General features: G+C 45.6%; 1 protein-coding gene across 2 annotated transcripts; it reads left to right on the forward strand.

Annotated features, from left to right (window-relative positions):
• Positions 1 to 513: 513 nt before the first annotated feature.
• LOC134404152 (solute carrier organic anion transporter family member 1C1-like) lies at positions 514 to 45,437 on the forward strand. Of its 2 annotated transcripts, none has more exons than XM_063134771.1 (15): positions 514 to 597; positions 1,949 to 2,094; positions 16,362 to 16,503; positions 16,708 to 16,840; positions 18,266 to 18,378; positions 20,185 to 20,331; positions 23,581 to 23,679; positions 24,511 to 24,777; positions 25,285 to 25,449; positions 26,274 to 26,469; positions 30,289 to 30,454; positions 39,414 to 39,589; positions 41,794 to 41,858; positions 42,741 to 42,858; positions 44,905 to 45,437. In XM_063134771.1, exons 2-15 carry the CDS (start codon positions 1,984 to 1,986, stop codon positions 45,110 to 45,112), a joined length of 2,106 nt encoding a protein of 701 aa, XP_062990841.1. In that variant the 5' UTR covers positions 514 to 597; positions 1,949 to 1,983; the 3' UTR covers positions 45,113 to 45,437. The 2 variants fall into 2 exon arrangements, with proteins under 2 accessions (XP_062990841.1, XP_062990843.1); XM_063134773.1 differs by having other exon boundaries at positions 550 to 597; positions 1,953 to 2,094.
• Positions 45,438 to 57,243: the final 11,806 nt, after the last annotated feature.

A 57,243-nucleotide genomic window follows, 5' to 3' on the forward strand; every position in this document is an offset into this window, starting at 1 on the left:
CTGTACAATATCGTGACTGATCACACGTCTCGTCAGATAAGGCATCAGCCTTAGCTTCCAATTTCCTAGCTTTGCGGAGTTTGGACCAAGGCGAGAAAGCCTTATCTTCTGGTCTTTTAAACGGGCAGCGACGGGTTTTGTGATAATTGAATATAAATACAATTACTTCCTTAACTGCAGACTGATGTTGTTGTTTGGAAGCAACTAAAACAAAGGGAGCAAATGTTTTCAGTGCAGTGGGGTGAACTCCACCCTTCAAGGGAGGCTGATCCCTGAAAGTGAGTTTGGTTTGGCTCTGTGCCTCAGTAGTTAGCAAGACTACATTGCCTAACGGGTGAGCGGCATGAGTAAGTAAGTCCTCTGTTTCTCCCTCTGCCTCTTTGCCTCTGCTGATCTCAGTCTCTTTATGCTCTCTCTGGGGAGGTCAGGAGCGATTTAATGCTTGGAGGAAAGTCTCTTTTACATCTGCAAGCATCAAGGTTCAAAATAAGCTGGGTTTAATTCATTTGGATGTGGAGGCTGAAATCTAATACACACTCCCAGGTAAAAGTCCAATTGAACTCCAGAAGATGTGCATAGGGTAGCACTGTAAGGCAAGTAATATGATCTTTTTGATTTTTTTAATGTTATTTTAAGGACATTAATGAATTGCAACATGTTAATTGTGAAGTCTCTTAGCAGCTGTTTGTTGACTGGCTAGCTAAGTTAGTCATAACTAACCCAGTATAGCTAAGTCTAGATCGAAGCCATAAAGTGGGAATAGGTCTTGTAGCCCATGACATTCTGAGGACAAATCAAAATGCTGATGCTTACCTATATGGCTTGGGGCCAGCGTACCTGAAAGAACACTTGCTCCCCATATCAATCTGCTCCCCATATCAATGTGTGTTCTGATCATCTTTGGAGGCTCTCTTCTATGCCTGCCTTCTCCCACACCCCCAGCATTTAAGATAAAGCAGGTGGCAGCTAGAGAAAAGAAGCCTTCTTGGTGGTGGTGTGCCATTTATGGCATTCTATCCAGCCAAGCCTTGACATTGTAGGGATTCCAGAATATGGGTTGGATCCAACTCATGCAATGGGACTTCTGCTCCTGCAATGGGACTCCCCCATCCTCTCCTCCCCTTTGCAGTTCCCCTTACACCCCAAAACCTGCTCTCGAAGGTCCCCGAGCCCACTGGAGGAGATTTGGAGTGGGGGGGGGAGATCCATGCCATCCACAATTTCCATTCTGCTGGTGGAATGGCACCACTAGATCCAAGCCAAAGTGGATGTGCATCCACACATACATGCATGCACACATAGGTGCAAGGGCATTCCCCGTCACTTCAAGCCAGCAGAAAGCTCGCAGTGCATCCAGCTAGGGACGGCTCTACCATTAGGTAGAGTGAAGTGGCTCCCTCAGGCAACTGATTCTGAGTGTTTTGAAATGGAGTGTTATTTATTTATTGTGAATGTATTTTTAATGCCAGGTAAGGGGACTAGTGACTTGAGCTGGGCGGGAGGAGGGGGCAGTAACATACCACAAGATGTATGGAATGTCTGTGTGGTAATGAACATTTGGAAAGAAACAGGCCTGACCAAAACACCTGGACATTTTTGTCTTAATTTTAAAAGGCCAGATACTATGGCAGGTTAATCATCAGTGGAACACAAAGTTCAAACTCTCCACATTTTGGCTGAAATATTTTCCAGGACTGGAACATTCCTTACGTTGTACACACTTACCTTGTACCTCTTTGCACACTTACGCAGTTTAATTGTAGACTTGTTAATTGTTTGTAAATCCTGGCATGGCTAGCAGTTCAGGGCACTGAATTGTGAGGTCAAGTCCTTTCAGCTATGGACATGACAAAAGAAGAAGATTCTAAGAAGAGCCATGCTGGATCAGAGAATGCATGGACCAACATCCACTAAGAAAACAATAATATTCTTATTTCCCCCCAGACAGAAAGTTCTATCTTCCAAACCTCAAAGATCAATGCCATGGCTGGGGAAATGGATCCACAAGGTGCTCAACACAGCCCAACATTCTCGGATAAAAGTCCTGAGTCATCTCCTGTGAAGAGAAGATCTCTCCCAATTTCAAAGCTAAAGGTAGAAATATCTCTGGTCACCCACCACCATTCCCTCCACCATAAATTGCACCCCCAAAATCTGATGACTCATGTTCAAAAACCAGTGTCAATTCGTGGCTCTCATTTCAGTGGGGCTGTGAATCAGCCAGAATTCTAAAGAAACTCTCTAAGGTGCTGAACCTATGATGGAGCACCTTGGATTGGTCCTTTAGAGTTCTGTGTTGTTCCAATTTAACCCCAGAATGGATTCATAGCCCCACCAAAATCAGAGACAGCAGCCACCATTGTTCAAAACCACATTCTCTGCCTTTGCTCCCCTTTTCCCTCCTCCTTTATTTCCCCCCCCCCTCATTTTAGATTGCAATCTCCTTGGAGACATATCTACGTTATATCTATGGATCTTTAACACTAATGGTGCTGCATACTGTACATGAATAATTTCCATCATTTCTGATAAGCTGACTGTGGGTGCCTTCACACAAAGCTTATGTAGTGTAATCAAGATTTTTTACTCACTGAAGTGTATAGGTCCTTTTCATGACATCCTTATCCTCCGGTGCCTCTCCTGCCATTTTTTAGTTTTATTTTGCCGTGATTTAACTCATCCAAAATGCAGTAATAAATGGGATAGCGAAATATTGCTGTAATGTTACAGTGCTATTGGCTGGCTGTATAAATGGAACATATTGAACTTCTGCACCAGGGAAACTGCCCCCCCCCAAAGGGGGGGATTTTGTGCCCATCATAAACCTGGAAGACTCCACAAGAAGATAACCTGGTAAGGGTGCAAGCCTGAACAAAAGTAATCCATGCTGCAGCATTTTGTCTGAGGTAGGGGTGGGGGAGAAATTGGTTCAGTTTGCATTTTAATGTGAGCTTGCTTCATTTTTCACTTTTGAAACTCAGGCCTTAGCTAGACCTAAGGAATATCCCAGGCAAATGGAGGGGTCATCCCTGCCTGCTCCCGGGATCCCCTGTGTGTCATTTGGATGCACAGGGATGATCCCGGGACAATCCCAGGATATAGGCCTGGTCTAGCCATGGCTTCAGTGACCCTTCAAAATTTGCACTTCTCAAAATTTCACACTGAAGTTTTGCAATCCAAAATAATGTACACACAAATGGGGGAAAGCACACACAAAGATGCATCTATCCATGAAAATAACGTTCAAACATCCATTCTGTTAGGAAAATGGTTTTGTCTGATGTACACAAAAATAGGCAAAAATGCAGACAAAAATGGATGAAATAGGAGTAATGCAAAAAGACCGAGGGGACAGGAGCAGGCAGAAGTAACATCGGGGCCTGCTCCTGCTGGACTCTTCCCCCCCCCCAGGGCAAACTGCCATCTTGGCCCTGTGGGGAAGCAGAAGGACCGAGGGGACAGGAGCAGGCAGAAGTAACATCGGGGCCTGCTCCTGCTGGACTCTTCCCCCCCCCCCCCACAGGGCAAACTGCCATCTTGGCCCTGTGGGGAAGAAGAAAGACCGAGGGGACAGGAGCAGGCAGAAGTAACATCGGGGCCTGCTCCTACTGGACTCTCTCTCTCTCTCTCTCTCTCTCTCTCTCTCTCTCTCTCTCTCTCTCTCTCTCTTCTTTCTCTCTCCTCCCTCCCTCCCTCCCTCCTTGACTCCTTTTCCTTGTGTGTCATGTCTTTATTAGATTGTAAGCCTGATGGCAGGGACTGTCTTTTTTGCTAAGTGTAAGCCGCTCCGAGAGCGTTTTTTGGCTGAGGAGCGGGGTATAAGTATGATGAATAAATAAATAAATAAATAAATAAATACAAAAATGCAGATGAATTTTCATGGGAGCTTTTAAATATAATTCTCAAATTTGTGGAGAAAGTGTACTACAGACTGGAATAATGAGAAACTATGAGAAATAGTAATTGAAAAACTCATCCATCCCCAGTCTAAGGTGTACTTGTAGCAATGATGACAATGATACAGGGGAGGCAAGAATCGGCATGTAACCATTTAAACCAAGATAAAGTAGGACAAGGTGATGATGAAATGTTACAAAGTTTCCGAAGCAAAGTGGGTGTGCACCTGGATTGAAAACCACTGGGAATCTTATAGAACATTGGGGTATTTGCCTGCCTGAGATCTGTCAGAGGGGCCCTTCTCTGTGCCCCACCCATATGGTGGGACGTGGGAGAGGGCTTTCACTGTTGTCTCACCCCGGCTATGCAATGCCCTTCCATGGAGGCCCGACTGGCGCCGGCACTGGCTTCATTTCGGCGCCAGGTTAATTAATTAATTACATTTTTATACCGCCCAATAGCCGAAGCTCTCTGGGCGGTTCACAAAAGTTAAAACCACGAAGAGCATAATAAAACAACCAACAATCTAAAAACACAATTACAAAATACAATATGAAAAGCACAACCAGGATAAAACCACACAGCAGAAATTGATATAGGTTAAAACACGGAATTAAAACAAGATTAAAATTTAAGTTAAATGAGGTGTTAAAATACTGAGAAAAGAAAAAGGTCTTCAGCTGGTGACGGAAAGAGTACAGTGTAGGCGAACCTCTCTGGGGAGCTCGTTCCACAGCCAGGGTGCCACAGCAGAGAAGGCCCTCCTCCTAGTAGCCACCTGCCTCACTTCCTTTGGCAGGGGCTCATGGAGAAGGACCCCTGTGGATGATCTTAAGGTCTGGGCGGGTATATATGGGAGGAGGTGTTCCTTCAGATAGCCTGGCCCCAAGCTGTTTAGGGCTTTGAATGTTAGTGTAGAGGAACCCGAAAGGGCAGGTTCCCTTGGTTCGCTGAGTGGCAGTCAAAGACTCTCAAGACACAATTTCTCTCATCTTGGAAAAGTTTTATTACGAGCAGCCTGCAGTGCTGCAAGGTGGCAAACCCTAGAGCAGCGGTTCTCAACCTGTGGGTCGGGACCCCTTTGGGGGTCGAATGACCCTTTCACAGGGGTCGCCTAAGACCATCGGAAAACACATATTTCCGATGGTCTTAGGAAACTGTATTGACTGAACTATGTCATGCATCATCTTTTGTATTATTAAAGCTATTGTTATGTATTATTTTCATTAGCAAACCATCCCATGACAATGGATCGTGTAGAGAAGAATGAAAATAATTTTATGGTTGGGGGTCACCACAACATGAGGAACTGTATTAAAGGGTCGCGGCATTAGGAAGGTTGAGAACCACTGCCCTAGAGGATCTGAAGGACTGCCCACTAGTTGTAGGCAACACTATAGGGTAATAGGGGTGTGCACGGACCCCCCGCTCCGCTTCACTTGCAGATCCGCCATTTTTCGGATCGGGCCGCTCCGCCCCGCCCCCGCTCCGCCCACTTCCGCTCCGCTCCGCTCGGAGCTCCGGATCCGGATCCGGAGCTCCGTTTTTGCCCCCCATAGGGTTGCATTGAAAGCTAAAAAAGTATACAACTTTTTTTCTGTTCAAGTTAGAAACCTCACATTTGGCACCATGACACCTCATGGGGGTATACACACGCACGCCAAGTTTCAAAGCAATCCCATCATCCCCTGATTTTTGGGGAATTTTTGAAAATCGGGCACCCCATTCAGACCCCTTGGGATAGCTCCGTCAATTTGCATGTTAGAAACCTCAAACTCGGCACCATGAAAGCTTATCCATGTGTCCACATGGACGCCCAGACTCAAAGCAATCCCATCATCCCCTGATTTTTGGCGCGGCTCTAACCTCTAACGCACCACCCATAACCCTAATTCACACCCCTTTCGATAGCTCCGTCAATTTGCACGTTAGAAACCTCAAACTCGGCACCATGATAGCTTATCCACGTGTCCACATGGACGCCAAGTTTCAAGCAAATCCCATCATCCCCTGATTTTTGGGGATTTTTTGAAAATCGGGCACCTCATTCACACCCCTTGGGATAGCTCCGTCAATTTGCATGTTAGAAACCTCAAACTCAGCACCATGAAAGCTTCTCCATGTGTCCACATGGATGCCCAGACTCAAGGCAATCCCATCATCCCCTGATTTTTGGCGCGGCTTAACTCACCCCAAATTGTCCCATTCTACAACTACGTCAATTTGCATGTTAGAAACCTCAAACTCGGCACCATGATAGCTTATCCACGTGTCCACATGGATGCCAAGTTTCAAGGCAATCCCATCATCCCCTGATTTTGGGGGAATTTATGAAAATCGGGCACCCCATTCACACCCCTTGGGATAGCTCCGTCAATTTGCATGTTAGAAACCTCAAACTTGGCACCATGATAGCTTATCCATGTGTCCACATGGACGCCCAGACTCAAGGCAATCCCATCATCCCCTGATTTTTGGCGCGGCTTAAACTTTTTAACTCACCCCAAATCAAGTCCCATTCTACAACTACGTCAATTTGCACGTCAGAAACCCATCCTTTGGTCCCATGACAGCTTACCCATGTGTCCCCATGGACACCAAGTTTCAAGGCAATCCCATCATCCCCTGATGTTAGGGGAACGTTTGAAAATCGGGCACTCCAGTATGTCAGGGATTTAAAGTTGCAATGCAGACAGCTCAATGGGGCCAGTTCCAAGGAAATCCCAACATGCCACGAGATAACCCTAAATCTTCTGGCACATTTGAAAAAGGGATTATTGAACTTGATAAAGTCTAAGTGAGCGCAGGAAGGACTTCTCCCCTGAGTTAAAGCAAGACACATACACCATCGTTGCAAGGCGGGAAGGGGAGAAGGGAGGGAAGGCAGGCAGGCAGGCAGGCAGCATGCATTGTAGTGCCGCAAGGATGGCTTGAGCACTAACGCATAGCAAACCAACCCGTAAGCGGGCGCAAGGAGCAAGTGAGGCAAAGATGGCTGGTTCTTTCTTTCTAAGCCAGCAGTTACGCCTTGAGGGGCACAGAGGAGGACGATTGGGAGCAAACCAGGCACCAGGCGGGCAGAGAGGCAGGCAGAGTAGGCGAGGAGTCAGTCCTGGCAGATGCCCCACCACAGCAGCACCCCGGGGGAGGCGGGCAGACAGGCAGGCAGGCATGGGTTGGCGGGCCCAGAAAAGCTGGTACCTTGCACAAGTAAGCCATAGATCTGCAGGGGAGTCAGTCCCAGCAGATCCAGCTACCTCACAAGGACGGCTCCCAGGCAGGCGGGCAGGCGCCTCCACTGTAGTGGCTGTGCTCAACTCGGCGGGCGCACTACAAGACGAGTTGAAGTGAGAGCTCACTTCTCAGGAAACGTAGTGGCTGTGCTACGGGAGATCGGTCGACAGCTGGAGCTTAGCTTTTTCTCTGAGGGGAAGTCCATGAGTTGAAGTGACAGCTTGCTTCTCAAAGACAGGGTTACAGCGGAAGAGGGGTGGGACGAGACCGGGGAGAGAAGCTGGACCAGCTTCTGCTACTAATCCTCACCCACATCCTGGAGGACCACAGCATCCCACACAAAGTGGCTGTGGTGAAGTCAATGGCTGTCATGAGTTGAAGTGAGTGCTCACTTCTCAGAAAAATTAAACTGTCCGTACACACTAAGTGGCTGTGCTATGGGCGATCGGTCGACTACTGGAGCTTGGCTCGCGCACATAGGGGAAGTCCATGAGTTGAAGTGACAGCTTGCTTCTCAAAGACAGGGTTACAGCGGAAGAGGGGTGGGACGAGACCGGGGAGAGAAGCTGGACCAGCTTCTGCTACTAATCCTCACCCACATCCTGAAGGACCACAGCATCCCACACAAAGTGGCTGTGGTGAAGTCAATGGCTGTCATGAGTTGAAGTGAGTGCTCACTTCTCAGAAAAATTAAACTGTCTGTACACACTAAGTGGCTGTGCTATGGGCGATCGGTCGACTGCTGGAGCTTGGCTCGTGCACATAGGGGAGAGGAGCTCGACCAGCTGCTGCTACACATCCTGGCAAACCAGAGCATCCACAGGAGTGGCTGTGGTGAAGTCAATGACTCTCATGAGTTGAAGTGAGAGCTCACTTCTCAGAAAACTTTGCTCCATATGAGACTGGGGAGAGAAGCTCGACCAGCTGCTGCGACTAATCCTCCTCACCCACATCCTGGAGGACCAGAGCATCCACCGGAGTGGATGTGCTCAACTCGGCGCACTACAAAACGAGAAGTGGCTGTGGTGAAGTCAATGGCTGTCATGAGTCGAAGTGAAAGCTCACTTCTCAGGAGGAAACTTAAACTGTCCCTATGCAGTCAGTGGTTGGGGAGAGAGGCACGGCCAGCTGTGCCTCCACCGTAGGGGCTGTGCTCAAGTGTCTGAACTTGAAGTTGAAGTGAGAGCTTACTTCTCAGATACCTTTAATTGCTCCATATGAGACTGGGGAGAGAAGCTCGACCAGCTGCTGTGACTAATCCTCCTCACCCACATCCTGGAGGAACACAGCATCCAACACAAAGTGGCTGTGGTGAAGTCAATGGCTGTCATGAGTCGAAGTGAGAGCTCACTTCTCAGGAAACTTAAACTGTCCCTATGCACTAAGTGGCTGTGCTATGGGAATTCGGTGGACTGCTGGAGTACCAGCCGCAATTGGGGAAGTCCATGAGTTGAAGTGACAGCTTGCTTCTCAAAAAATCACCAGACTGGATCACGAATAGTGCATCTGATCCCTGAGCTCTCCAAAGGGCGACCCGTGGACTGCTGGAGTTAACCTCCCTCAATTGGGGAGTGACGGGCAGGCGGGCATGGGCAGGCAGGCAGGCAGGCAGGCGGGCAAAAAGGAGCTACTAGTTATTGAAGCAGTTACTTTGAGTATGGAAGATTTGTGTGCATGCTTGGAGGATTAATGTTGCTGCTGAGCCCTCCAAAGGGCGACCCTTGGACTGCTGGCCTTTACCTCCCTCAGTTGGGGAAGTGAATGATGAGTTTAAGTGAAAGCTTGCTTCTCAAAGAGGGGTTACAGCAGAAGGGGAAGAGGAAGAGGGGTTGGATGAGACTGAGGAGAGAGAGAGAAGAGAGCATCCACTGTAGTGGCTTTGCTAGTGGCTGTGCTACGGGCGATCGGTGGACTGCTGGAGTACCTCCCGCACATAGGGGAAGTCCATGAGTTGAAGTGAAAAGTTGCCTCTCAAAATCAGCAGACTGGTCGAGTAGTCCACTTGATCCCTGAGCTTTCCAAAGGGCGACCCGTGGACTGCTGGAGTTTAACCTCCCTCACCCTCAATTGGGGAAGTGAATGAGTTTCAGTGAAAGGTTGCTTCTCAAAATCAGCACACTGATCGAGTCACCCAGAGGACCACAGCCTCTATGTAGTGGCTGTGCTGAAGTCAATGACTTCCATGAGTTCAAGTGAAAGGTTGCTTCTCAAAGGCGAGGACTTGCCTGTTTCATTTTCGCAGCGAGACAGGCAGCTGCAGTAACACTCACAACCACACACACAATGACAGCTTTTGCACAGAGGCTCATGAGTTCAAGTGACAGCTTACTTCTCAAAACCATACTTCTGGATCAGGGAGTACGTCTTCCACTCCCAGGGCACTCCAAAGGGCGACCCGTGGACTGCTGGAGAGAGGCAGCCTGGCTAGTGGTGGTGGTGCCAGGCATTGCCTTGCCCCCTGCTTGCACCTCACCTAAACACGTGCAGTCAATCATGGAGTCTTTTGGAACTGGGTGGAAAACTATCCGGATGAGTTGACTAAGCTGTACCGGACGCCACAGAAATGAAATTAACTCAAGTGCGGTGCTTTACCCTCACAGTCAGTCACACACACGCACGGTGACAAACTCTGCCTAGTGCCTACAGAGACGAATGTAATGATTCAGAGTTGATGTTGTGAACTGTAACACAGCCACTAAATAATAATAATAATAATAATAATAATAATAATAATAATAATAATAAGAAGAAGAAGAAGAAGAAGAAGAAGAAGAAAAATATAATAAAAATAATAATAAAAAGAAAAAACCAGCCTGCCTGAACTGTAGTGTGCCTGCCAACCCAAGGAGGGGTGGAATTAAAGGGAGGGGAGCCTGCCTGTCACTCCCACGAGGGCTTGAGGGTGGGGTATCCCAGCAGGGGGAGATTGCCCTTCAGAAAGACCAGCTGCTCCACCAAGTCCGGCTCCAAGCGAGAGCGGTGAGGGGTCACTATGTCGCCCGCCATAGAGAACACCCTCTCGCTTGGAACACTGGTGGGTGGGCAGCTGAGTCGATCCATGGCCACCCGCGCCAGGTCCGGCCAAATCTGAAAACGGGATGACCAGTAGGCCAGGGGGTCCATGGAGGAGTCCTCGATGGGCTCTGACAGGTAACGCTGCACGGTGGTTGCAGCGTCATCCTGGCTGGTGGCTGGGGAGGGTCTCTGCCCAAACACGGTGTGCAGAGCCTCTTCCCAATACCCCTCGCCTGTGCTGCTGCTGGGAGGGATGCAGGTGAGGCTGCTGCTGGTGCTGCTGGTGCTGCTGCAGGGAGGGGTGGCCTGCTCCTCTGCCTCACTCTGCCCCACCCTCTTGGCCCATGCCGCCCGCACTTCGCCCACCAGCGTTTCCACCCAGTGCTGCCTGCTATTTGGCCCACAAAGCCCATCCTTCACACGAGGGTCGCACATGGCTGCCAACATGTGGACCCTGTCGGTTTGGATGGGCTCCAGCCTCCGCGTCACGCCGTCCCTCAGCCTAGTCACCGCTTCGCGGACCTCGGGCTCGAAGCGCCTGCCGGTGACGGGATCCCTGTACTCCAGAAAGTCGCCCATCTGTTTCTGGAGATGCCTGCATACAGGGATCACCTGGCTGAGGAGGGCAGAGCTTTTGCTCAGGGTCACGGTGGCGTTCAGGAACGGCTTGAGGACCGCCACCAGCTGGGACATGGCGTCCCACTGCTGCTTGCCCATGTGGTGGACGCCCATGTCCCTGACCCTGAACAAGTCGTGGATGGCACGCTGTTGCTCCACCATCCGCTCCAGCATCAGGTAGGTGGAGTTCCAGCGTGTCACCACATCCTGCACTAGCCTGTGCTGTGGGAGATTCAACTCCTCCTGCTTCTCCCGCAGCAAGCGACTGCCCTTGACGCTGTGGTGGAAATGGCCTGCCACCTTTCTGCAGCTCTCCAGGAGGTTACGGATCCCGGACAGGGGACCGAGGTTGGGCTTGCTGCTGCCCATCCCAAGGCCATCCCTCACCACCAGGTTCAAGACGTGCGCAATGCAGCGGACGCCCTCGAATCTGCCGTCGCGCACCGCCTTCACCATGTTGGCTCCCCCGTCCGTGACCATGTAACCGCGGGTGACCTTCTGCCCAGCTAGCCACCCATCCACCATGCGGTTCATGGCCTCCGTAATCTCCGCTGCCGTGTGGGACTGGTCCATCACTTGCGTGTGGAGGAGGGCCCAGCAGTAGCCCTCCTTGCCAGTCCCTGTAGTGCTGGATCCTTCCTGCCCCACGGCTGCCCACCAGTGTGCCATCAGGGACAGGTAAGCGTGCACTCCGCCCTCGCTGGACCAAATGTCCGAGGTGAAGTGCACCATCCGTGCCTCTGCCTGGCACAGACGACCCAGCACTAACTCCCTGCAGGAACGGTACAGGGAAGGCACCACCCGCCTGCTCAGGGTGGTGCGACACGGCAGCTTATAGTATGGCACCACAAGCGCCATCAGCCTCTTGAAGCCTGCGTTGTCGACGAGGCTGAATGGCTGGTCGTCCAATGCCACCATCTCACCGATTGACGTGGTGATCTGGGAGGGCGTTGGAAAACGCCATCTTGTGGTTCCATACTTCCCCCACCCCATTTCCGGCAGGGTTGCCTGCCTAACCCTTGTGGGGATGGGAGATGGAGAGCTGAGAGTGGAAGTGCCAGCAGCAGCAGCAGCAGCCTTCGGCTTTCCCCTGGAACCAGTCGCCTTGCCCGACTGGTGCTGCCTATGAAGATGCATCTTCATGCTGCTGGTTCCATAATGCCCTGTCGATGAACCCCTGCTTAGGCTGAGTTTGCAGTGGCGACAGACAGCAAAGCGGGGATCCGCTCCCAACTCAAAGTGGTCCCACACGATGCTTGTCTTTCGTTTCCGTGGTGACACCACCAATTGCCCGCCTGAGCTCTCTGGTGTTGCCACAGAAACAGGGGTGTGGGATGAGACTGGGGAGAGAGCCTCGGCCTGCTGCTGCTGCTCCTCCTCCTCAGCCCCCACATCCTGGAGGCCCACCGCCTCCTCCTCCTCCCCCTCCACTGTGCTGAGGACCTCGTCTAGGTCCATCAGCGGGCTCGTGGGCTGAAAGGATAATGAAGGTGTTAGGGATACTCCTCCTCCTCTAATGCCACCTGCCTCTTGTAAAGGGGCACTTTTCCCATTCCCACCCTCAAAAAGAGAACGCCGGGCACAAGTTGCAGAAGAGAGTGGCTCTGCCTGCTGCTTGTCCTGCTTCTGTTTTGGAGCAGTCAGCCAAGGAGTTGCCCGTTTGATTTTCACAGGAGGAGAGGCAGCCTGCTTACTGCTGCCAGCCTGAGCCTTGCTGCTTTCAGCACGCCTGCTCCCTCTTTTCATGATGACTAATAAAATATTAATACTACTAATAATATGTATAAGGTACTACTAAGAATATGTATAAGAAGAATATATGTTTAAATGTAGGGAAATGGGACAAGAAGTGTGTATGCTGTATAAAAAGAATAAAATATTATACTACTAAGAATATGCTAATATATATACTACTAAGAATATCTAATAATATGTTTAAGAATATTACTAATAAATGTAGGGAAATGGGACAAGAAGTGTGTATGCTGTATAAAAAGAATAAAATATTATACTACTAAGAATATACTAATATATATACTACTAAGAATATCTAATAATATGTTTAAGAATATTACTAATAAATGTAGGGAAATGGGACAAGAAGTGTGTGTATGCTTTCCCCAAAATGCTCAATCTGTGGCTGCCTGTTGCACTTCACAAAAGCAGCCCACTCAGTCCAAGTTACACAGAGAAGAAAAAGAGAATAATTTTTTTTTTGGTATTTTTTGGTATTTTTTGGTATATAGAAGATAGAAGGAAACACAATCAGGATTTAAGAGAGGGGAGGGGGGGAAAGAACCAACCAAACACTACTACTAATATGTATAAGAAGAATAAAATATGAATACTACTAATAATATGTATGAGATACTAATATACTACTAAGACTATGTAAAAATATAATAAAATATGTTTAAGAATATTACTAATAAATGTAGGGAAATGGGACAAGAAGTGTGTGTATGCTTTCAAAAGAAAGCTTTCACAAAAGCAGAACAGTCAAGGGGGGGGCAACCAACCCAACCCACCAAACACACACTCCAAAATTTAAAAATAAAGTTTATATTAAATCAAAGTAAGGGAAAAACACAGGGCAAACTAAGCTATAAGTCAGAAAGAAGCAAACAAACACACACACACGCGCCAAACTAAATCTATCCTAATCTATCTCCAAAGTCCAAAGCAGGAGCACTAACTAACTAAGTGTTCCCTCCACGAACGCCAACCCACAAAGAGACACAAAACAGAAAGTTCTCAGGGTGGGTCTGCCTTAGTCCCCCCTCCAACGCTGGGATTGGAGGATGATGCTTTCTGAGGAGATCAATTCTCATCAGGATTGGGAGTTGAATGTGCCTGTCATCGCTTCCAAAAAACCCCAAAAAACCCCAAACCCCGATTTTTTTAAAAATATTGCACAAGAACCACAGGACGCAGAAAGTTGAGAGTAGTCTCAAAATGACCCCCATCCACGACTCTCTGTGTACAAGAATTTTCAGAACGATAGCTTAAACCCCCCCCAGTTATCCCCGATTCTTTCCCTCAATGCAATCCTATGGGCGAAAAGCCGAAAACGCCGTTTGAGCCGCGCGGTTGATGTTTTCAAGATGGCGACCGGAGCGCTCCGCCTGAACTAGGAGCTCCGAAAAATGGCCGCTTCTCTTCGCCTTGCTTCTAGGGGTCCGCGGTCCGCTCCTACTCCGCCTCTGGGTAAGGCGGAGCAGGCCAATCCGCTACTGCTTCTACGCTCCTAATCGGAGCGGATCACACCCCTATAGGGTAACATCCTCAGAAGCAACAACAGAACTTCCTCATATAATAAACCAATCATAATACAGTTTTGCAATACAGTAACCAATGATAAACAAGGCATTTATGCATGTGCAGAGTGCAGATAATTCTTAGACTAGAAAAACAACACGTAGATGGGTATTGCAATCCTGGAACATCTGTTCCTTTGTGGGTTACTACTCTTCCTGTCCTCACTGGGAGGTTCACACTCTGACTAATATGTCAACAGTTGTTGTTGGTTGAGCAAGTATTGCTTAATATATTTTCAGCTACAGTTTGGGGCCACAGCTAGACCTAAGGTTTATCCTGGGATCATCCAGGGTTTGCCCCTGCCTGAGCACTGGATCCCCTGTGTGTCACCTAGGTGAACAGGTTTGACCCCTGGACGATCCAGGGATAAACCTTAGGTCTAGCTATGGCCTGGGTCAATTTGCTATAGAACTTAATTTCTAATAGAAAGGGCTTACATCAAAACAGGGTGGGCACAGACAAAACAGCCCATTCACACATTTCCTCGACATTAGTACCAGCACTTTGAATTGGGCCCGGACCTGGACTGGCAGTCAATGAAGTTGTAGAAGGACTGGCGTGATGTGGTCTCACTGGCCAGACATGGTTAAGACATGGCTTTTTAACAAAGCCTTTGATGGCTAAATCCACCAGCCTGCACACTGTCTTGTTTTAATTGGCTTGTACTCGTTTTAAAATTTCATATTGGTTTTAACATATTAATGGTTTAATTTGTTTTAGAATTGTATATATATTGTTCTATTTTATATGTATGATTTTGTCTGTACACTGCCCTGAGATCCTTGTGATATAGGGTGGGATATACATGTATAATTTATTTATTTATTTATTACATTTTTATACCGCCCAATAGCCGAAGCGCTCTGGGCGGTTCACAAAAATTAAAACCATAATAAAACAATCAACAGGTTAAAAGCACAAATACAAAATACAGTATGAAAAGCACAACCAGGATAAAACCACACAGCAAAAATTGATATAAGATTAAAATACAGAATTAGAACAGTAAAATTTAAATTTAAGTTAAAATTAAGTGTTAAAATACTGAGAGAATAAAAAGGTCATCAGTTGGCGACGAAAAGAGTACAGTGTAGGCGCCAGGCGGACCTCTCTGGGGAGCTCACTCCACAACTGGGGTGCCACAATAAATAAATAAATAAATAAATTATATTGACACACCATTTCTGAATGTTTCTACCTTTTGTGCAATGTAGATGGAACATGGGTGGGATAGGGACATAAATATTGTGTATTTGTTTCTGGGCAGAAAACAATATTTCGGTGATTACTTTTCAAGCTGTGAATGACTTGGGTCCAGGATACCTTGGGGACCATCTCTTCCTGTACCACCCCACCTAGTCCTTAAGATCCATATGGCCTTTTCCAAATACTGCCTCTGTCTCAGGCACAATTACCTCTGTTGAGAAAGAGGAGTTCTTCGTGATCAGGGCCATGAAATTTCTTAGGCCTCTTTCTTACCATTATTTCGCCAACAGATTAAAAACTTTTTTTGTTTTAGCAAGCGTTTGTCTTGGTAGGGTAGGCAGGTGATTTTTAGGAGAAACACCCTCCATTTTTAATGTTCTTACCTGCTGAGGCTCTTTCCATATTTATTCAGCTGTTTTGTTTCCTTCATTGGTACTGTTTTTGCTTGCCATTGTTGTGAATTGCTGTCAAATGCATTTTAATGGTGGGGTATACATTTTCTAAATGATAATAATTAATAATTAATAAAAGTGATGATGATGATGATGATGAATATTAACAATAAATATTAATAACAATTGTCTGGATCCAAAAATAGTCATAGACCCAAACAAAGAACCACTGAAATGAATGGGACCTTGATTTCAATGGGTCTACTCTAAATAAGACCAAGTGTGGCTCCAACCCAACAATAATAATTAACTTAGTCAAGGCCTTTCTAATGCATGACAGCAGAAATATTTTAATATTTTAAAAAAATTACAATTCTATTTAATAATCATAATCATAATCTACAAACGTTTATACAAAGGATGTGCTGCTATTGGGGCATTTGTTTTGGGAGTGCTGCACCATGAGCATCGCATCGCCTGCATTTTGGTTATTATTATTATTATTATTATTTATTTATTTATTTATTTATTTATATAGCACCATCAATGTACATGGTGCTGTACAGAGTAAAACAGTAAATTCAGATTCAGAGACATGATTCAGAGACATTTCTATCAATCTGTTAATGACAGTGGCTCTTTTGCCAATTGGCTATTTCCCTCTGTTTGTTTTCATCCTAGATATTTCTTGCAGCCCTGGCATTTGCCTTTTTCGCCAGAGGGCTTTCAGGAAGCTACATGAAGAGTAGCATTACGCAGATCGAGAGGAGATTTGAACTCTCATCCTCCGTGGTTGGCCTGACCGAAGGAAGCTTTGAGATAGGTATGCCCATTTCCCGGGGCAAACTGGATGGAACGGATGATGATGATGATGATGATGATGATGATGATGATGATGATGTATTCAATTTATACCCTGCCTATCTACAAAATACGCTAGGTGGCAACAGAGTGTACTAGAGTTTTAGAACGGAAAAGTTCTGAAAGCCTTTCTCCAGGATTGCTCACATCTCTTCTTGCGATGCAGGAAACCTATTAGTGATGGTGCTGGTGAGTTACCTTGGAGCAAAAGTTCATCGTCCAAAGGTAATTGCTGTGGGGTGCCTCGTCATGTCCTTTGGATCATTCGTATCAGTGCTGTCTCACTTCATCATGGGGCGGTGAGTATAACCACAGTTATGGCAAATGAACTTCCACTTTTACTTTGGCCCTCTGACCGACAAGGAACCCGTGTGTTTTTCTTAAGGCTACAGACAGATCTGAGAAACTGCCATGCTTTAATTGTTCAAAAATGGGTGGTGGGGGCAGCCATCCTTTCTTGGTCCCTGAAACCTAGGTGTAACCAGATATCTGCAGCTCCTGGAACACTCATACACCCACCCACCCACACACACACACACACAGATCACAAATGCAACACTATATTTTTCTCCATAAGAGTGAATGGCAGCTATTCATGTATATACAAGAATATAGAGAGGTGATCCAGGGACAACATTTCAGCCTTGAATTCACTGGATGGTTTTAGGAAAACCACCATTTTTTGGACCTCTCGCCTAATCTGCAATATGCACATAATAAGATTGGCCTAATTTACAAGGGCCCTATGTGGATTGCTGAGATAATAAATGTGATAGCAAAAGAAGGACCTAATAGGTGGCTAAACAACAGATAATAAATGTGACATGTCATGAATGGATAGAAAGTTGGACTAGGACTGGGGAGACTGAAGTCAGTGGAGTCTCGGATTTCAGTTGAGCTGTGAATCCACTATCCAAAGTGCTGAACCCATTTTGGGGATTAGGATCAGCACTTTGGATAGAGTACTGATTGAAGCACAGAGTGGATTTACAGCCCCACTGCAATTGAAGCCACCAGCCTCCATTGACCGAAGTTCAGAATTTCACTGTGTCATTAAAAAAGAAAAAAAGAAAAAAAGCTCACAGGGTATAATCTTGGACTATTCTCATTAAGAACATAAGAAGAAGAGCCCTGCTGGATCAGACCAAGGGTCCATCTAGCCCAGCACTCTGTTCACACAGTGGCCGACCAGCTGTTGACCAGGGTCCCACAAGCAAGACTTGGTGCAACAACACTCCCCCACCCATGTTCCCCAGCAACTACTCATTAATACTCAGCCCAGCCTTCCTTACATGGGGGAGAATGGACCATGTATGCTGCTTTGAGCTCCTTAGTGGAGAAGCATGATATAAATACAAGAAATATAAGAATGCAGAAAAGCTTGATATAAATATATAAGAAATATATCAATGAATGAATGTGTGAATGAATGAATGATTAAGTAAGTGTGTGATTTGAGCACTTAGGAAATGTCACCATTTTTTCACCATTATTACCCCGTCCTGTTAGAATTCAAAAAACATTGTTGTTGTTGTTGTTGTTATTATTATTGCTATTAGATTAGTAATAACAAATTGATTAATTTTAGCAACATTGGTATTATTAAAGTTAATATTATTAGTTATTAATAGTTTAATAATATTTAAATTAGTAATCAATGAATAATAAATATTTTTTAAAACTTCCCCATGTCAAACACACATCCTTTGTTGTTGTTTTTAAAGTTATGATTACAAAAGCATTGCCGTTTCTATGGCCAATTCTTCTGCAAGTGTGTCAGCCTGCTCTTCTGCCTCCCCTCCTCACTTGGAAAGTTCTGGAAATGCAACGTCTCTTGGTAAGCAAAACATTGACACGGTGGCCAGGCTGTATAACTTGAAAGAGATGCACTCTGTTTCCTCAGCTCTCGCCCTGGTATTTCCCAGGGCATATCTAGACCAGGAGGGGGAGGATCTCATGATATTCTGATTGCAAGATCTTCCCCTTTGCCCAAATGCACGTGCGACATCCCGGGAGGAAGGAGGGATGTCATGCCCGCCATTTATTTTTTACGGACAGATGAATGCGTGTGCACTCCAATGAAAAAGTAAGTTATAAAACAACAACAACAGCCTATCCCACTCAATTCTATTTTATTCTTGTGTGACCAAAGACATCAAGATGGGTCTATGCAAGTAAGAGCAGGCTTAAAGCTACTGGACTCGGTGACATATTTATCTCCCTATCCAGTGTTGTCCCCAAATGTCCCCCTTTTTGGAGCTTTTCATAGAATCATAGAATCATAGAATAGCAGAGCTGGAAGGGGCCTACAAGGCCAGCGAATCCAAGCCCCTGCTCAATGCAGGAATTCCACCCTAAAGCATCCCTGACAGATGGTTGTCCAGCTGCCTCTTGAAGGCCTCTAGTGTGGGAGAGGCCACAACCTCACCAGGCAACTGATTCCATTGTCATACTGCTCTAACAGTCAGGAAGTTTTTCTGGAATCTGGCTTCCTTTAACTTGAGCCCATTATTCTATGCCCTGCACTCTGGGAGGATCGAGAAGAGATCCTGGCCCTCCTCTGTTTTCAACATGAAGCTATTAATCTACTATATCTACTTTGAGTTTTGTCACAGAATAGAGATCTCTATAGCACATGAAGGGTGTTTAGTTTCATGCGTTTCCACTATCTAACCTTTAGGTGCCAATGTGGTATTTATTTATTTATTTATTTATTTATTTATTTATTTATTACATATTTATCCTGCCTAACAGCCTAAGTTCTCTGGGCAGTTTACAACTAAACCCATAAAATCCAGATTAAAACTTTAAAATCACATAAAACCAGAATAAATTACAGGCCAGGGAAGGCTTGTTTAAAAACATATGTTTTTAGGAGGCGTTTAAAAGTTATTACTTTTTTCGCCTCCCGAACCGGAATAGAGCAAAATAGTGCAATTACACAAGTGGAACAGTATTTTCTTTCACTTTCATATGTAATACTGCATTCTCAGTCCTGCCACAGCACAGGCACACCTCGTGGGAATGTGGGAGAGGGCCTTCTCGGTGGCTGCCCCAGGGCTCTGGAATTCCCTTCCCAGGGAAGCTAGAGTGCCTCCTTCCTTGTTATGCTTACTGAGGCCAGCAAAAACTTTTTTGTTCTAGCAGGCCTTTGGGGAATAGTCTGGACCTCTGCTTATGCATTGTTTATGCATTTGTAAGTTATTATTTGTATTTTAAATGTTTTTAACTATTTTAATATTGCAGCATGTTTAATTATATTTTTAACTTTTGTATATCTTTATTGAATCCCAGTATTGGGGAAAAGGTGGGATGATATAATAATAATAATAATAATAATAATAATAATAATAATAATCCCTGCTCTAAAAAAATTAGCCGAAAGTGCTGTTTAAAAACAGAAGCGAAACTGAGTGTTCCAAATTTGATTGGAGCAGTGGGGCCGGTGGGTGGGGCTGGGCTGCTTTAACCTTTTACTCTGTGCCATTTGTCCCCCTCCCCAACCCCTGAAGCAACTATGAGCCCCACAGTGGGGGGGGGGGGAGGTTAACATCAGAAGTCCTGTTCACCAAGCTGTTTATTTATTTATTTATTTATTACATTTCTATACCGCCCAATAGCTGAAGCTCTTATTTACCTGCAGGTTGTAAAAGAACGAGCAGTTCTTACCTGTGGCTCTTTGTGGTAGCTGGGAACTTCCTACGTGGAATTGGGGAAGCACCCCTCATGCCACTGGGCTTGTCTTACATTGATGATTTTGCCACTGAAGAAAACTCCGCCTTTTACATAGGTAAAATAAACGAAGTGAGTCCATCCATCCATCCATCTGGTCAGTGTTTGAACATTAGAACTGGGAAGAGAGTAGTCTTCTGGTCTGCCATTAACTATCAGCTCTTCACTGTTACAACAGAGAGATGGTTTACTTGTTTGTTCAAACTTCTTCTTTTTTTAGTCCTACTTCTCAATATCAAGGATGATGTCTCAGTATTTAGGGTGACCATATGGAAAGGAGGACAGGGCTCCTGTATCTTTTAACAGTTGAATAGAAGAAGGAATTTCAGCAGGTGTCATTTCTATGCATGCAGCAGCTGGTGAAATTCCCTCTTCATCATGACAGTTAATGATGTAGGAGATACAGTAGAGTGACCAGATAGAAAAGAGGGCAGGGCTCCTGCAGCTTTAACTGTTGTGATGAAGAGGGAATTTCACCAGCTGCTGCATGCATAGAAATGACACCTGCTGAAATTCCTTCTTCTATTCAACTGTTAAAAGATACAAGAGCCCTGTCCTCCTTTCCATATGGTCACCGAAAAGAATTCCATAAACACACACACACACACACACCCCACACCACACCAGGACATCTTCAAAAGATAAAAGCAGTCAGCAAATTACTATTGAGATGAAACCCTGCCTCCAAGACTTCCTCACCCCTATTCTCAGGTGTTGGAAATGTAGGAGGGGACATTTTGTCAACTTTTGAGGGGATGGTTTTCTGGGGGAAGAGATTGGAGGGAATCATCAGGGTATAGTAGTAGCAGAATCGTGAACTATTCACAATGTCTAGCAGCTGCCAGCCGCCATTTTGTGTTCTCCAGAATGCCCATGAAATAATGCTATGACATGACATAGTATTGTTCTGAGGGAGGACTCTTTGGGGGGGGGGAAATAGTGGCCTCCCCCTCCATTGGTGGCTGCCATTTTTTCTCCCGGAGAACCCTAACATTCATTCATCTACTTATTATACTTCTGTACTGCATAATATTATAAAATCTCTCAACGGTTCAAACTAAAAGAGCCGGAGTGCTATAGTGGTTAGAGTGCTGTCCTATGGCTGGAGAGACTCGGATTCAAATCCCCATTTGCCATGAAGCTCAGTAGGTGACTTTGGGCTGGTCACTGACTCTCAACCTAAACTACCTCACACGGTTGTTGTGAGGATAAAATGGAGAGGAGGGGAAAACATGCACACTGCCTTGGGCTTCTTGGCGATAATGGTGGGATAGAAATATAACAAAAAATAAATAAAATACAGGTAGTATACAATATAAAATAATATAAAATAATAAGTAATTATAACATCACAGGAAAAAGAACAATATAACAAAGCAGCAGCCCATTACACAGTCTATTACGCATAACACAACAGTAGACTGGGAAGTGCTATCGACAACTGCTCTAAGCCATATAAGCAAAACTCAATAAGAGCTGTATAACTCTAAAGAGATGCACTCTGTTTTCTCAGCTCTCACCCTGGTATTTCCCAGGGCATGTCTAGACCAGGAGGGGGAGGTGCCACGACACAGGCTCTGAACACCAGACCTCATGTCCGCCACCACTTCTTATGGGGCGACACAGGCTCTGAACACCAGACCCGGCCGAGGCTACTCCCTGCTCAAGCCAAGCACCACCGCTTGATACGCCTGAGGCAAGGGATAAAGCCCACCTTCCTCCAAACTATGTGGAGAAAGGGGTTTAAAATGGAGAAGGGTTTTAATATATATAATAATGCGCTGTGAGTTATATCGGCTTAGGTGAATGATTGTCAGAGTGGGTGTTATATGTGTAAACTTAAGATGATAAATGCCAAACAGACACGTGGGACTTTTGTGGTAGTTTAAAAACGAAACAATCAAAATTTATTTTTAAAAGTTCATAAGCTTTGTTTCAAATAACAACATTTAAAAACCTTTTTGAAACCTTTCATACAATCCGGTCACTCATTCACATTCGCGCTTTCCTTTTTCTCACACAATCACTCTTGAACTTTCTTTATTATCAGTATTGATTAATATGCTTCCACTACGTGCACACCACACTCTAAAGACACCACTCACTACACTGACTCTCAAATTTCCCAGAACTTAAGTACCATAAATACAGAGAGCACTACAGACTCTAAGAGTACCTAACAAGTCTCCCTGAAAAGTTTCCCTGAAAAGAATTTCCTGAAAAGAACAAGATCTCTCAATCCCCCCAGTCATTCCCTTATATATCACTCCTCCCCCCTCCCAAGACATTCTAACTCCGCCCACTCAGGCCAACATTCTAAAAACCACAGATTTACAAACCGCAGACATACATTTGGAATTGACTTGTGGGGTGTAACACCACAGGAGGATCTCATGATATTCTGATTGCAAGATCTTCCCCTTTGCCCAAACGCACGCGCGACATCCCGGGAGGAAGGAGGGATGTCACGCCCGCCATTTTTTTTTTACGGACAGATGAGTGCATGTGCGCTCCAATGAAAAAGTAAGTTATAAAACAACAACAACACCCTATCCCACTCTGATGGGCACAGAACGCCTGAAGAGCTCCATGCCCAGTTCCTGCCTCCTCTCGTTTACTCGCGAGGAGGCAGGAGAAAGCCAGGATGGACACCCACACCTCCCATGGACTCGGGACGATCCCAAGACCATGGGAAGAATCAAGCTAAAAGCCAACCCATTTATCCCGGGGAAATGGAGGGATCATCCCGCCTTGCTCCTGGGATCCCCTGTGTGTCATGTGGATGCACAGGGATGATCTCTGGATGATCTCTGGGATAACAACTAGTGTAGACATGCCCCCAAACATTGTAGGCTGCAATCCTAGGCACACTTACCTGGGAGAATATCCCATCAACCTCTATAGATTGTATTTCTAAGTAGACTTGTACAGGATTGTGCTGTAAGTCTCTGGCGAGGCTGGGAGCACAGCTTGCCTCTATGCTGGCAAAGAGGGGAGATGCAGCAGTGGTGCTTCTCATTGTGTTCTTCACCAAGATGCCTACTAGATCACCTGGATCTTTGAAAATCCCCCCCTCCCAGTAAATCCCAGGCAGGAAACCTGGTGCCCCTAGATGTTTTGGACTTTTATTCCCATCAGCCCTGGTTAGTATTAGCTTATGGGAGATGTAGCTCCAAACATCTGGAAGACACCAGGTTGCCTAACTGTTAGGTAGAGAGTACAATGACCAAAGATGCTCCTCCCATCTTCTGTGATGTCTTCTTGTTCTGCATGTGTTATCAATGAAATGTCTGGGCATCTTTTATAGGAACGGTAAGGACATTTGGGCTCTTTGGACCAACTTTTGGCTACATGCTTGGATCCTTCTGTGCTAATCTGTGGGTTGACATCGCAGTGGTAGATGTTGGTAAGGAACAATGCCTATAATAATTTCCAGTGTTTTTTCTACATCATCTTTGTCTGTCCTGCTCTTTCTGTACTAACTGCTAAAATTCCTTCATATTTCCCATACAGGGATAGTTGAAAAATTCACGCTGTAGTGCTGTGTCAAAAAAATCAATTATTCCATTTCCAACATTTCATGGGAGGTGGGGGGGGGGAATTAAAACTCTGGCAAAAGAGGTTGGGGTAGGTGAGAATTTCAGAGAATTTTCTCCTTGGGGAGGAGGACAGGGTTTCCAAATATGCTTTTAAGTGTAGGCAGTTTTGAGGGGTTTTCTTTCTATTTTTTATTTAAACAACAAACAAACAAAAAAACCAGTACTTTCAGTAGCCCAGGAGTTCTTCCTGAATGCCTAATGAAGAGGTCAAAGTCACATGGTCTCCAATAGGCATCCAGGAAGAACTGCTGGATTCCTCAAAGTGCCAGACTGTGCTTTTGGAGTACAACTCTCATTATAACTTCCATTTTACAGCTAGGTAAATCAGGTGTTGGGACAGCGGCATGTGAAATAATCCACCTAGTGGTTTCCATGCCTGAGGTGGGACTGCAATTCAGATCTTTCAGATTCACACCGAAAGTTTTATCAACTAGTTCAGCCTTACATAATCTGGTGCCCTTCTGATGTGTTAGACTGCAAACTGTCATAATCCCACAGACAGCAGAGCACATCTGGATGTGGGCAGCAGGTAGGGATAAGGATGAACTAGGGCCATACTGATGAGGTGTGTAAGGAACAGCAAAGTGCTTGGAAAAATGCTTTAAGAGACTATGTGCAACCTTGGTTCTTCTCCCCAGAGACGTTGACAATCAATTCCAAGGATATGCGCTGGGTTGGAGCCTGGTGGCTTGGGGTACTCATCTGTGGAGTCATCAACTTCATAGCCTCCTTACCTTTCTGGTTCCTGCCTTACTCTTTGCCAAAACAAGGTAAAGGAAAGAGCATTAATAAATCAAGTGAAGTCTATACAATCACCAAAGATAGCCCTAGTAAAGTAGAACCTCCGAAGCCACCACCACCTCCACCACCACCTCCACAGCTGAAGGTTTTGGAGGCTGCAAAAGGTGAGTGCCGAATCCATTTTGCATCAATTTGCCTCTCTCTCTCTCTTTCTCTCTGATTCTTAATTTGGTTTCTGTAATGTACAAAAGTCAACAACAGCAACAACAACAAAATCAAATGATGACAATATAAATTAGAGAGCTAGTGTGGTTCAGTGGCTAGAGTGTTGGACTGGGAATTGGGAGATCCCAGTTCTCGGCCCCACTCTGCCATGGAAGCTCACTGGGTGACTTTGGGCCAGGCACAGACTTTCAGCCCAACCTACCTCACAGGGTGGTTGTTGTGATGATAAAATGGAGAGGAGGAGGACTATGTACGCCACCTTGGGTTCCTTGGAGGAAAGGAAGGTGGGATATTAATGTAATAAATAAATAAAGTTTCTGGTCTAGGTGGAATCAATACTTAATTGTAAAACCACAAGAGGAAGAATGAAACCTCCCAGCTTCTTCTAATGTACCTGCTTATGTTTTTATTTGAGACAATGAAAGGTACATTTTTCCCCATTCCAGAGTTCTTTCCTGTGTTGAAGAAGCTACTTGGAAACTCTATCTTCCTGGTCTATTTGTTCTTCAGTACCCTACAGTTCAGTGCGCTCGCTGGCTCTCAGATGTTTGAGCCAAAGTTTATGGAACAGCAGTTCAACGTATCTATTTCAAGAGCCACTTTTCTTATTGGTATGTGAAGCACTTCTCTTCGGCCCTTTCCACACCTAAAAGTTATCCCAGGAAAATGGAGAGATCATCCCTGCCTGCTCCCGGGATCCCCTGTGTGTCATTTGGATGCACAGGGATGATCCCGGGATGATCAAATGGGATCGTCGATTTTAAGAAATCCACCAAAATGCACAGATTTCCTAATTTGTACAAAGGTCCTCCATAGATGAAATTGGGGCTGATTCAATCTACTGAGGAAATCTGTGTCAATCAGGAAATTTGTGCAAATTGAATTGGGAATTGGGAGCATGGGTTTGACAATTCACAAAGAGTTTTGGTGGACACGTGCTCACAGTTGTGCTTGCTTTTGGAGCTTCGAATGGGGTGCACACACTTGTTTTGTGAGCAAAAACAAAATTCCCATACAGCCCCAGAGCGAGGCAAGGGGGCATCAGAAATAGACAGAGGGAGGGAGGGAGGGAGGGAGAGAGAGAGAGAGAGAGAGAGAGACTTTTCAGACGACACGCTAAACCACAGTAGTTAAGCATTTTGTGCTAAACCTTATGGCTTAGTGCATCATGTGAATCATGATTTAGCATGTCATGTGAATCATTCCCAACCATGATGGCTACATAACCACGGTTTAAACACACCCACTAACCATTTGCTGCAAAAGTGTTAGTGGCCTAACCATGGTTTAGCATGTTGTCTGTACAGGCCCAGAGAGAATTTTTGGCTCTGGTTACCCAGACAGACAGAAAGGAAAAAGGTTCCCCATGCCTGGTCTGTTGTCTGCTATGAAAACAATTGTGTTGTGTATTGTGAATGCACCCTTTCCTTTGCAGGCATTATCTTTTTACCCATCGCCATTGTGGGGATGTTCCTGGGAGGTTATCTCATCAAGAAGTTCAAGTTGAACACAGTGGCCATGGCAAAGTTTGGGTGCATCGTCTTTCTGGCATCCTTCCTGTTAAACCTGCTTTACTTTATGACCAACTGTGAGGTGCTTCAAGTGGCTGGCTTGACTGTCAACTACTCTGGGTTTGTTGTCTTGTTCATTTTGTGGACCTGGGGGGAGGGGGGGTTGGATTCCACATTTTATAAATGCGTTAACTGTATTCAGAAGTGTTGTTCCCCCAACAAAGTAAGGATAGTCATCCCAATACAGTCAAACCTATCTAATCAAAGGATTTCTTCCTTGGGTGTCCATGTCTATCAAATCCCATGAACAGAACAATCAAATGGAAACAATACTACAATACTGCTATAATACAGTAGTGTAGATCTATAATGCAGTAGTGTAGATCTACACCAGCCGTTTCTTGCAGGATTGTATTTATTTATTTATTTATTATTCATTTATTTATTTATCATATTTATACCCCGCTCCTCAGACAAAAAAGGCTCTCAGAGCGGCTTACACTTAGCAAAAAAGACAGTCCCTGCCCTCAGGCTTACATTCTAATAAAGACATGACACACAAGGAACAGGAGTTCAGGAGGGAGGGAGGGGGAGGAGAGAGAGAGACAGAGAGAGAGAGAGAGAGACAGAGACAGAGACAGAGACAGAGACAGAGGCAGAGTCCAACAGGAGCAGTCCATGATGTTTCTTCTGCCTGCTCCTGTCCCCTTGTTCTTTCTTCTTCCCCACAGGGCCAAGATGACAGTTTGCCTTGTGGGGATGGGGGAAGAGTCCAACAGGAGCAGGCCATGATGTTTCTTCTGCCTGCTCCTGTCCCCTTGTTCTTTCTTCTTCCCTACAGGGCCAAGATGACAGTTTGCCCTGTGGGGGTGGGGGGAAGAGTCCAACAGGAGCAGGCCATGATGTTTCTTCTGCCTGCTCCTGTCCCCTGGCTCTTTCTTCTTCTCCACAGGGCCAAGATGACAGTTTGCCCTGTGGGGGTGGGGGAAGTGTACAACAGGAGCAGGCCATGATGTTTCTTCTGCCTGCTCCTGTCCCCTTGCTCTTTCTTCTTCCCCACAGGGCCAAGATGACAGTTTGCCCTGTGGGGATGGGGGAAGAGTCCAACAGGAGCAGGCCATGATGTTTCTTCTGCCTGCTCCTGTCCCCTTGCTCTTTCTTCTTCCCCACAGGGCCAAGATGACAGTTTGCCCTGTGGGGGTGGGGGAAGTGTACAACCGGAGCAGGCCATGATCTTTCTTCTGTCTGCTCCTGTCCCCTTGCTCTTTCTTCTTCCCCACAGGGCCAAGATGACAGTTTGTCCTGTGGGGGTGGGGGAAGTGTACAACAGGAGCAGGCCATGATCTTTCTTCTGTCTGCTCCTGTCCCCTTGCTCTTTCTTCTTCTCCATAGGGCCAAGATGACAGTTTGCCCTGTGGGGATGGGGGAAGAGTCCAGCAGGAGCAGGCCCCGATGTTTCTTCTGCCTGCTCCTGTCCTCTTGTTCTTTCTTCTTCCCCACAGGGCCAAGATGACAGTTTGCCCTATGGGGGTGGGGGAAGAGTCCAGCAGGAGCAGGCCCCGATGTTTCTTCTGCCTGCTCCTGTCCTCTTGTTCTTTCTTCTTCCCCACAGGGCCAGGATGACAGTTTGCCCTGTGGGGGTGGGGGAAGAGTCCAACAGGAGCAGGCCCCGATTTTTCTTCTGCCTGCTCCTGTCCTCTTGTTCTTTCTTCTTCCCCACAGGGCCAAGATGACAGTTTGCCCTGTGGGGGTGGGGGAAGAGTCCAACAGGAGCAGGCCCCGATGTTTCTTCTGCCTGCTCCTGTCCCCTTGCTCTTTCTTCTTCTCGACAGGGCCAAGATGACAGTTTGCCCTGTGGGGGTGGGGGAAGAGTCCAACAGGAGCAGGCCATGATGTTTCTTCTGCCTGCTCCTGTCCCCTGGCTCTTTCTTCTTCTCCACAGGGCCAAGATGACAGTTTGCCCTGTGGGGGTGGGGGAAGAGTCCAACAGGAGCAGGCCCCGATGTTTCTTCTGCCTGCTCCTGTCCCCTTGCTCTTTCTTCTTCCCCACAGGGCAAAGATGACAGTTTGCCCTGTGGGGGTGGGGGAAGAGTCCAACAGGAGCAGGCCATGGTGTTTCTTCTGCCTGCTCCTGTCCCCTTGCTCTTTCTTCTTCCCCACAGGGCCAAGATGACAGTTTGCCCTGTGGGGGTGGGGGAAGAGTCCAACAGGAGCAGGCCATGATGTTTCTTCTGCCTGCTCCTGTCCTCTTGTTCTTTCTTCTTCCTCACAGGGCCAAGATGACAGTTTGCCCTGTGGGGGTGGGTGAAGAGTCCAACAGGAGCCGGCCCCGATGTTTCTTCTGCCTGCTCCTGTTCCTTTGCTCTTTCTTCTTCTCCACAGGGCCAAGATGACAGTTTGCCCTGTGGGGGTGGGGGAAGTGTACAACAGGAGCAGGCCATGATGTTTCTTCTGTCTGCTCCTGTCCCCTTGCTCTTTCTTCTTCTCCACAGGGCCAAGATGACAGTTTGCCCTGTGGGGATGGGGGAAGAGTCCAGCAGGAGCAGGCCCCGATGTTTCTTCTGCCTGCTCCTGTCCTCTTGTTCTTTCTTCTTCCCCACAGGGCCAAGATGACAGTTTGCCCTGTGGGGGTGGGGGAAGAGTCCAACAGGAGCAGGCCCCGATGTTTCTTCTGCCTGCTCCTGTCCTCTTGTTCTTTCTTCTTCCCCACAGGGCCAGGATGACAGTTTGCCCTGTGGGGGTGGGGGAAGAGTCCAACAGGAGCAGGCCCTGATGTTTCTTCTGCCTGCTCCTGTCCTCTTGTTCTTTCTTCTTCCCCACAGGGCGAAGATGACAGTTTGCCCTGTGGGGGTGGGGGAAGAGTCCAACAGGAGCCGGCCCCGATGTTTCTTCTGCCTGCTCCTGTTCCTTTGCTCTTTCTTCTTCTCCACAGGGCCAAGATGACAGTTTGCCCTGTGGGGGTGGGGGAAGAGTCCAACAGGAGCAGGCCATGATGTTTCTTCTGCCTGCTCCTGTCCCCTGGCTCTTTCTTCTTCTCCACAGGGCCAAGATGACAGTTTGCCCTGTGGGGGTGGGGGAAGAGTCCAACAGGAGCAGGCCCCGATGTTTCTTCTGCCTGCTCCTGTCCCCTTGTTCTTTCTTCTTCCCCACAGGGCCAAGATGACAGTTTGCCCTGTGGGGGTGGGGGAAGAGTCCAACAGGAGCAGGCCATGATGTTTCTTCTGCCTGCTCCTGTCCCCTTGCTCTTTCTATTGTATTATAGTCATCACTAATGGCCCACACGACGTTCACCTGCTCCCACAGTGATCTCATCTCCACCTCTCAGTTTTCCCAGAATATCTCTGACTGCTTTTATCATGGTTTTTCTGGCTCTCTCGCATCCATTGCGAAGAATGTTTGTGGTGTGCCCCCCTTTGTGAGGTCATTGCTGTTTGCCGTCAGTTCTGGGCTCAGTGAACAGCCAATCAGCTGTCAGGGGCGTGTGCATGGGTTTCGGCATGTTTTATCCACCGAGTGTTTTTTTAAAAAAACATCTCTGCGCAGGAGCGCATATTTGTCAGAGTTCCTATCTCCCCATGTGTTGCTGTGTATCTGCGCTGGTGTGCATCCCTCAGGAGACATTAAAAACATTCCTGTGCCCCTTACCTATGTGCCTAGCCCTGCTCACTTCTACCGATCCACAGGTGGAACCGCCATAACAGGGCACATGTGCTCTTGCAATGGCACTCTTCTTGTTGTGGTCCAGATCTCGTGTGTGCCCCATGAGGGGTGATTGCAGAAGCGGGGAACCTTGGGGAGCATGCTTCTTCCATTGCAAAAGGGCTGCAGGTGTAGATTAGCCACTAGCCTGAGTTTACTCTTACTGTACTTACGGAATATATTTTCGCAAGAGGAGTTCTTTCCTTTGAATCCTGACGGCCCCATCTCTGTTCTCTCTAGCATAAAAGAACCATCATACTTTCAAGAAAATGCAGTGTCTGCCTGCAATGCTCATTGCAGCTGTGAAGAAACCTATTGGGATCCTGTTTGTGGAAGTGACGGAATCACCTACATGAGCGCCTGCTTAGCTGGCTGCACAGCTTCGGTGGGACATGGGAAGGATATGGTAAATGCAGACAGGGCTCTGCTTTTTAATATACTCAAACTAAGGATGGGGTAGAAATTCATCTAGTTCACAATTTAATGTGAATTTACTCAATTTTCTGCTTTTAAACTGCCCTGTGAACTGGGCATGTTAAGCCTGGAGAAGAGAAGGTTGAGGGGAGACAGGATAGCACTCTTCAAATACCTGAAAGGTTGTCCCACAGAAGAGTTCCAGGATCTCTTCTTGATCATCCCAGAGTGCAGGACACAGAATAATGGGCTCAAGTTACAGGAAGCCAGATTCCAGCTGGGCATCAGGAAAAACTTCTTGACTGTTAGAGCAGTATGGCAATGGAACCAACTACCTAGGGAGGTCCTGGGCTCTTCCACACTGGAGGCTCTCCCACGCTGAACCCTATCTATTTTAATGCAACAAGAACCTAATGCCATCCATTTAGAGAGAGGATCCATACAAGAAGATTCTAAAACTGATCAAAGTGAAAAATCTGATCTATGTGGAAAAGACCAACATTTAGCACAGGTCAACAAACAGATCTGATGATGTAAAGCAAGATCAGGAAAACCAAACCTACCTTCTTTAATTGGAACTTGCATCATTTTCAAGGATATCCATGGTAGGAAGTAACCCCCTCCCCCACAAAAAATATATGAAAAAAAGCACTGAGTTTTTGAAAATATTTGCATAGGAATCCCACTTATAACATAAACAATCCAAGCTAAAGTATTTATCTTGAGTGTATTTACCTTATCCTACTCAACTTTAAAGATGCCCATCTCTCTAAATCCTGTGACATCTCATTAATCAACTTATTCAAATTGAGCTTGATCATTTGAGATATGTTTCTGGGAATAAATATTCCCAAATAAGCAATAACATGTTGGCACCATTGAAATTGCCAAGACATGAATACAATTGAAGCTTCCTACTCGTGTTCCCCAGCATGCACAGATGCTGATCCCTTTACCCCTTTTATTTTTCTTTCTTTCATTCTTCAGCTATAGCTCAGAACAGTACCAGTGTCAGTTCTGGGGAGAGGGGCTTCGAGGTGACTTGGGCAAGATTATATTATTATTATTAATTGCATTTTTATACCGCCCAATAGCTGAAGCTCTCTGGGCGGTTCACAAAAACGAAAACCACTCAAAGAATAAAACAAACAGTATAAAACATGATATAAAATACACGTTAAAAAGTGATTAAAAACATACCACACATGATTAAAACATCTTTAAAACATCCTTAAAATATTCTAAAATTTCACTGGATAGGCCTGCCAGATTAGATCAGTCTTTCTTCATTGCTTTTTTAAACTCTAAAAGACTGTCAAGTTGATGAATCTCCTCTGGCAGGCCATTCCACAACCTGGGGGCAGCAGAAGAAAAAGTCCTCTGGGTAACAGTTGTTAATCTAGTTTTTGCTAGTTGAAGTACATTCTTCCCAGAGGACCTGAGTGTGTGGGGCGGATTGTACAGGAGAAGGCGATCCCGTAGGTAGCCTGGACCCAAACCATGTAAGGCTTTAAAGGTAATAACCAACACTTTGTACTTTGCCTGGATCACAGTGAAGCCCCCTCCCTGTCTACACTCACCTCTTCTTCCTCCTTGCCTCTGCTGTTTCTGCATGTTAACTTGCCTCTCCCTGTGGGTCCAGTTGGCACTATCATCTAGAAGAAGAAGACAAGACGTGTTGTGGTTACTGCTCCTTCTCTTTGCTCCCCCCCCCAACTGCTTGATTGTAGATGCCAGGTGAACGGGCAGCAATAGCAAGGTTGTGGAGCAAGAAGGTCAAGAAGGGGACAGGGATTGTAAGTTGGCTCTAGGGGTGTGCACGGACCCCCGCTCCGCTTCTCTTCCAGATCTGCGATTTGCGGATTGGGCCACTCCGCCCCACCCCCGCTCCACCTATGTCCGCTCTGCTCCGCTGCGGAGCTCCGGATCCAGATCGGAGCTCCGTTTCCCCCCCACACCAGGCTTGCATTAAGCTAAAAAAGTATACAACTTTTTTTCTGATAAAGTTAGAAACCTCAAGTTTGGCACCTTGACACCTCATGGACGTATACACACGCACACCCAGACTCAAGGCAGTCCCATCATCCCCTGATTTTTGGGGAATTTATGAAAATCGGGCACCCCATTCACACCCTTTTCGATAGCTCCGTCAATTTGCACTTTAGAAACCTCAAACTCGCCACCATGATAGCTTATCCAAGGATACACATGCACGCCAAGGTACAAGCCGACGGCGACGGCGGCAGAGCCTGGTAAGGGACCAAGGGGGAGGGGGGCCTTACCTGCGTCCGTCCGCGGTCCGTCGGCTTCTTCAATTGAGCCCGTGGTTCAACCAGGAAGTCTGGGCCGCAAGCGGCCCAGACTTCCTGGTTGAACCACGGGCTCAATTGAAGAAGCTGACAGACCGCGGACGGAGTCAGGTAAGAGAGAGGAGGGGGGGTTACCGGGCCCTGCCGCCGTCGCTGCATGGGCGACAGCAACAGCAGCAGGGCCCGGTAAACCCCACTTACCTTTCCGGCGGAGCTCCGGATTGCGGCGAAGGATCCGCCTTCACCTCGATCCTCTTCGCCACGCTCCGCCGGCCCCCCAATCCTCTTCGCCTCCACCTTAAGGGCAGGCGAAGCCCCCCGCTCCGCTTCTTTTTAAAAATTTTTTTAATTTTTTATTATTAAACAATATACAACAACAACAAAAACAGCAAATAAAAATCACTTGATACATAAACATAAAATTGCCTTAATATCGAATATTCAAATTTAACCTATTAAACATATTTGTACTAAACGTAACAGTGCTCCCCCCACCTCGGGATCTCATTCTTGTTTCCAAAAACTCATAGTTTCATCTGTTGGTGGTTTCCCACTTCCTTTAGAGAACACAAACTCTAGGAACTTTTTCCATATACCCTCAAAATCATTCGTTTTTACTATACCTCTTTTCATTTTAATATTACATGTCAATTTATCATTTATAGCAATGTCCCACACTTCTTTATACCATTCTTCAATACAATAGTCTCTTTGGATCTTCCAGTTCCTAGCTACAATCAGCCTCGCAGCCGTCAGCAGGTTCGTTATCAGTTCTTTCGTTTCTTTGTTACATTTAAGTTCTTCTTGCAGTGAGAGTAATGCAATCCTTGGTGTAACCTCTACTTTAAATCCCACAATCTGCTCAATCTCAAAGAACACCATCTTCCACAACTTTTGCACGTGTTTACAATCCCACCACATATGTAAATACGTTCCTTTTTCACCACAACCCCTCCAACAATCTGCTGAAAGCTGATTATTAAACTTATTTAATCTAACCGGAGTTAAATACCACCTCCATACAAGTTTATAGTAATTCTCCTTTATTCTTACTGACATATTTCTCAACACTCTCTGTCTCCATAGTCCTTCCCATCTCTGCTGTCCTATTTGTATCTTCAAATCAGTCTCCCAAACCATTTTCCCGACACTATCCAACACTCCTTTCTCAGCTAATATATTATATAGTTGACTCATTAACCCTTTTGTCCCTATATTTTGTCCCTTATCAATTTCTTTTTTTTCCAATTAATTCCTCAAATTTCGTCCTCTCTCCACACTCTCCATTTTCTCTTACCCAATTTTTAGTCCATTGTTCCAATTGCCCATAGTTTAACCACGTTAATTTCAAATCTTTTAAAACTTCTTCCAACCTCTCTCTTGTATTCATCCCCCTTAACCATTCTCTTAATTTCAATTTGTTTTTTTCTTTTAAAACTTTGCTTAATCTATTCTTTAAGTTTTCAGGAAATTTCTTTAGCATTATCACCGGTGTTAAGGAGGAATTACTTGAAAGCAGTTCCTTTTTATATTTATTCCAAAGTTCCCAATGGAACTTCAAAAAGTGATTATCTAAATCATTAAGCCATTTACCCTTCCCTTTCTCCTTAAAAAATACATTCTGCAATTTTAACTCAATATTACCTAATGTATTTTCCTCCATCCATTCTAAGTCCCCTACCCCTAAAATTGCTTCAACAATATGTCTTAACCTGTTTGCTATATAATAGTACTCAAGGTTTGGGAGACCCAATCCACCCTTCTTTTGGCTTAAATACCATTTACTTTTATTAATCCTTGATTTCTTCTCAGCATTACAGTAGTTATTTATAAGATTCTGCCAACTTTTTAACTCTAAATCTGAAATTCTTATTGGTAACATCCTAAAGAAAAAAATGATCCTAGGTAAAATTTTCATCTTTATTAAAGCTATTCTTCCAAACCAAGAAAGATTCAGTTTCTTATACTTCTTTAACTTTTCTACTATCTCTTTTTTCAGTCCACTTAAATTCTCACTTTCCAAATCTTCTAAATTTTTAGTAATCTTAATACCCAAATATTTAATTCTTTCTTTACTTTTCAAAACTGAAGCCTTCCCTTCCCATTCCTTTTCTTCCTTTTTGGTATAATTAAATAACCTCAATTCCGATTTTGCCCAATTTATTCTTAACCCCGTAACTTCTTCAAATTCTTTCAACTGTTGTTTAATTCTTTCCCATTTTATAGGATCCCTAATAGTCATCAATGTGTCATCTGCAAACATATTCAACTTTATTTTATTACTGCTACCTATCCCCTCTATCTCCCCATCTTCTCTTATTGCGTTTGCCAACAATTCCATCACCAATACAAACAGGACTGGCGAGAGTGGGCATCCTTGTCTCGTCCCTCTGGCTAGTCGTATCTTATCCGTTATTCCGTCGTTTACTACCACTACGGCTGTGTTTTTAGAATATAACTGCTCTATTATTGCTCTAAATTTAATACCAAATCCCATTTTATTTAAAACCAACTTTAAAGTTTGCCAACTCACACAATCAAAAGCCTTAAAAATATCTAACGCTAAAATACCCGCCTTATTCTTTGACTTTTTTATCCCCTGTATTACATTCAGAACTCTACCTATTAATGTGTGCATCTGTCTACCTGCTATGAAACCACATTGGTCTTCCCCTACATAATTAGCTATAAATTTATTTAACCTTTTAGCCAAAATAGTTGAAATTTTTTTAGCATCTTGATTTATTAACGAAATTGGTCTATATGAATCAGGGAGAGTCAAGTCCTTATCCGGTTTCGGAATTAAAATTATTATGGAATGCTCCCATGACTCTGGAATCTTCTCCCCTTCCATTATTGCATTATATAATTTCAACAATTTTGGTACTATTAATGTTTTAATTTTTTTATAAAACTCTGGTCCTAGACCATCTACCCCCGGTGATTTCCCTGCTTTAAGCTGGTCTATGACCTCCTCTATTTCACTTTGCAGTATATTATTGTCCATTATTTCCTTATGCTCTTTTTCTAATCCTTTCTTCAAAAGTTTACCCACATACTCTTCCATCCTCTTCGTTTGGGTATCTCTTTCCTTATATAAATCTTCAAAAAATTCCTGAAATTTTTTTAGTTTATCCTTCATCATGTGACAATAATTACCCTGCTTATTTTTTACTGGCCCTATCCCATTTTTAGCCTTTTCCTTTTGTGTGAGCTTGGCAAGCATCTTCGAGTTCCTGTTACTATTTTGAAAGTATTCCCTTTTCATATAAATTAAATTCCTCTGGACCTCTTCTAAATTAATATTTTCTAATTCCCTTTTTTTTGCCTGTAGTTCTATTAATTTATATTTATTCTTCGTTTGCCAATATTCTTTTTCCAAATTTATTATCTCTTTCTCTAAAGTAACTTGCCTTGCCTCCTGTTGTCTTTTTAGATTACACGTTTCCCTAATACAATTCCCCCTAAATACAGCCTTCATGGTATCCCAGACCACTGCAGTTCTTATTCCCCCCATTTCGTTTATTTCCCATGTTTCTGACAATTCCTTCTGCATTTTCTCAATTACTTTATCGTACTTAAATATCTTAGTATTCAATCTCCACCTTAATGCTTCTTTGTAATCCTTACTAACTGCAAACTCTAAACTTACCAATGCATGATCCGTTACCTTGATTACCCCTAGTTCCATTCTACATGTCTTAGTTACAAAATCTCTAGATACAAAAATATGATCAATCCTAGAATATGTATGATGAACTGGAGAATAAAACGTAAATCCTGGGTCTGCCCCTCTAAGAACTCTCCAACAGTCAACAAAATCCTTTTCTTTAATTAATTTATTTAAAATAGTGATGTTGTTTCTCTTTTCTACCTCAGAGGGATTTGACCTATCTACTCCATTGTCCATAACCATATTAAAGTCTCCAGCCAAAATGACATACCCCTCCTTGAATTCTTCTATCTCTCTTAATACCTCTTCATAAAATTCTTTTTGTTTATTATTTGGTGCATACATATTGATCAAAGTATACGTTTTCCCTTCCATTTGACCCTTAATCATGAGATATCTCCCATTCTCATCTTTTTTAATATTCTCCAACATAAACCCACTTCTTTTTGAAATCAAAATGGCCACTCCATTTTTTTTGACGTCCCCAATGACACTTCATAATAAACAGGCTATCTCAAGCGAATAGCATTGGTTTTTTCGTTAGGTTGATGAGTTTCTTGCAGAAAAATTATGTCAGAACCATCCCTATTTAATAATTGCTCAATCCTTCTCCTTTTCACGACTGCCCCCAGACCTTTAACATTGAGCGTTGAGATTCTTATCTTCTTATACATATCCAGTTTTTTGATCTTCTTTTCGATCCCGTACATGTTGAAAACCTAACTTACATACATAACAATACAACAACCCAAACATACCCTTCCCTCCCACCCCACTTCCCCTTTCCCTCTCAAATCTTTTCCCCCCATTATATCCCCGGGAGTCTAACACTCCGGCCATTAATTTAACCCTGGGGGGGGGAAGGCAGCCAGGAACCCAGAGCCAGCAGGATCTAATATGATTATGCTTCTTATCATCACTATATTATCCACTTTACACCCCTCCCCCTGCTGCACCTCTTTCTTCTTCATCATCACTCTTTGCGTCACCACCAGCTTCTCCTTGTGGACCCAAACCTAAGCTCTCAAGAAGCTCCATGCCTTGCTGAAAGGGGAAAACCTTATGATTTTCCTCCTTATACGAGAAACGCAGAAAAATCGGATATCCCCAAGCATAGGGGATTTTCCTCTTCTTCAATTCCCCCGTTATAGACTTGACACTGCGTCTCCATTCCAAAGTTTGTTGGCACAGATCGTTAAAGACCTGCACTGTTGCTCCTTGGAACTTCAGCTCTCCCAATGCTCTTAACTCCCTCATCAGTTGCTCTTTCTTGTAATAGTTTGAAAATTTCACCAAAACATCTCTGGGAGTTGAGCCGCTTCTGAAGCCACCAACCCTGTGAACACGCTCCACATCTTCTTCACTTAGTTGCAGGGTTGGGACTAATTCTTTGAACCAGCTTAGGATGTTCTTCCTGAGGTCCTCCCCTTTCTTTTCCCCCATATTACGAACGCGCAGGTTTGCTCTTCTCGAATTGTCCTCCAAGGAGATCAGCCTCTTATCATGATCATTAAATTTCACCTCTTGCTCATTCTGGGTCTTTTTAATTTCTTTAACTTGATTTTTCATCTGGTCCACCTCTGTCTTCAAAAAGCCTAATTGCTTGTCTCTTATAGCCATTTCTGCAGACAAATCATCCACCCTCTTATTTGTTTTGCCAACTTCCGTTTCAATTTTCATAAATATCTCATCTTTGAGTCCCTTTAACAGAAATGAGATTTGTTCCATCATCACTTCCTGCCCTGCTGGCTCTGAGCCAACTTTGGCAGCCATCTTAAGCTCTTTTGTTGCTTTTGTGGGTTCTTCTTGTTTGTCTTTTTGATTGTCCTCCCCTTCTGGCTCTAATGCGGCTACTCTTTGTAATCTCTTGATCGTGTTGTTTGAAGCGTGCGAGACCCACTTCGGTTTCACCGAAGGCTGCTTCTTGGGTGGCATATAGTCCCACAAATATGGCTGGTGTTAGTTAGTTTCGCTTTTGACTCAGACAGTCAGCGAGCTCAGAGGGGTTTATTGCCGTGTTTAACAATATTTACTGCTTGCTAAAGAAGGGGTGGCTATCAATCAGTCTCTCCCGACGCTGGCTTCTACCATTAAAATTCCCTTTGAGATAAGCACTCCGTCTGGGAGATTTCTTATGGAACTGCTATTTGAAGTTCTTAGAGGAACTTTCCTCCGCTTGCCCCCCTTACTTTGCCTCTGAATACTTGTTCGTTACACAGCAAAATGCTTTATTCTTTAAATCCCCTTCTGCAGCTCAAAGCTTCCTACACATTCTTCACCGTTCTTCACCATTTCCAGCCCAGATAGTTTAGATGATAAGATTTTTTTAAAACCTAAATTCGCCGGTCCGATTAGAAGCGGAGCACATCCCTAGTTGGCTCCTTTTTTTTTTTTTTTAATAATTTTATTTTTCTACAATACTTAAACATACACATTACATCCTCTCATAAAGAAAACAACAACAACATACTACATAACATGGAAACGTTGAATACATAATATCTTATCTAAATACATAATCAAAATTAACATAGAAGTGCACCCCCCATCTCGGGATCTCATTCCTGATTCCAGAATCTCATACTTTCTTCTGCTGGCGGTTTCCCACTTCCTTTAGAAAACACAAATATTAGGAACTGTTTCCTAGTTGGCTCCTATTGGATTGTGGACCTTGGCAGGTGCCCAATGTTGCCAATACCTGGCATCACAAAGACTCATGGAGGACAGAAGGAAAAGCATACAATTTTTGTACCATTCCCTGGAAAAGGCACTTCCAGTTCCCGTTGTTAGGACTCTGTGGGAGTATCCAAAATAGAAGTTGACACTTTTAAACACAGAGATTCTTTTGGCAATCATGAGAGTTTCCTAGCGGTCATTAAACAATACTGTTTGTTTGCAAATGGGCATCTAGCTACGTGAAAATGCAAGAAAGCCGCCCCCAATCATTCATATCTTCTTCTATCTTCCAGGTTTTTCACAACTGCAGTTGTGTGGGAGTATCAGTACCTAGAAATTTTTCTGCAGTTTTGGGTCAATGTCCAAGAGATGATTGTACTCAAACATATCCTTATTTTTTAGCTTTGATAGCCATAATGGCATTTATTTTATGCTTGGGAGCAACACCATTGTACATGCTTATGTTCAGGTGAGCACATTTTATTTTAACTTTTTTCAGTTCTTATCCATAAAGTTTGGGGCAAACCCAGATTCGTTAAGCTCCTGTATTTCAATTGCTGTTTTTGCCCGGAGTTTCAAAACACACATATGTCCAAATACACCCAGGGCATGTCTACACCTGCCAGATATCCTGGGGTCATCTCCAGGTCATCCCTGTGTGTCCATATGATGCACAGGGGATCCCAGGGGCAACCTGGGATGACCCAGGATATCTGGGACCACAGATTTTCCAATATTTCCATGTCCTGGGACCATCCCGAGGAATGCAGGTGTTGGTGTTGCTGCCATGCTATGGTTTCCCTTCTTCCCTGTGAGTAGCGGATCCAGACACAGAGCTGCATGAGGAGGCTCCATGCCCGGGAAGGGGGGAGAAATTTCGCCATCCCCGGGTGCAGGTTTTTTCCCCCTTACCTTTTTCTGCTCAACCAGCTCTTCTTTTTTTAAAAAAATGGTGGCCACAACATCACGCTTCCCTTCCAAGATGTTGCGTGGCCATAAAGACGCCGGGGGAGGATCGAGGAAGCAGGTAAGTCCATGATCCTACCCCTCCCTCCATCTACACCCTTAGGTGTAGACATCTCCCTAGTCTTGTTGACCCCAAGACTGGTGATGCATCGCTGAAGATCTAGATATTTGCGAATGAGAACCCAGTGGGCAAAATATACCCATTGCTGCTGCCTTTCCCAGAGGAGTTTACAATCACGAATCCAAATTCCTCTACAAAATAAAAAGCATGACATTTCAAATTTAAAATCCATGCATTCAGATGTACGACATGATTCATTCATGTTCAATTAAGCATTTTGAATTGCAACTGATTGGTTGGCCCAATGGGAGCGATGTAAGAAAGTGCTTCCTTTTAGCTGGGTTCCCCTGGCTTTCAATCTTGGTCATTCAAGTCAGTTGCATCTCAGCATCTGGTTGGCAGATTGTGTAGTCCATATCCTTTGGAGCCAGTTATGACATTCCATTCACTTTAATGTTTCTGGGTGGCACCTGTCTTGCCAAAACCTGGCAAAACATCTGTGCAAGCCTGCTTGCTGTGCAATTTGTCTTGCCAGGAGGTGAAGGTTTTTCCTCTCCAGGGATTCAGAAAGAATAAACAATTCAATGGGTAAAGTGTACTTAGCTTATGAGAGAAGAACAAAAGGTTGACAAAGGAACCATATACAAGAGAATACATAAGATAGAGTACAAACATAAAGACAAGCAGAACAAGATTATGAAGGCTACTTCCTCTTAGGGATGGGCAAACTCACTCGGGTCCAACTCGTGGGACACTCGTCCTGCTGCCGCCGCCATTTGCCCCCACTCACATGCCTGCCATTTGCCCCCATTCGTGAGCATGACAATGGAGGCTCCAGAAATTGTGTATTTTCCCCATTGCATAAATGGCGCCCGTAAAGGCCCCATTTACCGAAGAATAAAGGCACATATCCTCCATCCCCGCCTTTACTTTTGCATAAATGGGGTCTTTATGGCTGCCATTTACGCAGCAGGGGGGAATCGTCATGCACAATGGAGGCTCCAGATGGGGGCTGATGGCTGCTGAGCACTCATAGGGTCATGCGGGTGCTCTACCCATGGGTCCGCGAACATGCTGTGGGCACCCAACTGGGTCCGTCAGACACCCCGGACCTGGTTGGGCACCCACAGCATCCATACTTCCCCTTTCAGTTGTCAGGAATCCCTTCGGCTACAAGAGAAAGGCCTCTGGCCAGCAGCCAATAGACAGTACCTCCACTCTGTCCAGGTCTGTGGTGAGGTTCAACTTGGGCAGAGTCGTAAGGACTTATACACCTAAGAGCTACATAATCTACGTGCCATGCCAATGACTTTCATCACACTTCGTGTTATGGTCAACTCCCATGCTCTTACTCATTCTGCCAGGTCACAAGATAAGTCAGAGCAGGCGCCCATCAGCCAATGTAGATAATTCTGGTAGCTATCTTTCATACCCTAATTAGTATCACCTGGAGCAGAACACTAACAAAAATATGGAAGAAGAAGAATGTGAAGAAGTTTAAAGGAGGCAGGTTCTCAGATGGGTCTTTAGGCATAGAAAGGTGATGGTTGTACACCAACTATGATATACAATGTTCTTCAGTGTGATTTCCCTATACAGCACCCTTTGCAGCCAAACTGATTTGTGATCTCCTTCCTGTTTTTCAGATCAGTTTCACCCGACTTAAAATCTTTTGCTGTTGGCATTGAAACTTTGTGTGGAAGGATATTTGGTAAATGTTTCCCATCTTGTATTTGGTTTGGTTTTAAAGCCTCAAGCAGCAGTTGTGAAAATATATACTCAAACATTATTCTGGGGCATTTTACTACTCCAAGCCATTTGCCAATGTATCCTGGGGTGATAAAATGCCCTCACGAACGAACCTGTGTCTGTGATGTCTAAAGATATAAACTCACAATATATAGATAAAGTATCATAAACTGTCAAGGTAAAATTTTAGGTAAAACATTTATTACTAAGAACAAACTTTTTTGGGGTGTGTGTGTGCTGTAGGATATTTTTTATGTCTCTGGTGAGGTAAATATTCACCAATGAAATCCAATTATTTGTGCCAAACTACTGACATGCAGAGTACCTAAGGGTACAATTCTATTCATGTTCAAACAGAAAAAAGTCCTACAATTACCAGCATTCTTCAGACAACTTGTAGGACCTTTTCTGTCTAAACATGCATAAGATTGCACACTAAGACTTGGTTCTGTAGATCTTTTGGAAATGCATGGGACATTTTTATACCCCTGTAACATTGCCTGGCCTTTGAGACATAGATGATCAGCAGGGGAAACAATGCAGCATTGGATAATAATAATAATAATAATAATAATTAATAATAATAATAATAATAATAATAATAATAATTTCTTACTCACCTCTCCGATTGGATGGTTATTTCCCCATCCCCGCATATTACCCTAATTACCCACATCTTGTTGCAGGTTGCCATGCCATCCAAAACTGGCACGTGTGGCATGAGCACAACACATTTCCACTCTGCAACCAATACTACATTCATGCTGCAGGCCAGGTTTGGATTACACAGCAACCTGCAATGTAGCATGGGTAATAAGGGAAAACTGCTGTGTCTTTTCTGCAGGAGGATTCCCAGCGCCTATTTATTTTGGAGCTTTGATCGATAAGACCTGCTTGAAATGGGGTGTGAAAAGCTGTGGTGGATCAGGAGCTTGCAGAGTGTTTGATACACAAGCATTCAGGTGAGCATCGGTACAGAAAAATCACTGTGGTCTGGGGGCTTCTCTACACAAGGCTTTTATCCTGTGATCAAGCTTAGTTACGCATGGAAGTTTGCGGGTCCTTTACATGATGTCATCAAACTCTCCCATGCTTTGTGACCATTTCTGCAGCTGTATTTGTAATGGGGGGAAATGCAGTGTTTTAAAATGGCGATTTCAATCTCTCCATGTAATTACGGAGTTGCACTATAACCACAGTGCCATCTAATGGCTGTGTAATGAAACGTATGCCGGCCCCAAGACCACAGAATCTATTACCAATGAAAAAAGGGGGGGGAAAGGGGGGGAACTGTTCTAGGAACAAACTCTATAGTTTCTGCCATAGAAGTTTCCTTCCTGTAGCATCCCAGGAGTACTTGAAGATTTCAGCCCACACCCTGGTGACACTCTAGGAATGAAGCTCCTATGGCAGGAAGAATGGAGCCAATTCTTAGAATGTCCCCTCCCCCCCTTTTTTCCTATTTAGGACAGATTCTTTTACTGCAACTAAGATCTATTCCTTCAGGAATGGGTGTGTGGTTAAGAATGATACATGTCCAAATGTGTGTACATATATGCAACCCTCACCTATCGATGAGTCTCGTGTGGCGCAGAGTGGTAAGCAGCAGTTACTGCAGCTGAAACTCTCCCCACAGCCTGAGTTCGATCCCACATGCACAAAAAAGGCTAAAAACGAGACCACACCTTTCTTGAGTGAAGAAAGAAAAGGTATTCTTGCACATACAAATGCAGGCACAGTGTAGGGTTGCAAATGGAATTTGTCCAGTCCATTTTGTGTTTCCTTTACACAGACAGTAGCAAGCACTTGTGCTCCTAGCAGTGGAGGAAGACAGAGAGGAGCAGGAAGCCACACTGTAGGCTATAGAGATCCTAAGGCTAGCTATGCCCCAGTTCCTATGCATTAACTAGCTAACTGCCCCACTGCCCCCTTCCTGTAACTTGCAGCAAAGGCTGCAGTAGTCTTAACAATAGTAAGCTATATGGCCTGGTTATATGCCTGGGCTGGTTTTATGCACTGACCTGTTTCTAGGCTCAATTCAAAGCTCCAATTGTACTCTTAAAGAAAACAGCAAGAGGAGAAGGCACTTGTGTTCCAAAATGGAAACAAAAATATTCCAAGGTGCTTGAAAATGCTTAGCCTTTTTTCTTACAGTTTTAAGGATAATAAATATTTTTTCAGGCACCTATGAATATTTTTCTCTTCTGTTTTTTGGCATACTTTTAAAGCCCTTCACAACATGGGACCACAATACCTAAGGGACCTGCTCCATCCTTATGAGGTTCCCATCCCTTAAAATTAGCTGTCTTTTATATCCTACTGCCTGGGTCAGAGGCCCATCTGGAGGGGAGAGGGCTTTACCTTTCCTGCAACCAGGTTGTGGAGCTCCCTGTCACAGGGAGAACTCTCTAGGATACTTTTTAATTCTCTTTTACTACCCTTTAAATACACATTAATTCCGGTGGCCATTTTTAAGTGGATCTGTTTAATTTTATCTGGGATTTTGTCTGCCATTCATCTGGCCCCTAGTTTATCTTGTTTTTAACCTTGCTTTGATTGATTCACTGTATTCCATTTTGTTAGCCACCTTGGACATCTTTGGGAAGGTAGCATGTAAAATTTTACAAAATCAAAATAAACAAAAATAATGCCATAGAGAGTTGTATCAAACACACAGAAATAACACATGGTACTGTCCTTTCTGAATGATGCCACTTTAGACTACAGGAGAGGAGTCACATATTAGAATTCTTGTGCATGTAAAAAAACCCACCACCCACTACTTCTATGGGGAAAGGCAGCGTGTCTGTCAGAATCCTAAAATTCGTCCTACCTTCCATTTGCAGTTTCAATGTGGGGGAATACTCAAACATACAATGCCTTACCTGCTGTCCAAAATGGAATAATCCAGAAAGGACTCTACTACTTCCTATTTGGGCACATTTGAATAGACCCATCTCTCAAATTCTACTGCTCCTGAGCTGTTCTCATGGTCTCTTTTATCCTAGAAATGTCTACCTTGGACTCAGTTGTTCGCTCAAATTTGGATGCTGCCTCCTCTATATCCTTCTCTGTGTTTTAATTGTGAGGCGATTCAGACAGGACAGCCAAGAGGCAAAGGATAACAAAAACATGGAAGAGCCTGCCATACCTAGCCTGAAGAAAGAAGAGTCCTCTCATGTGGAGACATCAGAAAATGGAGGCACACGCTTCTGAAAAGGGATGCTAATTTGGATTCTCTCATACATAGGAATGTCACAAGAATCTGTGGTGGGTGGTGGGTGGGGATGGAGTCCAATGGAGTCACCCCACCTCACCTCCTGGACCCCCGCACTGAGCCATGGGGCACTCATGTACCTGCTCACCATATACCACACAGTTCACGAGTGCCCAGCGGCTGCCCATCTACATAGCGCACGGCCATTTTGTGAAAAACAGAGGCTCCGGAATTTCCAGAAATCTAATGGTGTGTAAATGGTGGCCATAAAGGAGCCATTTGTGCAACATTACAGGTGTGAATGGACCATCCATCCCTACTCATGCGTGGCTGATGCTGGTGCATGCAGGGCAGTAGTCTGCCGTGTGTGTGGTTCTTGACCATGCCAAAATGCCAGCTGGCAACCGGACTACATGTAGACAACCTGGGTCAGATATTTGGCTGTAGCGCCTGTGAAGGAGGCATAAGGAGGTTTAAGAGGGGTTACCCCCAAACACCCAACTCTCTCTAGTGGGTACAGTGGTCTGCTACAACCCCTTAACATTTACTTTCCACTAAAATGTTGGAACATGACCAAAAATAAAAAGTGGAGCAGGGAGAGGTAATATTATCATTTTAAAAAAATATTATTCTGAAGAGCTGGTGATAGTTGTGTGAAACGGCATAGCTAGACCTACCTAGTCTAGCCTGACCGAGGAGGGAGGATCTCACGATATGGTTATCGTGAGATCTCCCCCTCTGTCTACATGCGGTGCACGATGTCCTATAAGGAAGAGGACGTCGCACACACTTTTTTTTTTTCTTAAAGGAGACGGAGAGTATGAGTGCTCGAGCAAAAAACAGCAAGTTTTTTTTTAAAAAAAAAAATAATCCCCCCCCCCCTCGGGGTTTAATCTTTTTCATTATTTCCAAACACCAATAAATAAAAAACATTACAGAGCAAAAAACAAAACAAAAACGGACGAACAAAAATCACAAAAATAAAATGTTCTTCCAATATTCTCCCAGCAAAAATACATAACAATGTTGTTATTATTTTCTTACTCTATCACTGTCAAATCCAAATCTCTAATTTCTCTCTTAACATTTCCTACATTATTGGTTGAATCCACAGATATACAAGTCATCTTTTTCTCGTCCCTTCATAAAATTTACAAAAGGTTCCCATTCCGTTATAAATCTTAAAGTTGATTTTTCTCTCATTATTGTCGTGAGTTTTGCCATCTACGCTAGCTCAAACATCTTCAGTAGCCATTCCTCTATTGTGGGCACTATTTTGCCCTTCCATCTTTGTGCATATAGTAATCTTGCAGCTGTCGTCATATATAAGAATATAGTCCCATGATTCTTTTTCATCTGCTCATCCATAAATCCCAAAAGAAAGGATCCCAAAATAAATCCCATAAACCCCTACCCCACCCCGATGGGCACAGAGCACCTGAGGAGCTCTGTGCCCCATGCCCAGCTCTTCGTGGATACTGGTCTATTCAACCAGCAGGATTTTTGATGATTGAATATGGTATATGCAAGATCACAAGTTGTGGTTGTGAATTCAAATCCACGGCAGCATGTATGTTCCACCAAGGGTCATGCAGTGTTGACAGTTCCCTCTGTACAATTGGATTTACGTTCAGTGTCCCCACCCGCTGCCCCACTTCTCTTTCATGCCTGAGTTTTCACATCCAGCATTGATGATGATGATGATGATGATGATGATGATGATGATTTTATTCTGCCCCTCTGACAAGAATTAAATTGGATAGGCACAGGCATAAGGAAGGTTCGAGATCATTGTTCGTACCAATGGAATAGCCGTACTGGGAATCAAACGTAGTGGATTCACTCAGCATCCCTTGCTAATGGGTCTGTTTCAAAAGGTTAATGGGTATTGCTACACTGATTTTTTAAAGGAGTTTAAAACAACAACAATCTCATGGTTTTCCTGCTGGGGTGAGTTATGACTCAGTGATAAAAAAACTGCTTTGCATGCAGTAGGATACAGGTTCAATCCCCAGCATGGTAGGACTGGAAAATGCCTATTTTGAAACCCCAGAGAGCCACTGCAGATTGGTGTTGACATTACTGGGCTGCATGGACCAAGGGGCTCAAAAAGGCAGTTTTGCATCTATGTATCAGTTTCAGTTAAGGTTTTTGACCACTGTTAGTGAGAGCCAAGCTTTCAGACTGATGGAGAATTCATAAGTGAAATTATCACTCCCTCAATCTTATCAAAAGCCATAGCTCAATCGGGGAAATCCCGGGGTGATCCCCAGGATCGTCCCTGTGCATCCACATGAAGCACAGGGGATCCCAGGAACAGGGAGGGATGATCCCTCCCTTGCCCCGGAATCTCACCCTTTATGCCCCATTTTTCCGGAGTCTTGGGCTGGGCCTGAGACTGTGGAACGTGTGGCCGGGTGCCACGGTTTGTCTCGGCTCCTCGTGGTTCCTCGTGAGGACATGGGACCCGGGCGCAAGGCTCCTCAGGAGCACTGCGCCCATTGGGGGTGGTGTGAGGGGAGTGGGGAAATTATTTTTTTTAAAAAAAAATCGTTACCTTTTGCGCACAAGCACTTGTGCGCATTTTCTCCTTTAAGATTTTTTTTAAAAAATGGCGGGCGCGACGCCTCTCTCTCTGAGGTCATCACGCACCATGTGTAAGCTGAGGGGGATCTCACAATAAAACCATTGTGTGATCTTCACCCCTTCGTCGTGGACTAACAGTTAGGTCTAGCTAAGGTCAAAGTAAACATTCCACATCAAGTTAAAACAAAAAATATATATTCAAATTTCTAACAATTACTTCAAACCATCCATGGACATTAATCACTTGATTCAGTTATCAGACCACAGAAGTCTGGTCCGAAGCATTCTCTGGAGATCAGCGGGGTTATTTGGGCTCATTGCAGTGATAAGAAATGCAGCTTCAATTCGTTATCTCAAGTCATATAATAGTGAGTTGCTGGAAAGGCAGCATCTCAACCCCCCCCCCCCCTTTTGCGTCAAGAAATACTTTCGTTTTCTGACAAATTACCTGCAATGTGCTAAAAGCCCTCAAAATAGTCTGGCTTCCAAAAACAAGATGGTCCATCTTACCGATGCATTTATTTCTTCCTTGTTAAAGGGAGTGGAAAGCCCCCTCCGTTTAGGTAAAACAGTGAGTCAGATAATGAAAGGAACAACCTACCGTCTGGAAAGGTAATTCTATACCTTTTTAAGGAAAGTGGATTTTACTAGCATGATAATGCTTAGAAATGGGTTTCACGTATTGCCTCTGATGTAGAGTTTGCCATTCCATAAAAACACATCAGTTACAACTTATGTAGGCTGCATAGCCAGTACAAGCTATAGCTAGCAAAATGAGTTTGGTATCATCACTCACAGTTGTTTGGAGGTAAGTCTTAGACAGCTCCCCACCACACACTTAGGCCTATAAGGCAGGGCTGAATTCCAATCTAGGAAAGGTCTGGCAGATAGGTCTGACCAGATAGAAAAGAGGGTGGGGCTCCTGCAGCTTTAACTGTTTTGATGAAGAGGGAATTTCACCAGGTGCTGCATGCAGACAAAGGACACCTACTGAAATCCCCTTGTCTCTACAACTGTTAAAGATACATAAGCCCTGTCCTCCTTTTCATATAGTCACCCTAAAATTGTAATCCTATTCAGAAGGCACTATGATAGGCCTCTGCATGTCTACTCAGACGTAAGCAGGACTGAATCACTCAGCAGACTTTCAAATGACATCCCAAATACCAAGTAACTACCTTTCTACTCAGATGTAAGCATGACATGTCAGCTCACAAGCCTCTGCATGTCTACTCATAAATAAGTAGCACTGAATCACTCAGTAGTAGGGTGACCATATGAAAAGGAGGACAGGGCTCCTGTATCTTTAACAGTTGTATTGAAAAGGGAATTTCAGCAGGTGTCATTTGTATATATGGGGAACCTGGTGAAATTTCCTCTTCATCACAACAGTTAAAGCTGCAGGTGCCCTACCCTCTTTTAAATCTGGTCACAGTATAGCTGCAGTATAGCTCCTGCAGCTTTAACTGTTGTGATGAAGAGGAAATTTCACCAGGTGCTGCATGCATACAAATGACACCTGCTGAAATTCCCTTTTCTATGCAACTGTTAAAGATACAGGAGCCCTGTCCTCCTTTCCATATGGTCACCCTACTCAGTAGTACTTTCAAATATCATAAGGAACTATATATACTTGTCTGGGTTTATATTAGGGATGTGCTCCGCTCCGATTAGGAGCGTAGAAGCAGTAGCGGATTGGCCTGCTCCGCCTTACCCAGAGGCGGAGTAGGAGCGGACCGCGGACCCCCTAGAAGCAAGGCGAAGAGAAGCGACCATTTTTCGGAGCTCCGAGTTCAGTCGGAGCGCTCCGGTCGCCATCTTGAAAACATTTCGCCATAGGATTGCATTGCGGCAAATAATCGCGCATAACTACGTTGTTTTTGAAGCTATCGTTCTGGAAATTCTTGTGCACAGAGAGTCGTGGATGGGGGTCATTTTGAGACCACTCTCACCTCTCTGCGTGCTGTGGTTCACGTGCAATATTTTTTTAAAAATCGGGGCAACCGCGGGGCTCAAACTGCGTTTCGGCTTTTCGCCCATAGGATTGCATTGAGGGAAAGAATCGGGGATAACTGGGGGGGGGTTTAAGCTATCGTTCTGAAAATTCTTGTGCACAGAGAGTCGTGGATGGGGGTCATTTTGAGACCACTCTCAACTTTCTGCATCGTACGGGTCGCGGGCTAGAAGTTTTTTAAAAATAGGGTCAACCGCGGGGCTCCGTTTCGGCTTTTCGCCCATAGGATTGCATTGAGGGAAAGAATCGGGGATAACTGGGGGGGGGTTTAAGCTATCGTTCTGAAAATTCTTGTGCACAGAGAGTCGTGGATGGGGGTCATTTTGAGACCACTCTCAACTTTCTGCATCGTACGGGTCGCGGGCTAGAAGTTTTTTAAAAATAGGGTCAACCGCGGGGCTCCGTTTCGGCTTTTCGCCCATAGGATTGCATTGAGGGAAAGAATCGGGGATAACTGGGGGGGGGGGTTTAAGCTATCGTTCTGAAAATTCTTGTGCACAGAGAGTCGTGGATGGGGGTCATTTTGAGACCACTCTCAACTTTCTGCGTGCTGTGGTTCACGTGCAATATTTTTTTAAAAATCGGGGTTTGGGTTTTTTTTATTTTTTTATTTTTATTTTTTTGGAAGCGATGACAGGCACATTCAACTCCCAATCCTGATGAGAATTGATCTCCTCAGAAAGCATCCTCCTCCAATCCCAGCGTTGGAGGGGGGACTAAGGCAGACCCACCCTGAGAACTTTCTGTTTTGTGTCTCTTTGTGGGTTGGCGTTCGTGGAGGGAACACTTAGTTAGTTAGTGCTCCTGCTTTGGACTTTGGAGATAGATTAGGATAGGTTTAGTTTGGCGTGTGTGTGTGTTTGTTTGCTTCTTTCTGACTTGTAGCTTAGTTTGCCCTGTGTTTTCCCCTTACTTTGATTTAATATAAACTTTATTTTTGAATTTTGGAGTGTGTGTTTGGGTTGGTTGGGTTGGTTGCCCCCCCCCCTTCCCTGTATTAAAGCCTGACTGTTCTGCTTTTGTGAAAGCTTTCTTTTGAAAGCATACACACAGTTTTTGTCCCATTTCCCTACATTTATATTCTTAAACATATTTTATTATATTCTTTCACATAGTCCATTAGTATATATTCTCATACATATTATATTAGTATTCATATTTTGTTCTTCTTATAGTAGTGGTTGGTTCTTTTCCCCCCTCCCCTCTCTTAAATCCTGATTGTGTTTCCTTCTATCTTCTATACCAAATATACCAAAAAAATTGGATTCTCTTTTTCTTCTCTGTGTAACTTCGACGGAGTGGGCTGCTTTTGTCAAGTTCAACAGGCAGCCACAGATTGAGCATTTTGGGGAAAGCATACGCACACCATTTCCCTATTCTTAAACATATTATTATTATATTCTTTGACATAGTCTTAGTAGTCTATTAGTATACATTCTCATACATATTATAGTAGTGGTTGGTTCTTTTCCCCCCTCCCCTCTCTTAAATCCTGATTGTGTTTCCTTCTATCTTCTATATACCAAATATACCAAAAAAATTGGATTCTCTTTTTCTTCTCTGTGTAACTTCGACGGAGTGGGCTGCTTTTGTCAAGTTCAACAGGCAGCCACAGATTGAGCATTTTGGGGAAAGCATACGCACACCATTTCCCTATTCTTAAACATATTATATTATATTCTTTGACATAGTCTTAGTAGTCTATTAGTATACATTCTCATACATATTAGTAGTAGTAGTATTCATATTTTGTTCTTGTTATAGTAGTGGTTGTCCCATTTCTTGTCCCATTTCCCTACATTTATTAGTAATATTCTTAAACATATTATTATATTCTTGTAGATATTCTTAGTAGTAGATATATATATATATATTAGTATATTCTCATACATATTAGTAGTAGTATATTTTATTGTTCTTGTCCCATTTCCCTACATTTAAACATATTATATCTTCTTATACATATTCTTAGTAGTACCTTATACATAGTATTAGTAGTATTAATATTTTGTTAGTCATCATGAAAAGAGGAAGCAGGCGTGCTGAAAGCAGCAAGGCTCAGTCTGCCAGCAGTAAGCAGGCTTCCTCTCCTCCTGTGAAACTCAAACGGGCAACTCCTTGGCTGACTGCTCCAAAACAGAAGCAGGACAAGCAGCAGGCAGAGCCACTCTCTTCTGCAACTTGTGCCCGGCGTTCTCTTTTTGAGGGTGGGAATGGGAAAAGTGCCCGTTTGCAAGAGGCACGTGGCAGCAGTGCCATTAGAGGAGGAGGAGTATCCCCAACTCCTTCATTCTCCTTTCAGCCCACGAGCCCGATGATGGACCTAGACGAGGTCCTCAGCACAGTGGAGGGGGGGGAGGAGGAGGAGGAGGCGGTGGGCCTCCAGGATGTGGGGGCTGAGGAGGAGCAGCAGCAGGCCGAGGCTCTCTCCCCAGTCTCATCCCACACCCCTGTTTCTGTGGCAACACCAGAGAGCTCAGGCGGGCAATTGGTGGTGTCACCACGGAAACGAAAGACAAGCATCGTGTGGGACCACTTTGAGTTGGGAGCGGATCCCCGCTTTGCTGTCTGTCGCCACTGCAAACTCAGCCTAAGCAGGGGTTCATCGACAGGGCATTATGGAACCAGCAGCATGAAGATGCATCTTAAGAGGCAGCACCAGTCGGTCTTGCTGGGGAAAGAGGCGGGCAAGGCGACTGGTTCCAGGGGAAAGCCGAAGGCGGCGGCTGCTGCTGCTGCTGCTGCTGCTGCTGCTGCTGGCACTTCCAGTCTCAGCTCTCCATCTCCCATCCCCACAAGGGTTAGGCAGGCAACCCTGCCGGAAATGGGGTGGGGGAAGTATGGAACCACAAGATGGCGTTTTCCAACGCCCTCCCAGATCACCACGTCAATCGGTGAGATGGTGGCGTTGGACGACCAGCCATTCAGCCTCGTCGACAACGCAGGCTTCAAGAGGCTGATGGCGCTTGTGGTGCCATACTACAAGCTGCCGTGTCGCACCACCCTGAGCAGGCGGGTGGTGCCTTCCCTGTACCGTTCCTGCAGGGAGTTAGTGCTGGGTCGTCTGTGCCAGGCAGAGGCACGGATGGTGCACTTCACCTCGGACATTTGGTCCAGCGAGGGCGGAGTGCACGCTTACCTGTCCCTGACGGCACACTGGTGGGCAGCCGTGGGGCAGGAAGGATCCAGCACTACAGGGACTGGCAAGGAGGGCTACTGCTGGGCCCTCCTCCACACGCAAGTGATGGACCAGTCCCACACGGCAGGGGAGATTACGGAGGCCATGAACCGCATGGTGGATGGGTGGCTAGCTGGGCAGAAGGTCACCCGCGGTTACATGGTCACGGACGGGGGAGCCAACATGGTGAAGGCGGTGCGCGACGGCGGATTCGAGGGCGTCCGCTGCATCGCGCACGTCTTGAACCTGGTGGTGAGGGATGGCCTTGGGATGGGCAGCAGCAAGCCCAACCTCGGTCCCCTGTCCGGGATCCGTAACCTCCTGGAGAGCTGCAGAAAGGTGGCAGGCCATTTCCACCACAGCGTCAAGGGCAGTCGCTTGCTGCGGGAGAAGCAGGAGGAGTTGAATCTCCCGCAGCACAGGCTAGTGCAGGATGTGGTGACACGCTGGAACTCCACCTACCTGATGCTGGAGCGGATGGTGGAGCAACAGCGTGCCATCCACGACTTGTTCAGGGTCAGGGACATGGGCGTCCACCACCTGGGCAAGCAGCAGTGGGACGCCATGTCCCAGCTGGTGGCGGTCCTCAAGCCGTTCCTGAACGCCACCGAGACCCTGAGCAAAAGCTCTGCCCTCCTCAGCCAGGTGATCCCTGTATGCAGGCATCTCCAGAAACAGATGGGCGACTTTCTGGAGTACAGGGATCCCGTCACCGGCAGGCGCTTCGAGCCCGAGGTCCGCGAAGCGGTGACTAGGCTGAGGGACGGCGTGACGCGGAGGCTGGAGCCCATCCAAACCGACAGGGTCCACATGTTGGCAGCCATGTGCGACCCTCGTGTGAAGGATGGGCTTTGTGGGCCAAATAGCAGGCAGCACTGGGTGGAAACGCTGGTGGGCGAAGTGCGGGCGGCATGGGCCAAGAGGGTGGGGCAGAGTGAGGCAGAGGAGCAGGCCACCCCTCCCCGCAGCAGCACCAGCAGCACCAGCAGCAGCCTCACCTGCATCCCTCCCAGCAGCAGCACAGGCGAGGGGTATTGGGAAGAGGCTCTGCACACCGTGTTTGGGCAGAGACCCTCCCCAGCCACCAGCCAGGATGACGCTGCAACCACCGTGCAGCGTTACCTGTCAGAGCCCATCGAGGACTCCTCCATGGACCCCCTGGCCTACTGGTCATCCCGTTTTCAGATTTGGCCGGACCTGGCGCGGGTGGCCATGGATCGACTCAGCTGCCCACCCACCAGTGTTCCAAGCGAGAGGGTGTTCTCTATGGCGGGCGACATAGTGACCCCTCACCGCTCTCGCTTGGAGCCGGACTTGGTGGAGCAGCTGGTCTTTCTGAAGGGCAATCTCCCCCTGCTGGGATACCCCACCCTCAAGCCCTCGTGGGAGTGACAGGCAGGCTCCCTTTAATTCCACCCCTCCTTGGGTTGGCAGGCACACTACAGTTCAGGCAGGCTGGTTTTTTCTCTGTAGGCACTAGGCAGAGTTTGTCACCGTGCGTGTGTGTGACTGACTGTGAGGGCAAAGCACCGCACTTGAGTTCATTTCATTTCTGTGGCGTCCGGTACAGCTTAGTCAACTCATCCGGATAGTTTTCCACCCAGTTCCAAAAGACTCCATTTATTTATTTATTTATTTATTTATTTATTTAATTAATTACATTTATATACCGCCCCACAGCCAAAGCTCTCTGGGCGGTTTACAACCGTTTGTCCATGATTGACTGCACGTTTAGGTGAGGTGCAAGCAGGGGGCAAGGCAATGCCTGGCACCACCACCACCACTAGCCAGGCTGCCTCTCTCCAGCAGTCCACGGGTCGCCCTTTGGAGTGCCCTGGGAGTGGAAGACGTACTCCCTGATCCAGAAGTATGGTTTTTTGAGAAGCAAACAGGCGAGTCCTCGCCTTTGAGAAGCAACCTTTCACTTGAACTCACGGAAGTCATTGACTTCAGCACAGCCACTACATAGAGGCTGTGGACCTCTGGGTGACTCCATCAGTGTGCTGATTTTGAGAAGCAACCTTTCACTGAAACTCATTCACTTCCCCAATTGAGGGTGAGGGAGGTTACACTCCAGCAGTCCACGGGTCGCCCTTTAGATAGCTCGGGGATCAAATGGAGTCCTTGATCTGTGTGCTGATTTTGAGAAGCAACCTTTCACTGAAACTCATTCACTTCCCCAATTGCGGCTGGTACTCCAACAGTCCACCGAACGCCCATAGCACAGCCACTTAGTGCATAGGGACAGTTTAAGTTTCCTCCTGAGAAGTGAGCACTCACTTCAACTCATGACAGCCATTGACTTCACCACAGCCACTACTGCGGATGCTGTGGTCCTCCAGGATGTGGGGATAAGTAGCAGTCGCTGGTCGAGCTTCTCTCCCCAGTCTCATATGGAGCAATTTTGAGCTCTCACTTCGACTTCAAGTTCAGACACTTGAGCACAGCCCCTACGGTGGAGGCACAGCTGGCCGTGCCTCTCTCCCCAACCACTGACTGCACAGGGACAGTTTAAGTTTCCTCCTGAGAAGTGAGCACTCACTTCAACTCATGACAGCCATTGACTTCACCACAGCCACTACTGCGGATGCTGTGGTCCTCCAGGATGTGGGGATAAGTAGCAGTCGCTGGTCGAGCTTCTCTCCCCAGTCTCATATGGAGCAATTTTGAGCTCTCACTTCGACTTCAAGTTCAGACACTTGAGCACAGCCCCTACGGTGGAGGCACAGCTGGCCGTGCCTCTCTCCCCAACCACTGACTGCACAGGGACAGTTTAAGTTTCCTCCTGAGAAGTGAGCACTCACTTCAACTCATGACAGCCATTGACTTCACCACAGCCACTACTGTGGATGCTGTGGTCCTCCAGGATGTGGGGATAAGTAACAGTCGCTGGTCGAGCTTCTCTCCCCGGTCTCGTCCCACCCCTCTTCCGCTGTAACCCTGTCTTTGAGAAGCAAGCTGTCACTTCAACTCATGGACTTCCCCTATGTGCGGGTGGTACTCCAGTAGTCGACCGATCGCCCATAGCACAGCCACTTAGTGCGTAGGGACAGTTTAAGTTTCCTCCTGAGAAGCAAGCTGTCACTTCAACTCATGGACTTCCCCTATGTGCGGGTGGTACTCCAGGTGTCCACCGATCGCCCATACCACAGCCACTTTGTGTGTACGGACAGTTTAATTTTCCTGAGAAGTGAGCACTCACTTCAACTCATGGACTTCCCCAATTGCGGCTGGTACTCCAACAGTCCACCGAACGCCCATATCACAGCCACTTAGTGCATAGGGACAGTTTAAGTTTCCTCCTGAGAAGTGAGCTTTCACTTCGACTCATGACAGCCATTGACTTCACCACAGCCACTTCTCGGTGGATGCTTTGTTCCACCAGGATGTGGGTGAGGAGGATTAGTTGCAGCAGCTGGCCGAGCGTCTCTCCCCAGTCTCGCAATTCAAGTTATCTGAGAAGTGAGCTTTCACTTCGACTCATGGACTTCCCCTATGTGTGGGAGGTACTCCAGCAGTCGACCGATCGCCCATAGAACAGCCACTTAGTGTGTACGGACAGTTTAATTTTCCTGAGAAGTGAGCACTCACTTCAACTCATGAAACTCATGAAAGCCATAGACTTCCGATGCAACCTCTCTCTCCTCAGTCTCATCCTCTTCCTCTTCCCCTTCTGCTGTAACCCGTCTTTGAGAAGCAAGCTTTCACTTAAACTCATCATTCACTTCCCCAACTGAGGGAGGTAAAGTCCAGCAGTCCACGGGTCGCCCTTTGGAGTGCCCTGGGAGTGGAAGACGTACTCCCTGATCCCGAAGTATGGTTTTGAGAAGTAAGCTGTCACTTGAACTCATGAGCCTCTGTGCAAAAGCTGTCCTTGTGTGTGTGGTTGTGAGTGTTACTGCAGCTGCCTGTCTCGCTGCGAAAATGAAACAGGCAAGTCCTCGCCTTTGAGAAGCAACCTTTCACTTAAACTCATGGAAGTCATTGACTTCAGCACAGCCACTACGTAGAGGCTGTGGACCTCTGGGTGACCCGATCAGTGTGCTGATTTTGAGAAGCAACCTTTCACTGAAACTCATTCACTTCCCCAATTGCGGCTGGTACTCCAGTAGTCCACCGAACTCCCATAGCACAGCCACTTAGTGCATAGGGACAGTTTAAGTTTCCTCCTGAGAAGTGAGCACTCACTTCAACTCATGACAGCCATTGACTTCACCACAGCCACTACTGCGGATGCTGTGGTCCTCCAGGATGTGGGTGAGGATTAGTCGCAGCAGCTGGTCGAGCTCCTCTCCCTGGTCTCATATGGAGCAATTTTGAGCTCTCACTTCGACTCCAAGTTCAGACACTTG

The sequence above is a fragment of the Elgaria multicarinata genome, chromosome 9 (assembly GCF_023053635.1).
Source record: "Elgaria multicarinata webbii isolate HBS135686 ecotype San Diego chromosome 9, rElgMul1.1.pri, whole genome shotgun sequence".
NCBI lineage: Eukaryota > Metazoa > Chordata > Lepidosauria > Squamata > Anguidae > Elgaria > Elgaria multicarinata.

Bases quoted from the DNA above. Each gene is read 5' to 3' on its own strand.
- LOC134404152 (XM_063134771.1), top strand. From the start codon at position 1,984: ATGGCTGGGGAAATGGATCCACAAGGTGCTCAACACAGCCCAACATTC. The intron at 2,095-16,361 runs GTAGAAATATCT...TTTTCATCCTAG, and splicing joins TCCCAATTTCAAAGCTAAAG to ATATTTCTTGCAGCCCTGGC. The intron at 16,504-16,707 runs GTATGCCCATTT...CTTGCGATGCAG, and splicing joins CGAAGGAAGCTTTGAGATAG to GAAACCTATTAGTGATGGTG.